The sequence below is a fragment of the Mixophyes fleayi genome, chromosome 2, assembly GCF_038048845.1.
Source record: "Mixophyes fleayi isolate aMixFle1 chromosome 2, aMixFle1.hap1, whole genome shotgun sequence".
Lineage (NCBI taxonomy): Eukaryota > Metazoa > Chordata > Amphibia > Anura > Limnodynastidae > Mixophyes > Mixophyes fleayi.
Genome location: NC_134403.1, coordinates 30,280,016 through 30,352,104, shown reverse-complemented (window position 1 = coordinate 30,352,104; position 72,089 = coordinate 30,280,016). Strand labels below are relative to the sequence as shown.

The following is a 72,089-nucleotide window of genomic DNA, read 5'->3' as shown; positions in this document are numbered from 1 at the left end:
GCAACATCATTTCTCCAAAACCTGAAGTTTTGAAGTTAAAGCTTTCAAATAAATTTTGAATAGATTCAATTAGATTTTGCATTCCAATAATTAATAATATATGATTTCCTTCCTTTCAAATCAAGGGAGTAACGTCGGCGTATCTAAATATATTTGGGGGTAAAAGGTAAAAAAGTTCCCTGACCCCTGACTTAGAGCATGCTTAGAATTGCACATCTCAGCTGATGGAGGAGGTAAATGGGTCTCATTAAAAATACCCCAAAATCTTGAGTTGGTGCAAAATTCAAGTCCTTGTGCAGCGTGGAATTGGCTGTGTGTCTCACCACACACGCCTTTCAGTCATTTCACTATTCTCACTCTGCGGAAATAAATCTTGATTGTTCTCTGCTTCAGAAAACAGCTCCATAATGTGCAAGGGATGTCTTAGCCCCACCTAGCTCCTCCCCTGAGGTTCCACAAACGTCTGCTTGTCCTCAAACACCGTCAACCAGCCACAGAAACCAATGCAGGAGTCTTGGATGAAATCTAGACACTCTTTCAAAATGCTGTTTGTTTTGTAAATGACCTGTATTTATTTCTATGTCTAAACATATCTTTCTATGTTTTCTTTTTAAATTAAAATATGTGCATTATAAAACATAATGTACCTAGTGCGTAAATCCTATGTGTTTGTTATGCTTGTAGTATATAGCAGAGGTTACATTGTCCCAGAAATTATATACAGAACCCATTTTATGTTTGGGTAATAGTTATAAGAAATGTTTTAAATTCTGTATCTGCACAACATATTCATTTCACTGTGAAATATTCATGTCACGCCTAACGCCTATTTAATATGAAATCAGCCCTAACAAATTCTCTGGGTCCACATTAACATTCTACTTTCATGTCCGAATTTCATCATGAGCTGAATATCAATTCTCCCTCTTTAAATATCTATTAGAAAATAGGAACTTTATGTAGTTATTGTATTGTATCACTTTAGAAATAACAGCAGACCACACATAATTAACAATGAATCATTTATGTAACGATTTAAGGATTAGAACCTAATGAGTACAAGTGAATGGATATTCTGAGCAACGCAAAACAAAATCCACCGCCAGATGTTTATAATAAACTATACTACATTGTATTGTCACAACAAAGTTCCTTTGTACATATCTGAATTTGATTCATAGTCAATTTGATTTGAAAATGTTTTACTAAAGTATTGGATATTAGATATGAAATGCTTTATTTTTGTGCTATTTGAGCCTATAGGAAGCATATAGAACAAAGTGTCAACAAGAGTGGATTTATCCACTAGAAGCTCCTTTTTTATACAGAATATTTTCTTGTTACAGAGAAGCTAATTTTTCTCATTCCGTCAGTTAAAGCACCAATCCTGTTTTTTTTTAACACAAACCACTGTGGAAGACTATATGAAGAATGTCGGTATTTACAATTTTTTTACTCAGTCTGTTATTAATGATTTCTGTTCTGGACTACCATGGCAACCACAGTCACATCACACATGAGTGTGTAGATAGGCTTTGGAATGCCCCTCTGAGCTCTGTCTGCAGTATGTCATCCCCCTTTTACCCACTCTGCCATCACATGACAAGCTGAGAGTCTGCGAGCCTGTGTCTGACTATGACTGTCTGGAAGTCAAATTGAGATATTTTGAAATGGAGATAATAATTTGTATGAAGATAGCTAAGATAAATGCATGCTTAAAAATTGCTTAACTTGCTATTTAAAGAGAAAAGATAAATAACATTTTCAATGAGGGATTGCTGCTTTAAATTTTCTTTGCGAATAAATATACAATGAGCAATGAAATCAACATGTGTACCATGTTAGTCACCCGTTCCAGAAAAACTTATTTTTCCATAGTTGTTTGACCTTTTACCTGTTCACTCTCGCCTCACTCTCTCCTATTTGACAGTTCTACCTCCTAAATGCTATTACTATTTTATGTAAATATATAACATACAGCAAACTTGTATAACCATCTTTCTATTCATGGTTATTGTACTTATGTATGTAATTTTATATGATGATTGTATGACTCCAGGGGGGCAAGGAGGATTTTTAAGGGGGGGTTTCCCCTCCACCGAAAAAAAAAAAGCGAGAGAGCAGCCGCGCATGCGCAGCAGCTCCGTTTAGGCAGTGCTGTCCTATACAGCAGCCGCGGCGCTGTAAAAGAAGCGGCCACGGCGGTGCTGTATACAATACAGCACCGCCGCGGACGCTTCTTTGACAGCGCCGCGGCTGCTATATAGTACAGTGCCAATATGTAGGGCACTTCTTTAACGGAGGGGAGGGGTTTCTGGAGACCCAGAAACCCCCCCTGCGTGCGCCCCTGGATTCTGCTACCCTTTAAATAAATGCTGCTGCTGATAGTAATTTAAAGGTCCACAACCACCTAAGAAATACATTTTAAAAATCCCGTGATTCTCCTAGCCGGAGCCTCACAGGCTGTTCCTCATGGCCTTTTCTGCTCCTAATAGCAGAAAATGTACTGTGCAGATCAGGATTTGCTATATGATGAGAACTTAATAAATGTTTGATTATTGGCTGAATTGTCAGTCTATATATTAAAGTATGCTTAGGCAATCACTGTCTGATGAGCTGTTGAGGAACTAGAAATACCACTACATAGAAAAAAATAAAAAGTATTTTATCTCTGGAATCCAACATTTTTTTTTATAATAATACGATTTGTATATTAAAAACAAATCCTTCCAACAGCCTATACTTATTTTTTAAACACTCAATTACTGAAATAATGAAAAATAGACGTAGAAAAAAGTGTTTAAGTCTGTTAAACAATTATTTATTGCTGATTCAGTATAAGTTCTTTAAAAACAAAATAAAGTAAAACATAATTATTAGACTCCATATAAATATCAGTCATATTATTAATGTAATTTTGCCTACTTGAGATCTCATTGATCTCTTCAGCTGTAGATACTGTTCTACACTTGGTCTCCATTTTTATATCATCTCTCCTTGCGCCAGGTTTTTTTCCGTTGTTTTTTCATTTTTGATTAGTGTTCCAGGCAGCAGGAGACATGATTTTCAAAAACTATGATGAAAGATTACATAGGAGACAAAAGTATTTGGAAAAGGATAATGTCAATTCTCACACTGATACGTTAGATGATGATACTAATGTATACCATTGTTTTTCAAAACTTGAACAATTATTGAAGGCATAGACTAGACACTGGTGGGAAAGTGTTTATCTTCAAAAATATATTGATGCTAAAATAGTACCTAGAGGTCTGAGATTATTCAAAACTTTTGTATTTTCAGAAGATACTGGGCTTCTGGAAGAATGGAATCAATCTCTAGAGAATTGTTCTTTAGAACTTATGAGAATTTTAACGAAATATAGAGAGAAAAAGATTAAGAATATAGAACAAGATTCCCTCAAATTAGAATTGGAAACATATAAGGATGCGGAGATTTTTGAAGAGAAAGATAGGATCATCAATAAGAGACTAGAGGATTATGAACAAGATATTATTATGGTTAAGACTAAGAAACTGAATAGAGATAAAGAGGACTACAGATTGGATAGAGTAAGGAATTTACGGAGATCACAACAAATTTGTGATCCTGGTTTTTCCAATAAGAATAAATCTAGATCACAAAATGGTTATAGGAAACCGAACTCTTTTAGGAATTATCCCCACCAAAATAGGCGGGATTTCAGCCAAAGAAGAGAAGAGAGATTAGATAGAGGTGATAGGAGATCTCCTCCTCATTCACCTTTGAGGGACAGGCCTCAGGAATCTCCTTTGGGCGCTAGACCGAAAAGAACTAGAAACAGTCCCCCTAACCAATATCAAGATCCAGATGTCTCCTCTTTTTTAGAGAAGAATCCGGATGTAAGAATCAGGAGTTTTACGCACCCAAATCCGTATCAACCATTGAGGGAAACAACTCCAAAACGTACAAGGGACTGGTCAGAGGTAAGAGAGGAGGAAAGAGATACAGGCAGAAGAACGAGACTGAGGTAAACGCCGAGGGGGTGTTTAACCTTTCCTCTAAAACATTGAGTAAGTCTGAACTATCCCTCTTAAGTAAGGGCCTTAATTTTGCTCCCTCAAAAGAACCCAATTTATTTGAACTTTTTGTTGAGCTAAATCGGTTTGTACGGACCTTATGCAGGAAAAAATATTTTGCCAGCAAGAGCATAAAGAAAATTGATCCGGACTTGAGCCCCATTGTGCTAGATAGTAGTGATCGTGAATGTCTCCATATACTAGAAGAGCGTAGCTGTGAGGGTAGGGGATTAATGAGGGAAGAAACCTCTGATTTGATCTATGATGTTACAAATCTCAATGGGAGGGATTTACATTTGAAGAGATTCAAATTGAAGTCAGAATTCTTTCCCACTTCATGTAAAGGGCCGCAGATTGAATGTTTTTATCAGATTACTCTAAGGAATTTTAAGGAGTTGTGTGAAAAAACTAGTTATAGTCATCCTAACTTAACCCAACTTGAAAGAACAGCATTGCAGGAACTAAGAAAGGATTCCACAATTGTTATCAGGGCAGCAGATAAGGGAGGAGGGGTACTTGTCCAGGGCACCACAGACTACATTAGTGAAGGATATAGACAAGTGACCGATTCAGTTTTCTATAAAAAATTACATTCTAATCCCACTTTGGATTTCCAAAGAAGTTTGAGGATGTTATTAGATGAAGCCCTAGAATTTGGGGTTATCGATCGAGATGAATTTAGATTTCTGTATCCGCTGTATCCTGTTACAGCGATCTACTATCATTTACCTAAGCTCCACAAAAATGCGGTCTCTCCTCCAGGGAGACCGATAATATCTGGGATAGGATCCCTTACCTCCTCTCTTTCCTTTTATGTAGACACATTTCTACAACCTAGGGTGGTTCAACTCAAATCACACATTCGAGATTCCCTCCACTTATTGAACCATCTAAGAAATTTGGAATGGAAAGATAACTATGCGTTCCTCACTTTGGATGTAGAGGCCCTTTATAGTAATATACCACATGATAAGGGTACTCAAGTGATTGAACAGCTGTTGGCAAAATATTCTCTTGTAGATGATGCACATGGGAAGTTTATTGTTGATTCTATTTCATTTATTTTTTGTTTGATCACCATTATTATTTGCAAATCATGGGTACTGGCATGGGGACCAGGTTTGCGCCAAACTATGCCAACCTGTACATGGGCTCCTTTGAGGAGGCCCATGTGTGGGGAGGTGGGTTCAGCACGGACTTGGTCTTCTATGGACGGTACATCGATGACCTGTTCATTATATGGAGAGGGGGTGAATCACGTGCACTTTCATTTATTTCTGCTCTGAATGATAAGGAATATAATTTAAAGTTTGTTGGTCGTTTTCATGCATCTAGTATGGATTTTTTGGATATACAGATGAATATTGAGAATGGGAAGTTGGTGACTTCCACTTATAAGAAGATAGTTGATGTTGTGAGTTATTTGCACTATAAAAGCTCACATTATAGGAAATGGAGAGACAATATACCAAAAGGTCAGCTAATGCGACTTAAAAGAAATTGTTCTTCACTGGAAACATTCAATTCACAAGCAGAGTCTATGTTGGGGGACTTTAGAAAGAAAGGTTACCCCGAGTATATTCTGAATAATGCTTTGAAAGAGGTGTCCTCACTAGATAGAAATACTCTGCTCCAGAAAGATGATACTCATAGGCCTAAGAATCAAAATGGAAAACAAGTTGATACAAAAGGGCTGGTTGCCTTTATATCCAAATATAACAATAAGTCGGGGGAAATCAGAAAGATTTTTACTAGGAATTATCCTATTCTCCAACAAGATGAGTCACTTCGACAAATATTACCACAAGATCCTAAGATTATTTTTAAGAGGAACAACAATCTAAAAAATATATTAGCGCCCAGTCTGGTCCATCCGCAAGTGGTAGTTGGCTTTCTAAACAAACAGAAGGTTGTTTCAAATGTGGTTCAAATAGATGTTTAACTTGTTCTTTTATCAGTAATAGGGTGACTGAGATCATCCATTCAGGAAATTTTTTTTAGAGTGAGGGGATTTATTAACTGTAGCACGAGTTACGTCATTTATCTATTAAAATGTAGTTGTGACCTTATCTATGTTGGAAGAACGACCAGATCTCTGAAATTGAGGTTTCTGGAACATAGGAGGAATATCCTAAACTGGAAGACCAATCATAGTGTTCCCCGTCACTTTAATGCGGTTCATAATGGGAGATTAGAAGGTTTATCCATATGTGGTCTAGAGCATGTTAAACAGACCACGAGAAGAGGGGATCGTTTCAAAAGATTATGTAAACAAGAGGTCTTTTGGATCCATCAATTGGATGCCTTAAGCCCTAGAGGATTGAATGAAGCACTTGAGCTCAATGAGGTGTTGTCCTGATCCTGATTCTTGAAGCTATATTTTCCATTTATGAGTCTTTATGAATTAATCTTGGGTGCTCATATGATTTATAAGTGCTTTTGGTGGGGCTAATGTGATTGTTTAGATCTTTATCTGTATAATTCACAATCTCTGCTTATGATATCCATAGGACCAACTAGTTTTCTTGATCGATATATATACCTATACTCCTTTTTGTGTATCTTTAGTACCCTGGAAAGGTACTTGGGCGGTTACCTACATTCAAATTTATATATTCCTTAATGAGATACATCTATTCATGATTTTTGCTAGTTCTGACTAGACCAATGGTGTTCTAGGGATTTAGATTGACTTAGGTATGGGTTTGTACATTATTGTATTTGTACTTATGTTTTTAGTTGAGGTATCAGTGTGAGAATTTAGGACTCTAGGGTTTTTCTATGAGTCCTGAATTAACCTATTATGTTCCGTGTTTGGAGGTCGTTACGATCATTATGACCACCTTATATGTAATGTTTTTATGAAATGTTTTTTCCAATAGTGTTCTGTTTCTGCTCAATATGAATTCTAATTAATCAGTATTTCTTTGTATATCAGAAATTTCAATATCTGCAATTGAGCCAACCGTATCTTTGTATCCCACTACAAGTATGATATAGGTATAAAGTGCCCGTTGTGAATCAGCTGTAGACGGATTAATTATATCAAGGATATTTAAAGAGGCACTGGAGTACAACAGAGCACTTCCTCTGAAGAAATCCCCAGGCAGGTGAAGAAACGCGTCAGTGGACTTGGATTCTCACTGAGCCGCTGGATATCACCGCTCCATGACCCAGCTCACATCCCTAGTGGATTTTTAGAGATTGCTATTTCTGCAAGCCATTTCATTGCTACTTACCTGGTGCCACGATTGTGTCAGCCGCTATTTTATTCCTCACCCGGATTGCCGTTTTCAGCTACAGATTCAATACGGATGTCACGGAGCTTTTTCCTGGGTATGAGGTGCGTGCGCATACAGACCATATTACGGGACTGAGTATCGGACCAGGTCTGTATTGCGCTTTCTGCTCAAGCAGTTTAGCGACTTTGATTTCTATTCCAGAGTGGCTGTTTTCCATTGTGGCATTAATGGCATAATCTCCTCTGCAATATATGTGCAAGAATTATTGAAGTGGTGTCCATTACAATTACAGTGCCAATTATTTTTCATCAACAGTGTGGCCACACTCATCCTATTGCTCCACTTCTAGCTTTTCTACTGGGTCATTGGACGTTAGAATTTCATTCATGTGGGATATACAGCCGGTTATCTCTTTAGGAGTGACCGATCAGAGTATTTACCTATTTTAGTGCTGGTCTATGTAGTCGGTTCATTTGACCTTCTATATGTTCAGCTGTTATCCACTGGCCAGTGTTTCACATTTTATGGTTTATTTTATTAAAGTGTTTATATGCATTTTCTTACCCACGGACTGGTTGTGTATTGATTGTGTACATCAATTATCAGCGCTGTTGTCTGTTGTGTTATATTATTAATGTATCCTTAATGACCCCTATTATCCACAAAATACTGATCATGTTACAAGCTTCAATGGCCAATCAAAATCCAATTTGAATTTACTATATAGAGAGAATGCGCCTGTAATAAAGTGCACTGGATATAAAAGATCTTATGATGAATGGAACGTAAACCAGTTTGCGCAACAAAAGATCCAAAAACTTGTACTGCGCATACAACAAGTATATTTTATATAACCTACAACAGGGCCCCAGCCAAGGGAAGGCGAGGGAAAAACTATCAGCTACTAGTAATATGATGGATAAAATAACCAAAAAAAACCACCATGCACAAAAGTAGAATTGCCAGATAATAACTGGGGGACATGCAAAACCAATATCTATGAACAATGTGTATGACATACCAAACTAGGAAAGAAAAGTGCTAACCTGCTTTAGGAAAATTTATAAAGGTACACAACCAAGAACATTTAGTTTGGGGTGGGGGGCATTAGGAACATTCGTAGGTAGGGGATCTATTTATATTGATGGTTTACGTGACACACAAGGGGTGTATATTTTCTTTGGGCAGGAAGTTTGGGCTTACACGAACCAGTATTCGGGGCAAGTCAGGCGGCTGTCTCCGGCTCTTACTGACAGTGTGGAGACGGCGCCTGACATTTTCACTGCATCACTGGTTATGAACAACTTAGAGTTGTTTTAAATAAACAAATCAATTAATATGTATTAAATCTATACTAAGACTAGGGCAATCTACACTAAAGAACATTTGTTAGTTATACTAAGATCATTTATAAGTGTAGAACAGATGCCATGACTTCAGAAAGTATCATGAAGAATTATATCTACAAGTTCATGGGGGGGGCAAAACACAGTCTGTGCCCACCCAACAGAATTCATGAGGGAGCAACTGCCCCCCCCCCCCCCCTCCCCACCCAGTTCCTACACCTCTGGTTAAGCATCAAACATGGTAACAGATGCAAAAGTCCCAACAAAACTAAGGGAGAGTGGGAGTGAATTTGTGAAATTAAAAGAGTGAAACAGCCAATGAGGGAGAATATATGGACAACTACACCACTCCCCCAGGATCTTATTGGCTGGAGTATGCAGTGGACTTAACCCCTAGTAGGTAAGTGTATGACTTTTCACAACTGAGATGCATTTACCAACGTTGGGCTTATAGTTTTACTTATCATTCACTTTATATTCTTTTTTGTCTATTGTAAAACCATTTTCCACAGTATAGAAAGCTATGTTCACCTAGATACATATCTACCATATTTCATATTCACAAGCCAAGAAATTGTTTTCATCTTAGCAAAAGTCAGAACAGAACTTGAATCCTAGCAATAATTTTTACATTTTCAGAAATGCTTTTTAAATTACCTTAGGAGATAGTTCCATTCTACAAGGAGATGAATGCTTTCAATAAAGTTTTCATGCAATGTCATATTAGGTGTTTTTTTTCACACTTTGAACAGTTAAAAGCTTTTTAACAAAGGAGACAGAAATAGCTGAGAATCTGTGTCTTACTTAAATTGGTCCCAAGGAGCAGTTTGTAGCAGTTTAAATCGTTATAAATTTCTTAGTACCTCTGCAAACTTTTTCCGAGTGTATCATTATATAGACCCACAACCCGGGGGCAGTCTGACCTGGGTACTATAAGTGGCAGATACGCTTTTAATGAATTGAGACACAGTGGGAGGTCACTGATTAACTGCAGGGGCTGTGGTAGTAAATGTGGGTCATGAAATAATTTCAGTATTTCTCATCTTTTCGATGGTGATTTTTATGGGAACTGATAATAGTGCAGCAGCAACACCATCTCCTTTTCTAAGGGACCCCAGTGCTGGATCTGCTTTAAAAATAATATAATGATAATAATTCTACTAATAATGATAAGTGTTTGCGTTGGTTTCCTCCATGTCCTCCGGTTTCCTTTTGTGGTCCAACAACATACTGGTAATTAATTGGTTTCTGACTAAATTGCCCATGGTATGTTTATGGTTGGTAGGGAAACTAGATTGTTAGCTCCTCTGGAGCAGTGATGGATGTGAGCAAGCAAATGTTCTCCAATTTTACAGCACTATGTGATACCCAGCGTGTTGTCTCAGTCTCATCATTCCATATTAGATTGTAAGCTCTCACAAGCAGGGCCCTCTCTCCACTCACCATGTTCAGTACTTTGCCTTTTACCTCTTACGTATAATGATTAATTATTTGGTTTTATTGCATTTTTGACTGTTTTGCAGTTTGCTTTTGCTTGTTTTATAGTTTTCTTGATGGACCTCTACGTTTTATGTACTATGCTCTGTTAACACTATAACAGGAAGACAGGCGAAGTGCGGTCCCCTTAGATGATAACCAGAAAGCAGGCAGATCAGGGTAGAGCTGGTTATATTTACTGGAGTAGGGAGGGTTAAAATTGCATGCCCCATCCCTCCTAAAAGTTTCCAGCCCAGCATTGACATTCTTTCAGAGCCCACGGTCTGAATAATAATAAATTGGGACCATCGCAGGGCAATTTTGCCTTTCCCATGATACCTGCATAGTATACAAAGGGTCCTCCATTTGCTGGCATTCAATTCTCTGCCTTTGAACGTTCAAATCAAGAGGGTTCTTCATGTTCTGGAAAAGGCTTTTGCTGTTGTGCTGCATGGGCACTCCTGTGGCCATTCGCCAGCTCGGAGTAACTGTGAGTCCAGAATGTTTCTTTAGCGTCATGCTTACTGCTGGACACAGAGCCAGGACACTTGTTCTCCATGTTCACTGATTTATGGTGGCAACTACAGCTACCAAGTAGGGCATCGAGATTACCAAAGGAGGAACAGAAATGGCAACAGTAATGACAGTTACAACTCAAGGTCCAGCAGCTGAACTGCTATAGTATTCCAGTAGATCTTTCGACAACCATGCTCTTGGTGTGATGACACCTCTCTGTACTATCTTGTAATTTCCTTCAGCCTTCACAAATCTTATAACTGTTTTATGTTTGCGAGAAGACAACAAAGCTCATTATTTTCCATCCTTCAGTAATCACCACTCCTCCTCACCTCTCACTGTTGACATCACCATGATATACTCAATTCCTTAAGTCTGCTGCCTGGGTATCACCCTTGACTTCTCTCTTTCATATAACCACCACATCCAATCATTCTCCCAATCGTGTCACTTCCATCTCCAGAACATTCGACCCTTCCTCTCCCTTGATGCCACCAAACAATTAATCCACTATCTCATCATCCCTCACCTCAACTAATGCAACTTTTCCTATCTAGCCTCCACCTCACCTGACTTCCCCTTCTTCAATCTCTCCTTAACACTGTGCAAGGTTGATCTTTCTCTCATGCTGCTCTGTTTCTGCCTCCCCCCTGCCAATCCCTCCGCCGGCTCCCCAATCCCCATAGGATCCAATTCATACTTCTCACTTTCACCTATAAAGCTCTTGTCCACTCCTCTTCCCTCCTACATCTTCAATCTCATCTGCATCCACACTCCTTCCCCCCTCCACCTGGCCAATGACTGCCACCTCTCTTCCCTTCTGATTACCACTTTTCACTCCCAACTCCAAGACTTTTCCTGCGCTGCTCCCCACCTCTGGAAAGCACTCTTCGTTCTGCTCCTTCAAAAATCCCTACCACTACCCTCTACTTCCCCTCTATGTGTCAACCTTAGTTTTTCCACTTCGACCCCTCCTCTTTAGATTTTAAGCTCTCAGGAGCAGGCCTCTTCTTCCTCTTCATTCCTCTGTCCTCCGTCTTACCCCCTTGATTCCTTCCCTCTCTTACCACCTTCGGCCATCCTTGCAATTTGCATTGTATTTAGACTTGAATTATTTTATCCTTCTTGTATTAATTACTACTTGTATTTGTTACTTGCGCGTTTCAATTCTACTTGTGCTATGTAAATTTATGTGAATATATGTTTGCTTGTATCACTTATGTTTACCTTGTTTATAGTACCGCCATGGGTGTCATTGTGGAATTTAGCAGCACCCTATAAATACCTGCTAATGATAATAATAATAATTAGATGGGAGCATCTAAATTGCAGCCTTCTCTATAATGATTTTAGCCTTTGATCACAGAAGCTCCACTCCATGTTAGGGGGGCTTGGCCAAATCCACATGTAACCTGTTAGCAGCCGCATATAACAAATAACTCCTATTTGTCCCTAACCTACCCTGTTAAAAAGGGATTGATTAAAATTCTAATAACTGTGTGACTTTATTTATATTTTTTGTATGTTTTCAGAGGCACAACTGGAAGAAAGAACCCCAAATGTTGCAAGAAACTAAATAAAAACTTAATAAAAATGAGCAGCTGTGATAGAAAGGTCTGCCACTCCTCTTTACTACACAGAAACAAAAAATCAGTTTATATAAATAATTGGGACATACCAAATATAAAAATACATAAATTATTAATTCATAAAATACGTAAGAAAGGTGAATAAAGAAAAAATATACAAATGGGCTTGCTTCAAAACATAAAGAAATCAATCAGTTTAGGAACATAAAACAAACATAAAAAAAATTAAAATAGAAAAACCTCTGGCCAGAGAATATTAAACAACATAGTTAGTAAGTATTTTACAAAGGTTCTCTAGGTGCATTCAGCCAATTAAGAGCAACAAGGAAAAGAGATACAATTAATTCTATATAAAACAGACGCCACTTAGTCTAAAAATAATCATTTAAAAAACCATTGAGCAACGTCACCACAATCACTATGAGAGAACATGGTATTATCAGTAGGAAATGGTCACTTTATATAATGAATGCTTTCATTTATTCATTAGACGTGTAAGCTCTATTTTGAAAGCATAATTTGATCATTTTTCGAACCTTACTCAACAGTGGATAGCCTACAGGGAATAATTACCAAGTATTGGGAGCTTTTCAACAGGAAATCCCTAAAGTCTAAGTTTTCTATCTGTGCCCCCCTCATTGGGTATATCTGAAGATTTAAAAGGAAATTCAGACTTTTAAACATAACTCAAAACAGCGTTTAATTTATTAGTAAAGAATACAACATAAACTAAACTGCAAGGTATAAATATAATTTAGACTTACTTTGAATACATTTTTCATATTATGGTGTACTTTGCATTAGTGAGCATATTCACTTTGTAATCATGTCCTATCACAAAGCGGGCACATTTTACATTAATGTTAGAGGAAACCTTCTGTAAAGTAACATGAGAATCGGTGTCAAATCTTCTTTTGTGAAAAATGTTTGACCACTTTTTATCAGATAATTGGATATTCAGGATATTTTCCCATTACCTGTTTATGGTCTTCTTGGCAAAGACGTTGAAGGCCTTAGGATCACAATGCCTTATTTAGTATCCCCACAGCTGCTTGCTTTGTAATTGCCTCACAATGACGATCCTTTGAATTACCATAGCCATCTGTTCCGACCCGAATTAATATACTATTTAAGACGGAACAACTTCTATCTGCACATCTGAGAGCTTCTCGAGTCTATTTATGGGTATGGTAACCATAGATTCTCAGTCTGGTGGCCTTTCTTTCTATACACAGAGCTTACCAATTGTTGAAAACTATTTGTTAATATATTGTTTGCCGATGAGCTGTAACTTACAGGTGTGTTACTGTTTTACAAAGTAAGAGGTTGGACATTTAGGCTCAAAGGCTAACCATTAAGAGGAACATTGGTGGTCCAGTCTGTCATGGATGCAGATCTTCATGGACCATGTGCTAACCCTCGTCAAGCTGACAATCAGTAGCCGTATTCCAGACATTAAGGGGAAGCTTATGTCAACTGCACATTGGCTCCATCCGCTAGTTTATGAATGGTGTGAGGCTGGACTGCACGCTCGGATGTTTTCTTACCAGAGATTAAAAAAGGGAGGTGCAAAGTACATCAAGAGTTTTGGGAATCTGCCTGAGAGGATCGCAATACTGAAAGGAAGGTGACAGTCTGACCCGAATATTTTGTAAAACAGGTTCGAGAGGTATTGATTCAGTGGTGTTGATAGTTATTCTGTTAACTGAGCGATACCACATCTTCACTATATAATATTATATAATAATATAATTTGGCTTTTATTTGCAAACATGACAAGGCAAAAAAAGGAGTAAATTTGATCTTGGACAAAACCATGTTGCAATCAAGGGGTGCAAATTGGTTTATTATTTTGCAAATAAAGAAAATACTGATTCTCTTGTCAAGTAGCACACAAATTATTATTATTATTATTATTATTATTATTATTACTATTATATTTATCATTTCTTTGTTTTGCACGAAATTTAAAGTTGATCTAGGATATGCGCTACCCCAACTATATATGTGTCTTCATATTTTACATTTACCTCCCCTCCAATGCAACATGGTTTTGCTGAGGTGCAAAGTTACTAATTTTTTTTTGCTTTGTCTCCTTAATGACCCATATTGCTTACAAAGCATAAATGTACTTTCTGTGCTTGTAGTACATATCATTTTAATGCAATTTTGAAAAGATATAAAAGATATTTGATCTACCCAGTGTTACATAATGAATAAAGTAAGACTTGGATAAGCACTGCAATAACCACTACAACTATTTAGGATTTTTGTTTTCTACCAATGCACTAGCTTGTTTTTTTAATACTGACGGATGATATGTTTTCCTATGTGCAATTTAATTATGTCTCTACACTTGGCTTTTATATTGCAGTCTGTCTCCTTCTGTATCAAATACTCTAATAGGAACGCAGATCTCAATGAAAAATTCAATAAAAATAAATTAAAGGATAACTGTAAATATTTTGCCTCTTTAAAATGATTATGCTGGGTGCTACAACTTTGTGGAATAACTCCTGATATTTTAAATATGACTTCTGCTTGAAACCATCTGTTGGAAACTGAGAAATAGTTATATTTTAAGAGATGTCTTGTAGATTTAACTAACAGCTCCCTTAAGCTCTTTTCCTACAAGTGAGTGGCAGCATGATGTAAATACATTGTAAGGAGAAGATGAGGTCCTACCATATTCTAGTCACCAAATTGGAGTTCCTGCCATATACTAGCCACAGGTTGGAGGTCCTGCAATGCACTAGCCACCAAATTGGAGGTCCTGCCATACCCTAGCCACCAAATTAGGGGTCCTGTCATACACTAGCCACCAAATTGGAGGTCCTGTCATACACTAGCCACCAAATTGAAGGTCCTGCTATACCCTAGCCACAGGTTGGAGGTCCTGCATACACTAGCTACCAAACTGGAGGTCCTGCCATACCCTAGCCACAGGTTGGAGGTCCTGCAATGCACTAGCCACCAAAATGAAGGTCCTGCCATACCCTAGCCACCAAATTTGAGGTCCTGTCATACACTAGCCACCAAATTGAAGGTCCTGCTATACCCTAGCCACAGGTTGGAGGTCCTGCATACACTAGCCACCAAATTGGAGGTCTTGCTATACCCTAGCCACAGGTTGTAGGTCCTACCATACACTAGCTACCAAACTGGAGGTCCTGCCATACCCTAGCCACAGGTTGGAGGTCCTGCAATGCACTAGCCACCAAAATGAAGGTCCTGCCATACCCTAGCCACCAAATTTGAGGTCCTGTCATACACTAGCCACCAAATTGAAGGTCCTGCTATACCCTAGCCACAGGTTGGAGGTCCTGCATACACTAGCCACCAAATTGGAGGTCCTGCCATACCCTAGCCACCAAATTGGAGATCCTGTCATACACTAGCCACCAAATTCTAGGTCCTGCCATACCCTAGCCACCAAATTGGTGGTCCTGTCATACACTAGCCACCAAATTGGAGGTCCTGCTATACCCTAGCCAACAAATTGGAGGTACTGCTATACTCTAGCCACCAAATTGGAAATCCTGTCATAGAATAGCCACCAAATTGGAGGTCCTGCCATACACTAGCCACCAAATTGGAGGTCCTGACATACACTAGCCACCAAATTGGAGGTCCTGCCATACACTAGCCATCAGTCGGAAGACAAATGCAGCATCATTGGGTTTGAATCGAGTTGCACAAATTGCATTTCACCCTACTTAGTTCTAACCTGATGACCTAGGGATTGTATAGCTCCAGTGGGAGCCAGCCATATGTCCATATGCCCAACCCTCTGAAGCTATATACTACTGTACAGGTAAGTGCTAGATAAACTCTATCACAGAGTCTGAAGGAAACCATCACAAAGGATAGGAGTTATATTTGCAATATAGGCCCTTTTGGGTATATTTTGCATGTTTTGGCTTCTAAAAGGAACCTCCAATAAAGTGTACTTTACCTATAAATTGTTTAGCACTATGTTCTTTGAGAATAAAATTATGTCCATGGTAGTAAAACTAAGAAGACTGGTTGTTTTTTTAACTTGAAAAGTTTTTTTATTGTGTCTATAAAGTAAAGGAAATCAGACATAACAATGTGTAGTGGTTACAATCTATAATATCAGAAAATTGTATAATTAACATTGTTGACATATAGCAAAGACACCGTAGACAAATAAAAACATAATCCAGGAATAGATAGAGTAAGGGGGGAGAGGAGCAAAGAAGAATGAGAGGAGATATATCTAGAGACATGTAGCATATCGAAAGGGCACATTTAGGAACATCAGGACAGTAAGGTTCATGGAGGCTGAATTAGTTACTAAAGGCCTTGTGGGGGCCGATGTTCCGAATAAGACTCATACCACGGGAACCAATTGATCAATGGGGAGGACACGGCAGTGGAATATCTTAAACCAATGGTTTCCATCTCAATAGCTTTGTTGTGTTTTGGCAATGATTTTGAAAGGGAAGGAGGTATAGGAGACTTCCAATTCTGGGCTATAGCTGCCCTGGTGGCAATGAGTATATGTCCAGTACCATAGTGGTTATGGCATTGGAGATGAGGGTATAGTTGTAATAATGCTACTGCATGGCACGGCAGGATATTTGATTTAGTGACTTGGGATATCAGATGGAAGACCTCGACCCATAGTGGTCTGTCCAAAACTATGTATGAGGGTACTTATATCACCACATTCTCTCCAACGGTGTTTGGATACTGAGGGCCAGAAGCTTATCTGGGGTAAAATATATCCCATGTACCATCTTAATCATCATCTCCAAGTGGTTAATGCACTTGGACATTTTATAGATGTTCTGAAAGATTTTCTCCCACTCCTCTGCTGCGATAGTAATCCCCAAGTCAGATTCGTAGGTTAGTTAGACCGTGAGATCCTGAGAGCCAATGGGGGACAAAAGGGTGTGATGCCATATTGAGATTTCACCCGCGCGTGAGGAAGAGGAGAACGACAATCATACATGTGGGGGGCAGCCTTCAGTGTCGGGGATGTGACGGGGAAGATTGTATCCAGTGTTTGGAGGTATTTATAGAAATCTTGGTGTGGTATGTCGTACTTAGCTTGTAAATAGAAAAAGGGGGGAAGAGATCCACCCTCCAGAAGATCCTGTATTCGTCCAGCTCCATATCTATGCCAAAAATATAGACGAAGATCTGGGATCATTTGCGAAAGGGGAATGGTAGAGAGATTGTAGGAGGAGAGAAGGGAACCTGGAGAAAAGAGCTTCATCTTATACAAATCAGTAAGAGAGTCCTTGATACTTCAGAGGGTAGTTGCAGGAATTGGCCTGCTAGGCTTATTTAACCAAACGAGGTCATCCAATGAGAATGGGGAAGAATTATGATGTTCAATGATAACCCAAGATTTAAGAGGGGTAGGGGCTCTAAGTTGGTCTAGCAGGTCCACGTGTTGAGAAGCTTCCAATTTAGGCGAGGCTAGACAATCTCTCAACCTAGAGCGAAACATTAGATCTCCACAAAGTCTAGGGCATTTATTATGCTAGATAAAGTGAAATGCTGTAGTGTAAAGTTTGTTTAGGACAGACCCGGGAACAAGGTAGGGGATAGAACGGAACAAATACAGGATCTTCGGAAAGCAACAGGGAAGCTATTCTCCCCAGCCAAGAGATTTTGTAGTTTACCCAAGTTTTAGTGAGTGTGTCAGACTGTCTCAGGAGCAGTTAGTAATTGCACTCAATGATGAAGCAGAATTTGAAGAAATACGTATGCCTATGTCTAGTGCCATTAGTAATTGGAAAAAGAAGAGGAGAGGAACCCATCGCTGAAGACCCTGGCTGAAGGAGTAATATACAAAGTGGAGATGACTTGGGGAAAAAATCCATTAAACCCAAATTTGGTTAAGACCGCTGACATATATTCCCAATGGATCCTATTAAATGCCTTTTCGGCGTCTAGAGATAGTAGCAGGGGTACGGAACTAGAGTATGTATCTCTATAATGTTTAATACTCACACCGTATTGTCTGTGGCCTGTCGTCCGGGCACAAATCCAACTTGATCCAGATGGATCAGTTGGTGTAGAATGGGATTTAGCCGGTTAGCAAATAGCTTAGCAAAGATTTTGAGGTCACAGTTAAGAAGCACTATGGGATGGTAATTATGGCAGTGGGATGGATTTTTGCTTGGTTTAGGAATGGTTATTATTTGTGCTTCAAGCATTTCTACCTGGAAGAAAAGTATCCCGGGTGGCCGAATTAAATAATGTAGGGAGGACAAGGGTCAGTGCAGGCTGGAAGGAGGAGTAGAAGTTGTGCGTAAAGCCGTCGGGGGCCCGGGGCCTTCCGCGCTTCATGGATTTTATGGCACCTCTGACTTCATCCTCCGTCCAGTCCGTACACAAGGCTGAAGCCTCGTCAAAGACTGGTTGTTTTTAAAGTATTGTCTAATTAACTTTTCGTACCAAGGATCACAGAAGGGGTTGTCATTTTTTATACAGAAGATAGAAGGTTTCTCCATCTGCATAGGAAGGGTTCTCTACAGTAAGGGTGTTTAAGCTGTGGAATTCTTCCCCCCATGATGTGGTGATAGCATATTCACAAATAGAATTATAAAACGGATGGATACCTCTCTTAGAAGACATCAATTACAACACAATTCAAGTTTCTAAAAGGTTAAACTTAACGGACCTATATTTTTTTCGTCATTATTAACTATGTAACTATATATAACTGTATACTAGCAAGGCAAACGTGACACAGACATGACTCTGTGTTCATTTTGTATTAAAACAGTTAAAACTAACATAGGACTGTGTGTTTTGTGTGTCTTTCCTATTGCTTCTTACTCTGGTTGTCAGTAGGCTGGTGTGTCTCTCCTTGTAAATGTGTCTGTTTATTTCTCTATATATATAATAAGCTATTTATGCTTGTAAACCCCTACCTAGTGTCCAGTGGTTGTGAGATGTTTGTTTTTTTATTTGCCTGTAACCAGACTAGATAAACAGTTTATCCATGCAAACTGCAAGCTTTATTTTTAAACAATTAACCCCAATGTCTGCTGTAAACTTCTTCATAACATACTCAACAACTGGAAATGTAAAAATGACTAGAAAATATGTGTTTGTTTGTTTTTTATATTCATGGGAAAAAGACATTCAGCACTGTTTTTTCATGTAGCACACAAATGTCAGTGTACAAAGAAGCTATCAAGTATTTGTGTGCTACATGAAAAAACAGTCAGTATTTAACTTATGTGCAAAACAGAAAACTAATTTTCACCCCTTGCATTGTAACATGGTTTTGTCCAGGAGACTTGAATAAGAAACTTCTTAATTTAAGTACCTTAATGAATATTATATACATTTTCTGTGGGGACATTTACCAAACCCCCCAATATAACCCCATCTACCCAGTACATAATGTACTGTTCTCAATGGTTAGTTTCCTATATCACTTACCAGGGTGGAATTAACTAATTGATGAGAGGTTTTATACACATAAATCCAACACAGGTGAGTGCAATAGCACAAAAGTGGAAGCCCATTAGCTGATCATTGTGCACCGGGTGATATAGGTTGGGTTGGAAGGTAGCGCTTACATGCACTCAGGGGCGTAACTCACAGTAACCAGGCCCCAAAGTGGGTGATATTGCAGCATCTCTACCTACCTCCTCGGAGCACCCATCTCTTGTATTCTGAACATATGTAGGGGTTGTCATTTGCACATTCATGGGGGAAGCCTTCACCGGAGAGAGACAGCAAAACTTAATGCTAGTGGTGACCCCCTTAATATATAGGTCAAAGGTAAAAAGCATTATTGCAGCCAAAAACTCCCATTTTCGCCCGTAAAAAAGACTTTTTGTAATAAATCAGATCCACAGTCTGGTTAAAAATGGTTGGATTATAACGCGTGTGTCTGTCCAATGTACATATATGTGACTACACAAAATTACAACTGCGGTCATCATCATCATTTATTTATATAGCGCCACTAATTCTGCAGCGCTGTACAGATAACTCACTCACATCAGTCCCTGCCCCATTAGAGCTTACAGTTTAAATTCCCTAACACACACACACAGAAGACTGAGAGAGAGAGAGTGATAAAGACTAGGGTCAATTTTGATAGCAGCCAATTAACCTATTAGTATGTTTTTGGAGTGTGGGAGGAAACCGGAGCACCCGGAGCGGTCAGTTAAATATGCCTGTTTAACCAAAGCCCCAGGCTGCCCCACCTTGTCCCGGCACCCGTCTTGTGTAGACTATTGAAAATTTCAAGCTCTGATGTTCAACTGGTTGTTTCAGTCCTCAGATCCTGTCTCTGTATGAGTTTATTATTTGAGTTTATTTTAAAATTATGTTATATCGTTATCCTCAATAAGTTCATATGCATTGCAAGCACTATACCAAAATACCACGAAAGGTGTTAACAATCTAATAAAGCATCTGGTAACAAAAGAAACATACGGTAAGTATCACACAACGGACAGAAATAAACTACGGAGGAGACAAGTCTTCTGGGTCCCTGCTGAGGCAGGTTTTTGGCTGGCTCGTCAGCGGTTTTGAAGGCCATCTCTTACTGGCAGCACCATCTGTTCACAGGGAGAGAGCACAATATATGTTTACATCCTTGGGCTTTGCTCTACCGTTTGGCTAATTACACTTTTATATCTTGTAATCTCAGGGTGGTGTCGGAAAGAGCAGCAGCAAGTTTCTGACAGAGGAAAAATTACACAGACCACCTAAAACTTGTGACGGATATTACAGCGTGTTACCGTTTACCACCAAATATTTTTCATTGGGTAGTGTCTCTCTACACCAGTGACAGGTCCCCTGATATGAAGCAGGGGCCGCGGGGGGCGGCCCTCTGACCTGCAAAAGGGCCGCGCATTACCCTTAATTGCTGTAATAAATTAAACAATACATTTAATAAAAGTAAGAAACATCTATCTGTAATAAAACATATAAAGAGGCATTTTACACAAATGTTGCAAGCTATACCATACAAATCTACCAGTAAAGCAGAAAAGAGCTCCTCTAGCTGCTGTGCCACCTCTACCTAGGAGAGATGGGTGTAATGCACAGTGGCCTACTCTCTCAGAATGTCCGGGAGACTCCCAAAAGAGCAGGGCAACTTTCTGGTTCTTAATCGCCACAATAGTAAAGGGGCGGGCTTAGGACGTGAATCGAGCGTCATCATGGCTCCACCCCTTGCTGTAATTGGCCAGAAACCGTGATTGATGTTTTGCAGGTGGGGCCAAATTATGTGACCCGTCGGGCCCCACCCCCAACATGCCCACCTCCCCCTTATCTCCCAGAGCAGCCCTTGCCAATGTTGGCAAGCATGGAGTAATGTTACATGATATCCAGGTAAAGGAAACTGATCAACGCAGCATCAGATTCTTCAAAGACGTTTTCTGCACCATGTAACTTTTACTGTACATATTGCTTTATATTTATTTAACTTAGCCTTTTACGCCTTTTAACCATTTCTTTATGTTATCACCCAGGTGAATATTTCCGTTGCCCTGGGATATGACCTAAATCTGCAGTGCTATTTACATAGGATGTATTTATATCCAGGGAGCAGTTTTGTATTGTATCCCAGGGTGATTAAAAATAATTAGCTCTGCACAATGAGATAAATACATGGCTGGAAAGTACAGAAGAGAATGATTTAAACAGAAAAGCAATGTATTCAGCAAAAGTGGCAGGAGGGAGCATAGAAGCCAATATATTCAAGTCGTTTGAAGGTGGGAAAATGTAAAAGGTAAAATTAGTTACACTTGGGGTGCAGCTAACTTGCTGCTATAGATACGCAGTGATTAGGATGTGGGGGTTAGCAGAGGGGCTAGGGAAAGTTTATGTCACACTGGGATTATATAACAGAATACGTTACACCAACGTTGTTGACGAGAGAAACTGACATCATACATACCACAAGCATGTGCATTAAAAATCTTTATTATTGGGACCTATTTCAAGTGGGGATAGGGCTGTTTTTTTACTGCCACAATTTACCAAGAAAATGCTGCAGAGTTTTAAGTATCTCTTCTATTTATAACTAGAGGATCACAGCAGATATTGGATATCCCACTGTTATCATAAGCAATGGCAGTCCGCATAGTTTCAAAGATTTTCAGAACTTGTGCCCAATAGCTAATGCCATCTGAAGATGGCGTCAACCATTGAAGTCTATGGGGAGAGCATTAGGATAGAGGGATCTTCGGATCGATCACCGCATATTACCTGCTCCCCCGTCCGGTGACCACAGGTGGCCACTTTACGATAGTGACATAGAAGAGATAGGTGTTTACTGTTTATCCTGTCCCGGCAGAACCCTTTTTAATAAATTATTATTATTATTATTAATTTTTGTTTATAAGGCGCCACAAGGTGTCCGTAGCGCCGTACAGGGACAAACAAATTACAATACAATGGGAGACTGCACAGTACAGTAAACAGTAAGCACAGTAACTCGATAAGCTAAATGCACAGCTAGAGAGGGCGGGGAAGGGGGAGGGAGGATTCGCAAATGACGGGGCCCAAGAAAAAGGGCGCGGAAGACAGGGAGACCCCCAGGGGGGAGGAGGGAGCGAGAGTGGACGTGGGGTGGAAGACCCTCGAGGAGGAGGGCTAAGTAGCTGGAGAGCAGAGTTAGAAGTGGTGGAAACAGGAGGAGAGATGGTCTCAATGATCTCAATCTTTCATTCCTGGTCATTGCGATAAGGAATGAAATGACAAGAGAGTCCATAAAGACGAAAGCACTTAAACAACGGACATGTGTGCATTTCTTTAACTTTACACTTATCATTAAGGGTTAAATTATTCACTGTGCCAGGCCGACCAATAGGAGGAAAATGGGAGTGCCATGGAATCTTGTATAAGTCCCCAGTGAAAATTGTTCTGTTCCAGTCGGCTTCACCAGATCCCGCCCACCCTCCCTATTATAGAAGTTCCGCCTGCCTTTTGTTCAATGTGTTTTAATCAAGGTTTTTTCCCATGTCTCAGAGCTGGCACAGTTGGTAGGAAGGGCACTGCGAACAGCGGCTGATAAGATACGGCGCTATCGCTGATTGGCCTCAGGTCACTGCCCTCCTTGAGGCAAAGTGACTCTTGGTCCTTTTTGTGTGAGGGATCCCTTAGCCTGCTTAGAAGCAGGTCATTGTGAGTCAAGAGGGGGTGTGGTCACCTGCCGCCAGATTTAGCTCCGGCCAAGCAGTTAGGGAGTATCCCCGGTTTGTTAAGTGGATTCAGGGCCAGTTTACCATCCACATTTACGGTAGTTCCGGTTATCAGTTCGTTAGCTGTCCCGCAGTGCACCACTCCACCTCCAAGTTCTTTATATATAATAGACCGTGTCTTTATTTTAGTTAAGTACGGTAATACAAGGTTTAGGGAAGGTAAGAATAAAGGCATCCAGGTTATGTTGTTTAATGAACGTGTCAAAAAAACAGTGATTGTTAGATATGCACCAAAGTCATTTTTATCAAGGAATCTGCTTACCACCACAATTGTTCAACCCTGAAATGCAACGATGTGAACGAGCCCCTATTAAAAGATTACTCTGCTCTATCTGGTCCTTTTATAGACGCATGTTAAAGCTTATTTATGACAAAGCTAAATAGTCTTTTATGATGCCATACTACTTGCTTTATACAAATACACCCGTTTTTATGGGTAAGTTTTCACGGGCCAAGTTGTCAGACATAAGCAGTGGCACAAAAGTTTCCACCGTCCAATGGCCGTTCTCCTTTTATCCATCTTTTTAAACGATCCTTTCATTGCAGAAAGAGTGATACACAGAAGTGCTGATATTGGCTCAGTACCTGGTGAAATTGCTGGGCTGAGAGCCTGTCCCTCTCCCTGCATCAATAACACTCCATCCCTTAAAACTAAGCATTAAAGAACACCTGCAGATACAGACAGATAACTTTGCCAGTTCAGCAAAACATGATGACAGAAAACTTTCTAGGCTCAGACTTCTGAGAAGTTTCTAGTGTCGGATTTAGGTCTCAATATCACATGTGAAATCTTTGAAATTTGCTGTCTTTCATTATTTAACAGTCTGGTATCAGCATTATCTTACACTGTCTGTCTACATCATGCACACTGCGTGCCACTGGCAGTAAACACAGATTTTATTTTATTTTATGACATTTCACACATATTAATTAATGTAAAAATACAGAAAAATATCCCCCCAGTACACTGCTATAAGCAGCAAAGGAGTTGCAATTTCTATTGTTTGTTTGAGATTCATGTTGGTATCAGTAGCTGATAGAGTGTGCTGGTGCCCTATTGCCATTTGGAGGAGTTTGGGTTCCTCTTGGTAAGTTAGCATTCAATTTAAACACATATATTTATGACCCAAAAATAGGGACTCTCATTGTTTATAGTTAGGACCACCCTATCAGCAGAAGTGCCGTGAAGTGGCGGGTGGCTTTAACATACATTTGCAAATGTGTGCAACTGGGGTTTCTGCATTTTTATGTACAAATAGAAATTGCAGCTTCTTTGCTGGTTATAGCAGTGTGCTGGGGGATATTTCTCTGTATTGATTCCTTGCTGGATAACCCCGTCCTTTCAAGCACCTGCTATGAAGTTATAAATTGATTGAGCAACTTCTATTTATGTATTGTTTGTATATTAATTAATGTACTAACCCTAAATTTGTTTGTTTAAATCTGAAGTCCAGAACCTCACAGTTTCTCTAATGCAGAATATTATTATTAATAAACTCTCTAGACATTTGAACACACTTTTCTCTTAAAGGAGTTGTCCACTTGCAGTGTATTGCACCCCAAGGATAGACATCAACTCCAGGTAGCAATAAAGTGTGGGTCCACCTCTGGTACTGCCACTATTATCTACATAAAGACTCTGGGTTAATGCCAAATCTCCCAACATTGATAAAGTAAAATCAATACAAAATAAGCCCACCCCCAATACACAAAAACCACAAACCTGATATAGAGCAGAGCCGGATTTGGGGAGGGGTGGGGGACACGTGCCACAGCCCCCTCTGTCAGGGCCCCCCCTGACCAAGTACACTCGAAGGGGACATTGTGGTACTTGGTGGCTAGAAGGAAGGGGGCCACTGCTCTCGGACCAGTCACTTCTCTTCATTTGGCCGTGGATCTCACCCCCTTTCCCCAGGCAGTTAAAAGTTAATAGAAGTAGTCATCCTCTTTAACTGAGACGTATTCATTTCATTTGCATCTTGTGGTTGGTGGCCAGGGAATGTCTTCAATGTGCAATATACACATACACAGATATGGTATATGTGAATCTCCCTCTAGTATAGTCTACAAATACCTTGTACAAAAAAGGAATAGCTCCACCATGCCACCTGGTGGTCATAGGGGATACTGTGGGTTTATTTTTCTTTACCTTCTTAAAGGGTAATCCTACAATTGCACAAAAACAAAAACAAAAAAGCCCCGAGAAAACAGCTCCACTGTGGCCTATTCTGCATATCCCCACTACAGAAAATGAATTTAATGGTGGTGCTTTAATTGTGCTTTAATGAACAATTGACATATAAAGTGTATACTGGTCTCCCATCCAAATACATCATCAATTTGTACACATTTAGTATAATATATAAAAAGCTGCACAATATATGCTACAAACAAAATAGCTAATTATAGGACTCTTATAAAAAGTGTGCAGTAAAGTGTGTTTTGCAAACTAGCATCTAATACATAAAGTGACAATATAATAAGGCACTATGAAGATTAATTCTTCAACTTGATATGCAATAAGACATTTTGGAATTAGCTTAAATGATGGGAATGGTTTAATTAAGTCATATTAAAATAATAACTTTACTTGACTCATGTATGAAATAATTAGGCATAATTCAGAAGATCTTCCCTTTCTGTCTGACAGGCTTTGTAATAATCATATTTTAACTATCTTAAGAACAATTTTATCTCTCTTTATTCACAATTTAATTTTTTTTTCAAAATATATCGCTGCCCTAGTGTGATAAAGCCTAATCAATGAGAGGTGGAATATATTAATTTTGTTTGTCTTTCAAGATCGATATAAATAAAGTTTGATATTTTAAGAGTTCATTCTTTGAGAATTGGAGTGCCTCACATTGACACATTCTAATATTTTACTTTGAAAATATAAAACAAGTTCCGTTCAGAGTCCACGTTTGTGAAGTATAGACAAGACATTCCTCATAGTCACCAATAGATCACTATTATGAGGTACCCTTATCAGAGAACAACTGAAACAAGCACAAACACAGACTATGTGTGGCTCAGTAGTGACCATACCAATCCCGGGCCCCACTTCCTCTGTGCCAGGCTGACCCCCTGCTGTCCCCCTCTTTGCCAGGATGACCCCCAGGTATCCACAAAGTAGGATCTGTTGGGCAATGAATGCCTCAGAGGAGCATAAGGTCAGGCCATACTTGCCAACTTTTAAAAAGTGAATAACGGGAGATCCCAGGCAGGGGGCGTGGTTGGAGGGCAGGATGGGGTGGGGCGAATTTTGTCATTTTGGCCCCCGGTGGAAAATGGAGCGATTCACCGCATATCGCGTGATTTTGGGGAGTAAGTTCCAATATGCGGGATATTTGTCTGCTCTCCTGGGAGCCCGGGAGATCTACCCGAATTCGGGAGTCTCCCAGACATTCCGGGAGAGTTGACAAGTATGGGTTAGGCCTACTTCATATCACATCATTTCATCTCTTCAGCCCACTTGTGTAATAACATTTAAACATTCCAGTGTGGCAGTTACTGACATCAGGACTTTTGGAATGTTATTACATTGGTTGTCTGAAGTGAAGCTAAGAGGCTCTTATGAACCATAAAAAGCATGGTCACACTCCGCTTCTTCACAAATGTGCCTGCTTTTCTGGCTAGCGCATTTCACGATACTTGACCACTATCCAGTCCTGACCCTTGTAAAATCAGTTTGCGGGTCCACTGCGATATGCACATGGTGGAACGACTTCCTTCATTCATTCCTACTTCTCTGTTTTTTTCCTAAAATACTGCTCAGCTTATCCTTATTTATGTTTTGTGATTAAGACAGCGAGGAGACGTCAGTACTGGTATTGGGCGTCATTTTTGTATGTGGGCTCCTTCCGACTTTTACCTCAAAGCTGGAAGCAGCAAAACGCGCCCAATTCAAAGTATAAGACGAGATCTAAGTTGGTGGAAAAAATGAAGTCCTTTTGCAGGGAAGAAAAGGCTGTGAGCCTTCTTGCTGCTCAGGAACCTTAACCCTAAATGTTCCTTCTGTACCCCTTAATCTTATGGTAAATATTCTTGTCCTGCAAAATGAAATCTCATTTTAATATGTTGCTGCAAAAGAAGGTCCCTGAGTGCAGCTAATCCACACGTAGCAAGGAAGGCCCCAGAAACGCGTCACTGCTATCATTAGGTGTTGCAAAGATCCCCCCCCCCTGCAGACACTGTCATCGTTACCTGCAAATCCATGCCCTTACAAAACCATTGCAAAAGTAGGCGTGTCACATCACAAAACAACATTAGGCACTATTGTCAATGAGTGATGAAGAGGCTACTTATACAGGACAAACAGCTGAAATGGCAAATAAAGCATGTCAGTTATTTCCTTTCAAACTTGCAGTGACTTAACCGGCCATGTCCCAGTATGTGAACCAACCTATGTGTTAACTAGGAGACTGCAAAACTGTCACCTGGGTGAAGGCTTTCCAAACTTGCCCAAATGTGAATAACAGAAATCTATCTATAACTAAGCAGCCATATAAAGAGTGAACAAAAATGTGGGACAGATTGTGGCAGGGCAATCTCAGTTATAGCGAGTGTTAACACTTTTATTATTATTTAGTTCAGTAATAAATGTCATGATTTACGGTAGAATAACATCCAATAGTGGGTTAATCGCTCTTTCATTCATTTTATATTTAGGTCAGATTGTATCACACATTTTAATCCTAACCTTCCCTCTATTATACAGGTCACAATGTAACTAATACTCAAAGAGGCTCTTTCTATGCTAACAGTTTCTACACACTTCCCTCCACGCGCTGTGGTCATTTTGCCTTAGTTTGTATGCGGGAAAGTGGGATTTATTTAGTGAAATAGAAAAAAAAATACATACCATTTAGTTTGTGCAGTGTGTCAATGTTGTTTGAAATTGATGGATAACCTAAAACAGGAAAAATAAATGTTATTATGATTTTATAAAGTGAATATATTTGTATTTTATTGTTATAAAGCAACAGCAATGTTTTTTTTATTGTATAATTCTATAAGTCTCATCTCATGCAGAACTGTCAGTAAATATTTTGGGGCTTTAGTATTTATTTCTACGAGGTATGTCTATTAAATAACGAGACTGATTAAATAACTCACCTTTATTTATTGGTATTACAAATTTAATGTTTGTTGTCCCCTTCAATATACTCCCCATTTGCACTAATACATCGGTGTAGTCTTGTTTTCCACTGGTCGGAGGCATGGAGCAAATCAATTTCTGTCACTTGTTTCAACATATCTGCCATTTTCTTTTTTACAGCATGAAGTGGCTCAAAATGTTTCCCTTTAAGCCCTGATTTAACTTTTGGGAAAAGATAAAAATCACCAGGTGCTAAATCGGGTGAATACGGAGGATGCTCAAGTGTAGTAATGTGTTTGTCGGTCAAAAACTGCTTCACAGAAAGTGCTGTGTGAGAAGGCGCATTGTCCTGGTGAAGAAAGAAACCATTTTTCCACAGTTGCGGCCGTTTCTTTCTGACTCTTTCTCTCAGCTTTTTCAAAACTTCCTTATAATAATGGTGATTAACTGTTGTGCCTTTTGGAACCCATTCTTCCAAAATTACACCCATGATATCGAAAAAAACAATGAGCATTTCTTTGAATTTTGACTTGCTTTGACAAGATTTTTTCATTCTTGGTGACAACGGTGTTTTCCAGTGCATTGACTGTCCTTTGGTTTCATGATCGTACTGGAAGATCCAGGTCTCATCACAAGTGATTACTTTATGAAACAGGTTTGGATCTTTGTCAAGTTGCTGCAGAATGTCAACACAACATTCCTTGCGACGTTCTTTTTGCTCTGGTGTGAGAACCCTTGGGACCATCTTTGCACAAACTTAGCATTTTTTCGGCACTCTACAGAAAACGCAGCCAAACTAAATGGCGACTCACAATCAACTAAACGTCATAGAGTGTTGAAGCTTGCCATGCAGGTTCAGACAGGTTCAAGGTTACTACGTATGCAGTTATAACCGGTTCTGATTGCTTTGTTTACTAGGTGGAATCACAGTCTCGTTATTTATTATACATACCTCGTATATTTATGGCCGTTATACCTAACAATGGCATTACCAAAACAGAAGCTTTAAACAAATGCTTTATAAGGAAACCAAAGGATAAATAGAATCTATATGACTCAGGTGTTTATTGCACTAAGCACCTGAGTCACATGGATTCTATATATCATTTGTATTGAGATACTACAATCACATATGATTTTTTTTTGAGACACTTCCTCATTTAGAGACTGCTAGATAAGTGATCAGACGAACCCGTCTACCACATCCTCTATATTTGAACCATATACATTGTTTTAGAGCTGATAAGACATCCAGGAAGGTATGTGGTGACGGCCTTATAAAATGAGCTTCCTTGTATCACGCAAGTCGAACATGTGTTAGAATTTTTTACACTTTAAAATTGAACAGTAACCTGTTGTTCAGTCCTACACGTAGTCATAACAACAGTAACATTTTATGTGATAACTGGAAACTTACCGAAACAAAGTACAGTAATCACTAATAAAGCAAGTTATACAAGAGTATAACGTAGATAAAGTCGAACGAGAATTTATGTAATCATCATCATCATCATCATCATCATCATTTATTTATATAGCGCCAACATATACCGTAGCGCTTTACAATTGGGGACAAATGTAATAAACTAATAAACAAACTGGGTAAAACAGACAAAGAGGTGAGAAGGCCCTGCTCGCAAGCTTACAATCTATGGGACAATGGGAGATTGACACATGAGGTTAAGTATACATTTTGCATCTTGACCCAGCCAGACTGCAAAGGTAAGGTGACTCATAAGCTAAATGATCCTGTCACACAACAATGTTGGTCCGGGGGTAGTTGTCTTCTGTGAAATTGTGTAACAGGCTAAAGGTAGTGAGGTTAAGAGGGTGGTTGAGGAATATTATAAGCTTGTCTGAAGAGGTGGGTTTTCAGAGAACGCTTGAAAGTTTGTAGACCAGAGGAGAGTCTTATTGAGCGAGGGAGAGAATTCCATAGAGTGGGTGCAGCCCGAAAAAAGTCCTGTAACCGGGAATGGGAGGATGTAATGAGGGTGGATGAGAGATGCAGATCTTGTGCAGAACGGAGTTGGCGAGTTGGGAGATATTTTGAGACAAGAGAGGAGATGTATGTTGGTGCAGCTTTGTTGATGGCCTTGTAGGTTAGTAAAAGTATTTTATATTGGATTCGGTAGAAGACAGGCAGCCAGTGTAAAGACATACAGAGTGATTCAACAGAGGAATAGCTATTTGCAAGGAAAATCAGTCTTGCCGAAGCATGCAAAATAGATTTTAGGGGTTTGAGTCTGTTTTTGGGAAGACCAGTAAGGAGGGAATTACAATAGTCAATGCAGGAGATGACAAGTGCATGAATTAAGGTTTTAGCAGTGTCTTGTGTGAGATATGTGCGGATTCTGGAAATGTTCTTTAGATGTATGTAACATGATTTAGATATAGAGTCAATGTGGGGAACAAAGGATAGGCGTGAATCAAGGATTACACCTAGGCAGCGAGCTTGTGGGGTGGGATTTATGGTCATGTTATCAGCAGAGATAGAAATGTCAGGTATGCTCTTGTTGGCGGGTGGGAATATTATTAACTCTGTTTTAGAAAGATTAAGTTTCAGTTGACGAGAGGACATCCAAGATAATATGGCAGAAAGACAGTCAGTTACACGGGACAACACAGATGTCGAGATATCAGGAGAGGATAGATAGATTTGGGTATCATCCGCATAGAGATGATACTGAAAGCCAAAGGAACCTATTAGATTTCCAAGAGAAGCGGTATAGATAGAGAACAGCAGAGGACCTAGCACCGAGCCTTGTGGTACTCCAACTGATAGGGGAAGCGGAGCAGAGGTGGCTCCAGAGAAATTAACAGTGAAAGAGCGATTAGAGAGGTAGGATGAGAACCAGGATAGAACTGTGTCTTGAAGACCTAGGGATTGCAGCGTTTGTATGAGAAGAGAGTGGTCAACAGTGTCAAATGCAGCCGAGAGATCCAGGAGAATTAGGAGGTAGAGTAGGAAGAAAAGAAGAGCATAGAAATTTCCTCTTCATTTGTGGGGTCAAATGAAGAGAGGGTGTCAGAGGGTAGTGGGAAGGAATTGAGCTGATGGCTTGTTGAGGAAGAGGATACCATTTCTAGTCTGATCTTGTCAATCTTGTCCTTGAAGTAGGAAGCAAGATCCTGAGCACTGATAGTAGATGGAGGGTTCGGGGTGGGAGGATTAAGAAGATGATTAAATGTATTGAAAAGGTGTTTGGGGTTAGAAGCCTGAGCATAGATAAGAGATTGAAAGTATTTTTGTTTTGCAGTGTCCAGAGCATTTCGATAGGAGTGGTAGACAGAAGTATATGTGAAGAAGTCATTAGAGCTTCGAGATTTACGCCAGTGACGTTCTGCTTTACGGGACAGTTTTTGAAGATTTCGTGTTGCTTTGGTGTGCCACGGTTGACATCGGAGTCGACGTGTAGTATGTAGTGCCGCTGGAGCCACTTGATCAAGGGCCGTTGCTAAGGTTAGGTGAAAATGAGGTACTGCCATCTCAGGGGATGAGAATGTAGAGATAGGGGAGAGAAGGTGTTGGAGAGAGGTGGAAAATTGTTGAAGATTAATAGAATTAAGATTTCTACGAGTATGAGGAGGCTTGGTTGAGTTAGACAGTAGAGAGGTTAGAGCAGTGGGTGTGAGAGTGTAGCTGATAAGGTGATGATCCGAGAGGGGGAAGGGTGTATTAATAAAATTAGAAACTGAGCATAGTCTAGAGAAAACAAGATCAAGGCAGTGGCCATCCTTATGAGTAGATGATTCAATCCACTGGGAGAAGTCAAGTGAGGATGTTAGAGAGAGTAGTTTGGAAGCAGTCTTGGAAGGTGGGTTATCAATGGGGATGTTGAAGTCACCCATTATGATGGTGGGGGTGTCTGAAGATAAGAAGTGAGGGAGCCATGCAGAGAAATCCTCAATAAATTGTTGGTGTGCTCCAGGGGGACGATAGATCACCGCAACACGTAGGGAGAATGGATTAAAAATGTGAATAGCATGTACTTTAAAAGATGTGAACGTGAGTGATGGGACATTTGGTAGAACTGTGTATGTGCACTGTGGGGAGAGAAGTAGTCCAACCCCACCTCCTTGTCTGCCTTCAGGTCTGGAGGTGTGGGTGAGATGGAGGCCACCATGTGAAATTGCTGCAGGTGAGGCAGTGTCTGATTGCATGAGCCATGTTTCTGTTATTGCCAGAAGGTTGAGGTTTATGTAAATAATGTTATTGTTGTTATTAAGACATCACATAAATGTAAAAGAGTTAAATGTAATCTAAGTTTTCTCCCTGCCGAGTATAATAAAGGTGTTATAATGTTTAGGACTTGGTTAGTTGAAAAGTAAATGCATGGGGTATTTAAAGGGATTTTCTGCTTTTGACCTTTAATGTCAACATTCTTGGATCGCACATGTTACCTAAAGTGGGAGTTTTTTTGTGTTTGCAGTATATTAAGATGGGGGAAGTGTATATGGGGAGAGTAGACAACATCTTTTAGGTAGAGATTTATCACTGCCCATGACTTGACCTGCCACTAGGGGCAGTGTTTGATGTTTTTGCAGAGATTACATTTTATCCTGAACCTGATACAGATCATACTGATTGCAAGTAGGATGATAAAATACATGGAAATAAGGCATTCTACTAAGCGTGCTGATATGTATTAACAAACATTATTAAATAATAAAGTGTAAGTGCCCCCTTCCTATTGTTAGGGAATACACTGATCAGCCACAACATTAAAACCACTGACAAGTGACTTGAACAACATTGATTTTTTTCTTACAATGGCACCTGACAAAGGGTGGGATATATTAGGCAACATGTGAACAGTCAGTTCTTGAAGTTGACGTGTTGGAAGCAGTAAAAATGGCCAAACGTAAGGATCTGAGTGAATGATAAGGGCCGAATTGGGATGACTAGATGACTGGGTCAGAGCATCTCCAAAACGGCAGGTCTTGTGGGGTGTTCCCGGTATGTAGTGGTTAGTACCTGCCAAAAATAGTCCAAGGAAGGACCGGAGACACGGTTCTGGGTGCCCAAGGCTCATTAATGCGCTTGGGGACAGAAGACGAGCCAGTCTGGTCCACTCCCACAGAAGAGCTACTGTAGCACAAATTGCTGAAAACATTAATGCTGGCTGTGATAGAAAGGTGTCAGAACACACAGAGCATCGCAGCTTGTTGTGTATGGGGCTGTGTAGCCACAGACCGGTCAGAGTGCCCATGCTAACCCCTGTCCACCACAAAAAGTGCCTACAATGGGCATATGAGCGCCAGAACTGGACCATGGAGCAATGGAAGAAGGTGGTCTGGTCTGACGAGTCATGTTTTCTTTTACATCATGTGAACGGCCAGGTGCGTACGCATCGTTTACTTGGGGAAGAGATGGCACCAGGATGCACTGTGTACAGAAGGCGCAGATCTAGCAGAACTAGTTCTAGTTCACTTATCCTGTTTTGAAAACTCCTAGCGTTTGTTACTAGGAGACCCATTTATTAATTAACGGAGTTTTGCCCGGTCAATTATCATCTGTCATCACAACAATTTTTCATAACCGCTTATTAAAAAAATCATTTCTGGACAGCGCGTCTGATAGGAGACTGTCCAGGTGATGGCTTTACTTACCTTAAAACTCCAGTCATTGCCGCAAAGTGGTAGGCTTTCCTTAAAAAACAATTTCACTTAAAAATTCCTAAACCATATTTCCATTGACCAACCCCTGCTCCTTGTCGACTCTATATTGGACAAGACTTCTATGTTCACAGTTAGGGGCCGATTGAATTCTGCCGCGAATAACGCGTCGTTAACAGTATTACCGTTAATACAGTAATTTTAACCTGGATTTATACTCGCGGCAAAATCCAGCGTTGAAATTACTGTATTAAGGGTAATTATGCGCAGTTTTACCGTAATAACGGTTATACTGCTAACGCCGCATTATTTGTGGCAGAATTATATCGGCCCCTTAGTGTCTTGTGAACACCTGAGTCATATAGATTCTAATTATCCATTAGTTTCCTTTGTATTGAAGGACTGACACATGTGATTTGTTTTGTGTTACACTAACTTTTTTTTAATGCCAGTAAACACTAACGTGTGTCATTTACAGACTACTGTAAAATGATCAGATTACATGACTTACAGGCACTGCTAGCTTATGTATCTCCTATAGTCTAACCACTGATATTACTTCTATCATCAGTTTCAGTGCTTATATGCTCAGGAAGGTTTGTGGCAATAGACTAATAATAAACTTCACTGTGTCATACGCTTGCTGGGAATATTTTACAAGTTACAAGTAATTAGTAACCTGCACTCATATTTACACATACTCTGTAGTCAGGGCTGCCAAGAGGAATTCAGGACCCGGGTACAACAAATTCATGGGGCCCCCCTAATAGTCGAGTAAGCCCTAAAAAAAATTTGCACCGACTAACGGCGGCGCAAAAAAAATCGGGGGTGTGGTCATTCATTCAGGGGCCTTTCAATGTGCCGTTGGGGGCGTAGCTAGCCTAACGGTGGTGCAAATAATTTCGGGGGTGTGGTCATTCATCTGGGGCGTGGCAATGCGTCATTGGGGCGTGGCTAGCACATCAAAATCACTAGGTCCTGAATTCACCAGAGCGTCACATATGTCCCAGCACTCCTGACTTTTAAGACATCTAGCACCACAGTGCAGTATAGAAAGAATGCAGTGTGTACACAAAGAGTTCAGTCTTGGCCTGCACCTTACATTGGGCACAACACTCACCAAAAATTGCCATTGTCCCTACTAGAATCACAACATTTCACACACTCTCCTGCTCTCTCCTACCTGTTCTTCTCACTTTCTCCATCTGTGACTGCTGCTTTCTTTAGTTGCGGCTTGTCCTGAAATGTTGGAGGACCTATTTGGGAAAAAAATGGCTACATTTAGAAAATTACAGCCAGCCCTGGCGTTAAATCAATAGCACCCACGATTAATAATTAGGCCTTCCTCCAGCCCCAACATTAAAATAATAGTATTCACATTTAATAAATAAACCTATTTCCCTTCTTGCAAACAGTCTAGCAATACCTATTTCCCGCAACCATCACTGCCATTAAATAATTCATAGTCACATTTAATAAATAGACCTCATTCTCCCTAAACTCACCCCCATATTCAATAGCCCCCAAACCCCCCATCTTAAATTAATAGTCCCCACTATTAAATGTGCCTCTCCCCTTTTTTTTAACTCTGCTTCTCTCCCCTTTTTTATTTATTCTGTTTCTCTCCGCTTTTTATTTTAACTCTGTGCTTCTCTCCCCTTTTTTATTTATTCTGTTTCTCTCCACTTATTTATTTATTCCATGTTTCTCTCCACTTTTTTATTTATTCTGTGCTTCTCTCCCCTTTTTTATTTATTCTGTGCTTCTAACATAGTAACATAGTTGATGTTGTTGAAAAAAGACACCAGTCCATCAAGTTCAACCTATTTTGGATCTCCTGCGATCCTGCACTTATATTTGAAATTGATCCAGAGTAAGCAACCGCCAATCTGTTTCAATTGTGAAAATCCCCCCAGACTCAATATTGCAGTCCTATTTTTACCCTATATCCACTACTATCCTTCATTTTAAATTAACGGTCGTATCCCTGGATACACCTTTCCCCTAAAAATTTGTCTAACCCATTCTTAAACATATCTATTGAATCTGCCATCACAACCTTCCCTGGCAATGAATTCCATATCTTGACTGCCCTTACTGTAAAGAACACCTTCCTTTGCTGGTTGTGAAATTTACTCTCCTCTAACCTTAGGGGATGACCACGTGTCCTGTGTATGGTCCTTGGGGTAAAAAGTTCCCATGAAAGCTCTCTGTATTGACTCCTAATGTATTTGTACATAGTAATCATATCTCCCCTTAGACGCCTCTTTTCTAAAGTAAACATGCCTAAACTGGCTAACCTTTCCTCATAACTTAATAACTCCATATCCTTTATTAATTTTGTCGCCCTTCTCTGAACACTTTCTAGTTCCAAATTATCTTTTTTATAGAGTGGTGCCCAGAACTGTACTGCATATTCAAGATGAGGTCTTACCAACGATTTATACAGTGGCAAAATTACACTGTCTTCCCTTGCATCTATGCCCCTTTTTATGCATGCCAATACTTTGTTTGCCCTTGCAGCTGCTGCTTGACATTGAGCACTATTGCTAAGTCTACTGTCTACGAGCACTCCCAAATCCTTTTCCATTATAGATTCTCCTAAATTAATTCCATTTAATTTATATATTGCGTTCTTGTTTCTGATCCCTGAATGCATAACCTTACATTTATCTGTGTTAAACCTCATATTCCATTTGGCAGCCCAATCCTCCAGTTTATTTAAGTCCCTCTGTAGAGAAGCTACATTCACTTTTTTATTTATTCTGTGCTCTCCCCCCCTTTTTTATTTATTCTGTGCTTCTCTCCCCTTTTTTATTTATTCCGTTTCTCTCCCCTTTTTTATTTATTCTATGTTTCTCTCCCCTTCTTTATTTATTCCGTTTCTCTCCCCTTTTTTATTTATTCTGTGCTTCTCTCCACTTTTTTTATTTATTCTGTTTCTCTCCCCTTTTTTATTTATTCTATGTTTCTCTCCCCTTTTTTATTTATTCTATGCTTCTCTCCCCTTTTTTATTTATTCTATGTTTCTCTCCCCTTTTTTATTTATTCTGTGCTTCTCTCCCCTTTTTTATTTATTCTGTGCTTCTCTCCCCTTTTTTATTTATTCTATGTTTCTCTCCCCTTTTTTATTTATTCTGTTTCTCTCCCTATTTTTATTTATTCTGTGCTTCTCTCCACTTTTTTATTTATTCTGTGCTTCTCTCCCCTTTTTTATTTATTCTATGTTTCTCTCCCCTTTTTTATTTATTCTGTTTCTCTCCCTATTTTGATTTATTCTGTGCTTCTCTCCACTTTTTTTATTTATTCTATGTTTCTCTCGCCTTTTTTATTTATTCTGTGCTTCTCTCCCCTTTTTTATTTATTCCGTTTCTCTCCCCTTTTTTATTTATTCTATGTTTCTCTCCCCTTTTTTATTTATTCTATGCTTCTCTCCCCTTTTTTATTTATTCTATGTTTCTCTCCCCTTTTTTATTTATTCTGTGCTTCTCTCCCCTTTTTTATTTATTCTGTGCTTCTCTCCCCTTTTTTATTTATTCTGTTTCTCTCCCTATTTTGATTTATTCTGTGCTTCTCTCCACTTTTTTTATTTATTCTATGTTTCTCTCGCCTTTTTTATTTATTCTGTGCTTCTCTCCCCTTTTTTATTTATTCCGTTTCTCTCCCCTTTTTTATTTATTCTATGTTTCTCTCCCCTTTTTTATTTATTCTATGCTTCTCTCCCCTTTTTTATTTATTCTATGTTTCTCTCCCCTTTTTTATTTATTCTGTTTCTCTCTCTATTTTTATTTATTCTGTGCTTCTCTCCACTTTTTTTATTTATTCTGTGCTTCTCTCCACTTTTTTATTTATTCTGTGCTTCTCTCCCCTTTTTTATTTATTCTATGTTTCTCTCCCCTTTTTTATTTATTCTGTTTCTCTCCCTATTTTTATTTATTCTGTGCTTCTCTCCACTTTTTTTATTTATTCAATGTTTCTCTCCCCTTTTTTATTTATTCTATGTTTCTCTCCCCTTTTTTATTTATTCTGTGCTTCTCTCCCCTTTTTTATTTATTCTATGTTTCTCTCCCCTTTTTTATTTATTCTGTTTCTCTCCCTATTTTTATTTATTCTGTGCTTCTCTCCACTTTTTTTATTTATTCTGTGCTTCTCTCCACTTTTTTATTTATTCTGTGCTTCTCTCCCCTTTTTTATTTATTCTATGTTTCTCTCCCCTTTTTTATTTATTCTGTTTCTCTCCCTATTTTTATTTATTCTGTGCTTCTCTCCACTTTTTTTATTTATTCAATGTTTCTCTCCCCTTTTTTATTTATTCTATGTTTCTCTCCCCTTTTTTATTTATTCTGTGCTTCTCTCCACTTTTTTATTTATTCTGTGCTTCTCTCCCCTTTTTTATTTATTCTATGTTTCTCTCCCCTTTTTTATTTATTCTGTTTCTCTCCCTATTTTTATTTATTCTGTGCTTCTCTCCACTTTTTTATTTATTCTGTGCTTCTCTCCACTTTTTTTATTTATTCAATGTTTCTCTCCCCTTTTTTATTTATTCTGTTTCTCTCCCCTTTTTTATTTATTCTATGTTTCTCTCCCCTTTTTTATTTATTCTCAGCCTCTCTTCCCCGTTTTTTTACTCCCCCTTCTTTATAGCACTGTCCCTTTCCTCCCCTTGCCTCTCCGTTTCTTTACTTACCTCCGGTCAGCTTTTTTCTTTTTCTCTTCTTCTCTTCTGTCTTCTCTTCTTTCTTCTGGTTTTGTCTTGTCCGGCGCTCAGTCCGGCGACAGTCAGTGTTAATGGAGAAGAGGAGAGGAGGGACGCGGCGCCGCGGTTACATGAGTATTTTTTTTTTGTTGTTTGTTTTATTGTTCCAGCTCCCCCCACCAACGAACCGACCCCCCCTGCCTCGGAAAAAAGGCAAGCCCAGGTAAAATGTACCCGCCCCCTCCTCTCGGCGGCCCTGTCTGTAGTGACAGAAACATTTTATGTGACAACAGGAGAAAAAGTGGAAAAAAAGGGAATCAAAGTTGTTTGAGAACAAACTCCAGAAAACCTATTTAATGTCAAACGTGATCATTTTTACAAGCAACATTTTTATAGGCTATTGGGACAACAAGTAAATGAAACAGATGAAACAAAAATGTTTGTGTTCTTTCTGCTGATTATAATAAGGATGTTATAATGTTGGGCATATACGATTTGTTTAAAAGTTGGGAGATGTTCACCTTTGCAGCTACAGGGTGCAGAAGGGTATCTTAAGGGTGAGTAAAGTCTATGGGGATATATTTACTTAACTGCGGGTTTGAAAAAGTGGAGATGTTGCCTATAGCAACCAATCAGATTCTAGCTGTCATTTTGTAGAATGTATTAAATAAATGATATCTAGAATCTGATTGGTTGCTTTAGGCAACATCTCCACTTTTTCAAACCCATCGTTTAGTAAATACACCCCTATGTGTGGGTTAGTGGACCACCACCTTTAAACATGTTCTGTCACTTTCAATGACTTGTCCACCGGGGGCACTGTTTGACTTTTTTTTGCAGAGTTTTAATTTTACCCTGGCCAAGCAAGTGATACAGTTTATACCGGCTGTTAATAAATGTTAGTAGATGCAATTATGCATGGAAATATAATAATAATTAAGTATGCTTATATGTATTAACATTATCAAATAATAAAGTGTTCAGTAAACCCTTATTATTTATAGGGTATATTGTAAGATGGGAACAATCACAGAGGTGACAAAAGCCAGATTTAAACAATTGCTGGAAGGCATTTTGTGAATAAAAATTAATTGAGTTCATATAGTACATATTTACTGGATATATTTAATTATAGTAGCTGCCATGACTCCTGCTTCTCCAGAGCTAAGAACCAAACTGATCCACTAACATAATTTCCCTACAGCGCCACCTATAGTACATTGTCTGGCACTGTGTGATGACAGCCATAGACTGAGGCGACTCTTAGCTATGGGAAAACCTCGATTTCTAGGGGTATAAAGTATATTTCACTATATGGAAGATTTATCAAGAAAGACATGAAAATATTTTACAGAAAGAATACAATGATACAATGTACAAAATCAGCACAGGGCAGAAAATGACTCATAATGGGCCTGATTCATCAAGACATGCATACTGAATGCAACACGCGTTTGTATTATAATGTATGGAATAATATGCACAAGGAGCTGATCTGAAGATATGTGCGCTGATGAATTCAGGTGTAGGTCTGCTCTGCTGTACTACACAAGACACTGTAGGATACGTCTAATATTTATGAAGAATATAAACTTGCAAAAGAACGCACAGAATTTTTTTTTTATTCAATTAATGTCACCTGTTAATAATATAGCCATTTAAGATAACAGTAAAAAAATAATAATTGTTTTTTGTATATATTTTTGTCCCATGAAATACATTTATTAGGATGTTATTAATGTTTACTGAACATAAAAAAACATTTTTACTGATTGCAAACACATGTTATAGCATGTATATGTGTGTAACCAACGTCTCAAGGGAACTCACATCGAGCCATGATCCAACGCATTTCATCATTAAGATACCAGCAGGGGGTTAGCTTGGCGTGAGAGAGTTCAGTAAGAGGTCTCCTCCCTTCACGAACCAACAACCACTTTGAGGTGATTAGAGAAAGGGAAACCCTTACTATTTACACTTGGCTATCTCACACCAAACCAACCCCTGATGAAGTCCTAATGGTGAAATGCGTTGGGTCATAAGTTGACATGAGTTCCCCTGAAAAGCAGCTTAGATTTCAGAACTAGGCTTGGATCTTCAATGCATGATACTTCTAAGAACGGGAGCCTCACTATTTGGATTACTCCACTTCAAACAGATATATGACAAACATTGTGAAGACCATAGTAAAAATGTGTTTTTTTCAAAAATAAATAATACTCAATATTTAAATGCAATTGTAATTTGAGCCCCACCCCAAAAAAATCCAGTCTCCTTAAAAATCCGGTAGCACCTGTTCTATTGTTAGAAAGTAAAATGTATTATCAAGACTGCCATCATGAATTGGAAGAAAATGTTGTGATACTAGAGTGGAAAAATCATGATTCTTAGCATTTCTTTGAAGGCTGTCCAACATTTTAAATGTCCCTATTAGGTACATGCCATTAGGTACATGCCATTGGTAGGTTTAGAGGCTGCCTAATTCAATGTCTTGAAGTTAGCATATATTTGCAAAGTAAGCATCCAGCTACAGGCTGATCTAAACACCACCCCCTCTTACAAAATTACTAGTAGACAGTGCTTTTTTTCCCATTGAACGCTGGGAACGGCGTTCCGGCACCTTTTTTTTTTTACTTTTTTTTTACTTTTTTTTTTCTCTGCGGTGCTGCTACAGTGCAGCACCGCATCTGTGTGTGTGTGTGTGTGTGTCCTGCTTCCGTCGGCCAGAAGCAGGGCAGCGGGAGGAGCAGCGATCGAACTAAGAAGAGTGAAAAGAAGTATGCAAAGAAGGTAAGTAATACTGACTACAGAAAGCGGGAAGGGGTGAAAGTAGAAGAAGGCTACAGAATAGAGGGGGAGCAGAAAGAAGGCTACAGAATAGAGGGGGAACAGAAAGAAGGCTACAGAATAGAGGGGGAGCAGAAAGAAGGCTACAGAATAGAGGGGGAGCAGAAAGAAGGCTACAGAATAGAGGGGGAGCAGAAAGAAGGCTACAGAATAGAGGGGGGGCAGAAAGAAGGCTACAGAATAGAGGGGGAGCAGAAAGAAGGCTACAGAATAGAGGGGGAGCAGAAAGAAGGCTACAGAATAGAGGGGGAGCAGAAAGAAGGCTACAGAATAGAGGGGGAGCAGAAAGAAGGCTACAGAATAGAGGGGGAGCAGAAAGAAGGCTACAGAATAAAAGGGGAGCAGAAAGAAGGCTACAGAATAGAGGGGGAGCAGAAAGAAGGCTACAGAATAAAAGGGGAGCAGAAAGAAGGCTACAGAATAGAGGGGGAGCAGAAAGAGGGCTACAGAATAGAGGGGGAGCAGAAAGAAGAATACAGAATAAAGGGGGGGGCTACAGAATAAAGAAGGGGAGCAGAAAGAGGGCTACAGAAAAAGGAGGGAGGTGGAAAGAGAGGGCCACAAAAAAAACAGGGTGCAGAATAGGGGTGAGAATAGCTAGCGGCCATATGTGAGAAAAGTTGGTAGGCAGCCGCAGCAGGGGACATGTCAGTGTGTAACAGATGAGTGATGTCCAGTTGTTATGTTTGTTTTATTAAATTAACATATGGGGCCTCCCCTCTAGATATCCTGCGCTTACTCCATCAGTCACCTGGACTGCAGCCTTGCCAGCCAACCAGGAGGAGGTAGGAGTTATTATTTTTATTTTACAATTGTCAAGTGTGTGAGGGGCAAGGAAGGGAGTAAATTTATGTATATATATATATATAATTTTTTTTCATAAAAGATTAATAAGACGTGAGTTCCGGCACCTTTTTTTTTACAAAAAAAGCACTGCTAGTAGATATATTATTGCCCAAGCCCAGAAATTGCCTAGGTTCAGACAGACATTTATGCAAAAATGTTCTTGCAAAATTGAGATCAATGACTGTAATGAATCATCATCATCATCACCATTTATTTATATAGCACCACTAATTCCACAGCTCTGTACAGAGAGAACTCACTCACATCAGTCCCTGTCCCATTGGAGCTTACAGTCTAAATTCCCTAACATACACACACACACACACACAGACACAGACTAGAGTCAATTTGTTAGCAGTCAATTAACCTACTAGTAGGTTTTTGGAGTGTGGGAGGAAACCAGAGCACCTGAAGGAAACCCACGCAAACATGGGGCGAACATACAAACTCCACACAGATAAGGCCATGGTCGGGAATTGAACTCATGACCCCAGTGCTTTGAGGCAGAAGTGCTAACCACTAAGCCACCATTTTTTTTCTGAAACCTACACGATTTGATTACATGCAATGCTGTAATCAGTAATTCAATTAAATAGTCTTGGAAAAGCAAACATTAAATGCAACTCCCACCAGCCTATCATGAAGGAAGTTGGCATAGAAAGTTGAGAATAACCCTCCCCCCCCCCATTACAGCACCACATTTCTGAAGGAAAAAAGCTCCATCAAGAATATTGATGACCTATAACAAATAATCAAGGCGTACTGTTGACAAAGCTATGCTATTATGTAGGTAATGTAAAATGACACGGAGACCATCACTGTGACTGATGGAAGAATAAGACATCTAGATAAATTCCCACAAGTAACTGATCCCAAAGCATATCCTTAAATAAACGCAAAATATGTGTTGAGAATGAAATAAATCACAGCAATTTTGAAACCAAAGGTTGGTGAAAGGTGTTTAAACATTCAGACAAGTCCTCTCTAAGGGTCCAAATGCCAGAGGTTCTTAAGTGATTTATGTATCTTAAGCTAGGTACACACTACAGGGTTTTTGTCCAATAATCGGCTCAACCAGCCCACATACGACCGCTCGTTCAAAAGTCGAGTCAGTGTGTGTAGTGACACGATGGTCGAAAGTCTGCCCAAATGGACGATTGTCGCCTCATTTGGTTGGTCGTACCGTTAAATATTTTCGTTCCAATCTCGTTTCCGTTGTGTAGTGTGTATAAACTTCCGACCAATCCACGACAATCCTCCGAAACTTCCTCGACCTGGGGGGCGTGTTTATGCTAATGTCTTTGGTATATCGTTACATGAACTGCAAATGTTGCTTCAGTGTGTACGAAATTGCAATCATTGCTCACAACAACATGGCTGTAAAAAGTCGCTAAAGGGACGTCCGCTCTTCCCTTTATCGTCTAAAACAAGGTTAGTCAGTATGCAGTCCATGGACCGAACGATCGGACCATCGATCGCATGTAAAATCAATCGGCATAAAAAGTTAGTGGAAAATTCTGTAGTGTGTACCCAGCTTTAGAAATGCAGTAGAATAAAGGAATTTGTTAGCTACAGATAAAGCTACAGTCTATCAGTAATAATCCCATCTGCAAGAACTCGTAATCAAATTCTTTCAATTAATGATTATATTTTATTGTGGCCTTAAATGTCACAACTTGAAAAGTATGCAAATGGGTAAGTTGTCTCCGAACTTCATTATGATGGGCCATTTTAAGATTACAAAAGTACATAATACTAACAGCATTATGTATTACAAGGTTGCAATATTCTTTAATGAACTAAGCCCTTGTCTCTCGCTATTGTAAAACATGGAGTGAATACCCTTATTAGACTTAAATGCCAACATCCTAAGATTCTGCTCCATAACCTTTTGAAACAAATCCATATGCGGTTCCTGCGATTGTGTAGTATAAAAAATGTGATTTACAATGTAAAGTAGTCTGTAAAGGTGAAGCCAAGTTGAATCGTAATTCTGTGTTACCTTCTCTAATCAAGGACGGTAAATCCATTAGAGTAGAAAAATCTTTAAAAGTAAGTGAAAACTCTCTTAGTGACTTTAAGATATCCGGACTTCCCATAACGGGCCTGAGTCATTAAGGAAAGTAAGGCAAAAAAAGGAGTAAATGTTCTCCGGGACAAACCATATTACAATGCCAGGGGTGCAAATTAATTTATTATTTTGCACAAACGTTAAATACTGGCTGTATTTTCATGTAGCACACAAATACTTGATAGCTTTATTTTTACACTGAAATTTAAAGTTGATCTAGGACATTCCCTACCCCAACTATAAATCTGTCCACACATTTTAAATTTACCTCCCCCTCCAATGTAACATGGTTTTGTCCAAGTGCATAGTTACTCCTTTATTATGCTTTGCTCTCCTTAATGACTCTGGCCCAACGGGTTCCATACTTATAGCATAGTTTGAAGAACATGAATGACCAGGGTGTGTGGGACTAACATATTTGCAACGTGTGAATGTTTCACCAAACTTGTTAATGTCAAAGGAGTTTTAAATAGGTCAGAATGTTTGGTGGGTTAAAAAAAAAATAAACCTCTTATCAAGAACATTGCAATTGAAAATGGCCAAAAAAAACACCAGACAGGATTGAAACTTTTTTAAATGATGGTTTTGTTCCCTAAATCGCTCAGACCCTCTGTTATCTTTACATTGCTTGGCGTGGTACAGTTCAAAGCAAGCTGCTTGACTTACTTACTGACATTTTGGATGCATTACTTGAATTCTCATGTGCTCCCTAGATGTTGTTGAGGGATTTTCAGTTTTGATATTACACTTACTCCTGACTATTATTGCCTATTGACTATACTTTACTATTTCTTTCTAACGTAAGTGAATTGGTATATACCAACTACTGTGTTTTACTCCACACTTAGAGACGTCTCTATCTTATCCACACCATTCCTATGTCGCTCCACTATTTTGCCGTGTACAATGCATCTGAGACAGACTGAACCTCATTTTCAATGAACACTTGACGCAGAAAAAAAATCCCAAAAAGCCATAAAAAAAATCTAACCTCCTTTTTGTTGATTAATTCTTTTATATATTTCTCCCAAAAATACTGCTTGGCTTATTTTGGCTTACATTAATTCTGAGAGTGGGGTGACATCAAGTTCCTGCTTATTACACGTGTTACTTTTTGAGTTGGAAGATTTGTTTTACAATGGGAAACCTAGAAACTTTTGAATTCCCTCCTCAACCAGTCACTGTGATCACCTGTTGGGGTACCAGCTATCCAGGGACAGGTCTCCCGTCTGTCTCCAACTGACCACTGTAGCAGTCTTGCGTCTCTGTAACCCAGGATTCTCCGTAGCTCCCATTTGGCACAATCCAACTCTCAGGGAACAGACCGCCTGTCTGCTTCCAAATTATGCCTGGTCTCAACCCCCATTCTCTCTACCCTGCCTCCTGCAGGACACACCACAGCTGGCTCTTGTCTTCTGATCTCTTCACTGCTGGGGAGGGTCTTGAAGCCAAACTAGTGCCAACCTCCAGCCACCACAATATGAGTACGGACCAACGCACTGTCCCCATCTTATGCACCAGCTGTCCCCCAGCCAATATATAACTTATTCTCCTTTCTTAAACAAACAAAAGTTACTGTATAAACAACTACATAAGATAATAGCACTAAAGTACTATGTAAAATATTAATACTACACATTGTGGCATAGGGATCAGAGAGATGATTATAAGATTATACTTCTTCCAGATTATTTACATATCTATTGCCCCATATGGCATTATGTTACCCAGACATCCAGGGCCGGTGCTAGGGTTCTCGGCACCCTAGGCAAAATTTCAACACCCCACCCTGCCCCGCCGCCCCCCCCCCCCCTTCCCGACAAACACACTAAATAAATAAATAATTCGATTTTATTTACCTCACTCTTTTTTCTCCTGAAGCCTGGTCAGTAGATGCAGGGGGGCTCTTCAAACCTCTTCTCTTTGGGCGTCGGGAAAGAACTTTAATCACACTGCCTGTCACTGACTTCACTGAGGCGCCGCCGGACAGACTGTCACATGATCACTGATGTTAGTGATCATGTGTGAGATGCGCCGCAGACACTGAAAAACAGCGGCGGCACCCTGCCCTTCTGCACTTCTCTCCCGAAAATCTAGTCAGCGGCGCCCTGCAGGTGACTTGCAGCGATATAGGTAGATGAGTCAGCGACTTGCAGCTATATAGGTAGATGAGTCAGCGACTTGCAGCTATATAGGTAGATGAGTCAGCGACTTGCAGCTATATAGGTAGATGAGTCAGCGACTTGCAGCTATAGTGGAAAGGCAGGTTTAACCACGGAGACCAGAGTGGACGTGCACAGGTGAAGGAGGGTAACGGGTAGTCAGTGGTCTGCGTATAGCAAGTTGTACCACTGCTGTGATGAGAAGACTTGTCCAGGTGCAGGTAGGTAGAGGGGAAGTCAGTGGTCTGCGTATAGCAAGTTGTACCACTGCTGTGATGAGAAGACTTGTCCAGGTGCAGGTAGGTAGCGAGGAAGTCAGTGGTCTGCATATAGCAAGTTGTACCACTGCTGAGGTGAGGAGACTTGTCCAGGTGCAGGTAGGTAGCGGGTAGTCAGTGGTCTGCGTACAGCAAGTTGTACCACTGCTAGTAAGTGAGGACTTGTACTGGTGCTGATAAGTGAATACAGGGAAAGAGTAAATAACTGAATGAGGACAATGAGAGCACAGAGGAACTTCTCCAAACGGGTAGGTAGCGTTATCGCTAATAGTCTATGGTGACATGTATACCACAGCTCAGTAGAGAGGCTTGTATCAAGCAGATAGGCAGAGTATCAGCCAAAGTCTATAGCGGGTATGGATACCGCTGTTGAGAAGAGGAGCTTGTCCTAAGCGGATATGCAAAGTAACAGTGGATAGTCAATAACGAGTGAGCATACCGTTGATGAGTAGAGAAGCTTCCGGAATCCGCACATATCTCACACAAGACACTGCTAAAACCTTAATTCATGCACTAATCATCTCCCGCATTGACTATTGCAATTCCCTCCTTACTGGTCTTCCCAAAAACAGACTCAAACCCCTAAAATCTATTTTACATGCTTCGGCAAGACTGATTTTCCTTGCAAATAGCTATTCCTCTGTTGAATCACTCTGTATGTCTCTACACTGGCTGCCTGTCTTCTACCGAATCCAATATAAAATACTTTTACTAACCTACAAGGCCATCAACAAAGCTGCACCAACATACATCTCCTCTCTTGTCTCAAAATATCTCCCAACTCGGCAACTCCGTTCTGCAAAAGATCTGCGTCTCTCATCCACCCTCATTACATCCTCCCATTCCCGGTTACAGGACTTTTTTCGGGCTGCACCCACTCTATGGAACTCTCTCCCTCGCACAATAAGACTCTCCTCTGTTCTACAAACTTTCAAGCGTTCTCTGAAAACCTACCTATTCAGACAAGCTTATAATATTCCTCAACCACCATCTTAACCTCACTACCTTTAGCCTGTTACACAATTTCACACAAGACAACTACCCCCGGAATAACATTGTTGTGTGACAGGATCATTTAGCTTATGAGTCACCCTACCTTTGCAGTCTGGCTGGGCCAAGATGCAAAATGTATACTTAACCTCATGTGTCAATCTCCCATTGTCCCATAGATTGTAAGCTTGCGAGCAGGGCCTTCTCACCTCTTTGTCTGTTTTACCCAGTTTGTTTATTAGTTTATTACGTTTGTCCCCAATTGTAAAGCGCTACGGAATATGTTGGCGCTATATAAATGATGATGATGATGATGACGATGTCCATGAGAATATGAAGACACAGCAGGAGCGTTGAACGGCAGTAGCGGGTATGGGAGCTGCAGGTGAGCGGAGCAGGTGATCCAGCAGACAACTGAGGACACGAGCAGGATACAGGAGTAGGTAGCGGGTAAGGGATCCACCGATGAGTAGAGCAGGTAATCAGCAGGAAGCTGAAGACACTAGCAGAACACAGGAGTAATAGCGGTAATGGAAACCACCGATGAGTAGAGCAGGTAATCAGCAGGAAACTGAAGACACTAGCAGAACACAGGAGACACCTTCAGAGACTCACAGGGAATGAGACTCAAGATCAGGCAATGATGTAATGAGCACAGGTGCCTTAAATAGGAAGAGGTGCCTGATCCACCAATTAGGTTAAAAGCAAAAGGTCATAAGTTCTTGGATGCTGCGCATGCGCAGTCCATCAAAATGGCGGACGGCTGCGGTTCAGGACAGGCGCCGGCAGGAAGGCAAGAGAACCACGCACCAGCGCAGAGGTACTCATGGTCCGGTGAGTGACACCCCACCACTGAACTGCCACTTCTCATTCCAGTCATGGCACTTCCAACTAGTAATCTCCATATAGTCCTTACTTCAGCTGCTACTGGCCAAACTTCCACACCAAAAACCTCTTCTCTCCGACCTCTTCTCTTTCTCAGACTTGGCTTGGGACTCTTACTAGTTCTCACGTTGTGGCCCCATAGAAGAGTGGGGGTAGATGCCTCAGTTCTAAGTCCCATTGGAAGGTGTAATCTAAAAGAGGCTGGCCAATGGGGATGGAAGTTTCCTTTCTGCTCATGAAGTCCTGCTGAGAATGGCTCCTGCAAGTCTGGAAAAGAACTCTCTGAGACAATGGAGTGTACACACATGGAACAATGAAAATGCCCAGCACTATACATCCCAACTGTCCTTATTTTGGGTTTTATACCGCACTTCCAGTCTCCCAGTCTTGTCACCTACATATTAAAATATATGTAAAATATGCCCTTTTTTTTACCCAAGATGCAACCAAAACTCTTATCTATTATCTCATCACCTCCCACATTGACCACTGCAACCTTCTCACATCTGGCATTCCCCTCATCTATCTCTGCATCAATCCATTCTAAACACCATGGCAAGATGGTGTTAACTGGAATATTCCGGGCAATACTTAACTCTGTTGACAATAAAGGAGGCGGATGCTCTCAGCTGGCATTAATGGGTTTTTTTCCTTAATAAAAATTAATTATTTATAGGCAGTGACCTAAAGTGTGACGAGCAGATTCTGAACCTAATGATTAATTTCATGTGGTCAAAAATATTACACAAATAGAATTGAATAGGACTCATTGCATTAACATTTACTTTCTATTGGGAAATAATATAGGCACAAAAAATCCTTTCTTTGGTCGGACATTACGGCAAAGTAAAGAATAGAACTGTGTGAAGCTAAAAATGTATCCTGAAAGGAAATAGGAACTGAATTGGCTCCAGAATTTTTGCAGGTCCCTTTAAAAATATTTTATTGAAACTCAAGTCACATGTTATGTTCTGATCACTATTCCCTAAATGCCACATGGTATCTGTTCTATTAGATTGTACCAGTGGTGCCAGGACCTGCCCAGCAACGCCTCCCTTTCATTGCTTCTTCCACTAATTGCAAATGTATGCTGTCTTTTTAAATAGTTAAAATTGGGCTTCCTTTGCTAATACCAATAGATCAAATGTCAGAATTTGTTTCTGGAGAGTTAAAACATATTTGCCAATCCTCCCGGAATGTCCACGAGACTCCCGAATCCGGGGTAGGTCTCCCGGACTCCCGGGAGAGCTGGTAATTCTTCTGCCTCCATGATGCGATCATCCCGGGCCCAAAATGACGCGATTCACCAAGCCCCAACCCCTCATGCCCATCTCCCTATACCATACTTGCCAACTCTCCCGGATTGTCCAGAGACTCCCAAAATTCGGGTCAGTCTCATGGACTCCCGGGAGAGCTGGCGATTCTCCCGCATCGGGCCACTTCAATAAAATTAGAGCCGGAATGTACGGGCGGAGGGAGCGGGGCTTCGTGATTCGATTCATTTTGGCCCCGCCCCCAGTGATGTAATGCTTGTTTGGGGTCTTTTTACACTGTAAAAAGACCCAAAACAGGTATACACGCATACACCCCTCCTGCCCTCCAGGATCTCCTGGACCCGGCCAACATAAGGTTGGCAAGTATGCCCTATACCAGTTCTAATAATTATTGCTAACAGTTTTTTTAAATAGCACCTACGTGGGCGGCCCTTTACAGAGAATATATAAACCTTCACATCAGTCCCTGACCCAGTGGAGCTTACAATCTACATTCCTTAACATACACATGTGGAGGGACAGAAGATGTGCCTGGTGCCCGTGAAGAGGGCGAAGATGTCAGGCTGTGCTGCGCCCCTGGAGGGGCTGAAGAATCCTCAGATGGCGGTGAAGAAAGAAGAGGAGAAGAACTTACCCGTCCATCGATCCAGCGGCGGTGAGTATGACTTTCTTCCTGCAGGTCCCGTCCGCGGAGGAAGGATGAGCCAATCAGGGCTCATCTTTCCCCGCTGGCCAATCAGCGGCCGGATACGCGAGCCAATCGCGGCTCGCGCCCGGCCATTCAAAAGATTGGCACTAGGCCCCGATAAAGATAGTGGGCCAGTAGGCCACCTTGTTGAAGGGCACAAGGCCCCGTTAGGCAGTGAGGGGGACACTAAGCCCCAGGCATAAAAGGGCACAAGGCCCTTAGGTAGTTAGTGGCCTAGAGGCCATAGGAAGGCCACAGGGCCTGGTTAGGGGCTGGTAGCCCGTAGGCTATAAAGGGCACAAGGCCCTCAGTCAGTCAGGGAGGCCACAGGCCTCAGGCAGGGGCTAGGACCCCTAGGTAACAGGGCACAAGGCCCTAGTTAGTGGGCTCAGAGCCCTGAGATAGAGAAGGGGCTGAGGCCCATTAATCAGAGCACAAGGCTCTGTGTGCAACTGGGCAAGAGGCCCATTGTGTAAAGGGCAGAAGGGAGTGTCCCGGTGAGATAGAGGCGTGGGAGCCTCGTGAGTGTAGGCGCGGTCCTGTGTGAGGTGAGCACACGTAGTTAGGAGGTACAGTAGAGCGGAGGCTCCTGTGGTGCTGTAGCAACCTGCTGGTTGGCTAACAGCGGTGTGCTCTGGTAAGTAGCTTACAAAGTACTGTATATGGTATTCTGTCTGTGCGGCAGGTATTGTTGAATTACAGTATTTTGGGTGTGCTACGGATTTGTGTCCAGGGGCAAGACGTCAGGCCCCCATTAAAGGTAGGCTCTTGTTCCTGTGTTGTTCTGTGCTAACCCGTGCTGTGGGGACAAGTGTAGTTACCAGCATACACATAGTCAGGGAAGAACACACGTAGTTTTCCTGTCCCTTAGGTCCCCGGGGTCACACTGGTTCCCAGAGGGGGTGGCTGAGTGAGTTGGTGGCAGTGCAGCACACCTTGAGGCAGTTCCAGGGGCGGCTGTGGTTCTGATTGAGGGTCCCCAAGGCCGGTTCCGTGCAGGTGGACCTGTGGTTCCGGACGTAGGGACACGTGTGAGATACCCGAGTACAGGCAGTCGGGCGGTTCAGTTCGATCGGCTGTTCCGTGCGGCAGTCGGCCCGCGGGTTAGTGTGCTGTTCCACTGAGCCTCAGCCGGGCTTAAAGAACCGGTCCTTAGGGTCTGTGGGTGACCCCATAGCAAGAAGGCAGCTTCTTGGTACGACCTGGGTGAGGGGGTTAGGAACCGCCCTCCAGTTTAGTCCGTGAACACCGGCTGGTGTTCCCCGTAGTGTGTAAGTGAGCAGTTCCGTTAGTGCACCACACCTAGTTAGTCATAGTGGTTTGACTTAGTTGCGTTGCCAACCATTAGAACGTTGTTAGGGTCGGGTCGCTGTTGTAGTCAGTCCAGTTTTGTGGGTGCCATCTTTAGTCTCACCATTAGCGTAGAGGGAGGCTGTATGTTCTTGTCATCCGCAGGTATTGGGGAGGTGCAGGAGAACCGGATCGGAAGTGGGAGTGTCCCGGTGAGTATTACGCTCGATTCCCCCTTTCGGTTAGGCCCTCACCGGCAGGTGTGTGAGGTACTTGAGGCGGGATTAGTCCTCGGACTAGTCTTGGTCTTAAGTGCCTGTAGTCCCCCGCGTCTTGGCAAGAACAAAGTGAGGGGGTGGCAAGTGAGCTTGGACTGACCGCGTCCTCGTTCTTTGCCGTATTCTCGGACAGCCCTTACCTGGTAGGCACGGCCGTAATCTCTGTCTCTATCTTAGAGGGACGTGATTGGAGGTGACAGGGGTTGCGGCTGCGGATCTGCTGGGATTGGATCGCAGCTGGGATATCGGAAGCGGACTGGAGGTGACCATCGTTTTCAAGGTAAGTTCTTTTGTGTTGCGTCTGTCCCTGTCTTTCCCCGCAAGGGGAGTTACACACACACGAGGGTCCATTTGTCAGCAGCCAATCACCATACCCACAAAAACATAGGGGGAACATACAAACACCACAAAGAGAGGGTGGACTTAAACCCAGGACCCCAGTGTTGTGAGGCAACAATTCTAACCACTGTGCCACCGTCCTGCCCATCTCTGGATGGCGTTATCTGAAATAGACTGAAAAAATTAATTTATTGATGAAATTCAACTTGATCTTTTTAAAATGAAAGGAGCAACAGCCCCAGAATATATACAGGGGAGGGAAAAAATAACCGTCAATGGTAGATATAATATATAATGTATATTCTATCTGCTGTATACATTTATATGTGGAAGCTGAAAGCAAGCTTCCAGTTTCACTGCTGCTGCGCCATGGTGAAATCAAGATAAAATATTATATAGGTTCCATTGTTGCAGTGGGAGGAGTTAAGAATCTAGAGCAGGCCTGGCCTGACATGTGGGTTGCCAGACGTTGTGAAACTACAAGCCCCAGCATGCTTTGCCAGTAGATAGCCAGCCGATAGCTGGCAGGGCACGCTGGGACTTGTAGTTTCACAAACCCTGAAGTGCCAGGCTAGGCTAGGCCTGATGTAGAAGAAATTACTTCCTAACATTGTCTTTATTTCCATACAGTATTTCTAACTTTCCAGATAAATTTATTTTCCTAGGAGCCACAATAAAAAAACAACACATTTACTGGCGGAACTTATGGTGATACGTCGCCAATAAATCCTGTGTTTTATTACAGTGTAGTCAAAGCCCTAGAGTGCATGACATTTACACTCTGCCAGCATTTAGCTTAAAACAGACTTTGTTTCAGCATCTTACCCAATATGTATGTATATATATATATATATATATATATATATATATATATACGTACACATATAATATAAGGTATCTGGCACCAGTCTTGTATTACGAAAGGTTAGAAGGTTTCGGTAATTGGACCATTTCCTGTAGCCTTGGGGGTTTATACATGTCTGTGTATAATTAGAATCAGTCTGACAACAACAACACATCCATTCATGCTGTGGTCTTTGAGATCAACCTATAAACCAGTAGAATTAGAGAAAATGTAGCTATATTGTGTGACTCTACGAACACACAGTATTTTGGGCTTAATTTTTTTTGCCTGTTTTGCTCTTAAAGATCTTTTCACGAACAATTCTGCAGACAGATCATGTGAAAAATGGCTGCAGGTCGCTGTCTCTGGCAAAACACAAAATAAAGAGTTATTGTTTCAATGCTAAATGGCATTCTCTCTCCAGAGGCGGTTTTTGGGGGACATTGGCCCTTGGCCACCGGTATCCAAGCGATAAAATGTTTAATATTATTATACCTGTATTGAATCATTTAATATACTTGCAGCCAATTGTAATGTTTTGTTTTACGTTTGATTTAAAAAAAAAAATTATGCCTCTTTTAGTTAAATTTCATAGCTTCATTTTTAGTGAAGTTCAATGTTCCAATATCTGTAATCAATCACCATATGGGGTGCATTTATCCATTATTGGGCTTACAAATGAACCTCTCGTCATCATCATCATCTATTTATTTATATAGCGCCACTAATTCAGCAGCGCTGTACAGAGATCTCACTCACATCAGTCCCTGCCCCATTAGAGCTTACAGTCAAAATTCCCTAACACCCACACACACAGACATAGGGGTATATTTACTAAACTTCGGGTTTGAAAAAGTGGAGATGTTGCCGATAGCAACCAATCAGATTCTAGCTGTCATTTTGTAGAGTGCACTAAATAAATAAAAGCTAGAATCTGAATGGTTGCTATAGGCAACATCGCCACTTTTCCAAACCCGCAGTTTAGTAAATCTAGCCCATAGAGAGAGATACTAGGTCAATTTGATAGCAGCCAATTAATCTACTAGTATGAAACCCACGCAAACACGAGGAGAACATACACAGTACCTCTCCAGATATTTGCAGAACATCGCCCTGATCATACTACATTGTTGGATATTATTGATATTAAAGAGCTAGGAACACTTATCACTATCATGTGACGTTCACATCCAATCCGGGTACGACCCCTTTGGTCAGTTACATCCTTCAGCTTATCCATTACAACGGCTGGGGGGGGTTCTGTCCGTTTAAGAAATCAGAACTAACTCAATGACTGGATTTATTTATCTGTGGTCCTTGTGCACAATCCATTCCAATGTCAGCAAAACAATACAGGAGTGTTCTTCTGGGCACTCTACTGCCCTCTGCTGACTGCTAGCCATATTCCAAGCGCCTGTACTATGTTAGAGCACTTCAACCTTCTCCATAACCCTAAATAAACTGTGCTTTGCGGATTCCCTGTGTCATTGGCGGATCCAGAGAGGGGTGATCGGGCCAATCACCATCCCTAGCAGCACACTTCATACGTTTGCATAGGGTCCAAGATTATTATTTATGTCTTAAATTAATAATTAGTGCTGGTAACATTGGGGCATTAGGAATGTCTTTATTACTTTTGTCACTTTGTGTGTTTAGTGGTTTTATCACGTGGGTAAAAGTGAACTTGAAAATCCAAAAGTGCAACAGCAAGATGTAGAAGGCATCTCATTGGAGGTATTGTACGAGACATCGGAGAAGAGCGCTTACGCAGGGAGGTTTGCACTTTTGCATCTTTTGTAAATCAGAATTAGTGACTGCGCCTTAGTGATGTCACTGGTATCTAGTAAACTGACAGGCTGCAGTCACACGGTGGCTTCCTTCTCTGAGGCACCAACCTGGGGTAATGACAATAGACGTGTGTGCCGCTGCTGGAAATGGCTGTGACCAATGACTTGGGGGCATGCTTTATATAACGTGTTTGTGGCTTTACACAGCCAACTAAATATAAGAAACATTAAAGCAAAAAGCTATAATCAAATACTGGTATTCAATACAGAGCCTGTTTAGTGACAAATATACAATGCAGGAAGCATCTTCCTTATGATTCCAAGTCATCTGTGACAACACAATGCAGACCCACAATCTCTGGGGGCTCAATAATTCAGACCCCTAAATCACTTGTCGTCAGGGCTGTCTTTCCGACTGGGCACGATGGGCAGGTGCCCGGGGGCCCAGGGGGAGAGGGGGCCCTGGCAGGTCTGCTGTTAAAAAAAAAATCTTGTATAAAAAAAAAAGAAACTTACCTTTTGCGGTCACCTGACCATTCAGATCAGGTGGTCAAGTGACGATCCAGCTCTCTCCCTGGTCCCCTCTTCCGTGCTGTGCTCGCAGTGAATGTCGGGTGTGATGTCACGCCCGACATTCACTGCGAGCACAACACGGAGGAGCGCAGAACAGAGAGACTCAGCGAGGGAAAAAGAAGAGAAGGGCATCGGACTTAAGGTAAGTTATATATATATATATATATATATATACATATATATATATATATATATATATATATATATATATATATATATATATATACAAAATATGTGTATGTAAAAAAAGAAGTGATATATGTATATATTGTAGATATGGAGAATGGGGGTCCACGCTCGCTTAAATGAGAGTAAAGAGAAGGCTGCCCAGGGGGACAAAGAAATCAAGGGATAGTCCCATCCCTTGTGGATAGTAAATATTAAAAATAGGAGTCCCCTTGGCGCACAGTTAGAAGTGACTATAATATGTGTGCAAAAAAAAAAAAAGTGACCTCTATAAATATATTTAAAAAAAAGTGATTATTTATATATATGTCTTTGGGCGCCAGTGCACTGCTTTGCCCAGGGGCCCATAAAGTTGTTAAGATGGCCCTGCTTGTGGTTATGCAATACATGGTGTCTATACAATGCAGATTCCCCCAGCTTTTTGGTGTCTATACAATGCAGATTCCCCAGCTATTTGGTGTCTATACAATGCAGATTCCCCAGCTATTTGGTGTCTATACAATGCAGATTCCCCCAGCTATCTGGTGTCTATACAATGCAGATTCCCCCAGCTATCTGGTGTCTATACAATGCAGATTCCCCCAGCTATCTGGTGTCTATACAATGCAGATTCCCCCAGCTATCTGGTCGCCATACAATGCAGATTCCCCCAGCTATCTGGTGTCTATACAATGCAGATTCCCCCAGCTATCTGGTGTCTATACAATGCAGATTACCCCAGTTATCTGATGTCTATACAATGCAGATTCCTCCAGCTATCTGGTGGCTACAATGCAGATTCCCCCAGCTATCTGGTGTCTATACAATGCAGATTCCCCCAGCTATCTGGTGTCTATGTGGGGAAGTGCCCCGTCCGTAGTCCCTTGAAGAGGGTGAAAATAGAAGACAGAAGAGACTCACCAGGCCGGCGTTCCAGAGGTGAGTATCCCCGATCTTCTTTTGCAGGTCCCGGCGGCAGCGGGCAAGTGAGCCAATCACGGCTCACCTCCCGCTGCTGGCCAATCCTGGCTCACCTCCGGCCATTCAAACTACTGGCACCGCCGCCAAGAGCCAATCAGGGCTCGCTGCGACGGCTGATGATGTCAGCGTGCCGACGGCTTTATCAGCCGCCGGGCGCCGACATGAGGTCAGTCCGGCGGTGGAGGGAAAGAAGAAGGACGTCGCCGGAGGAAGTCCAGCAGCGGAAAAAGCGGCAGGGAGCCCTTGTAAGGGCTGTCAGCTACCCTGCCTCCCGAAGACTTCAATCAAGGCGCTAGAGCAGAGATCGTTGGCGGGGAGCCCTTGTAAGGGCTAAGAGCTCCCCCGCCAAGCAGCCTTCAACAGTGCTGAAAAGAAGAAGAGGTGCCGGCGGCTGGAGAGCCTGGAAGACCCGAAGACGGCGGGTCAAGCTGAGTTTCCTGCGCGGAGCAGGTGAGTAATAATTACTCTGTTAGGTCGGGCACAAGGCTCGGGGGAATCTTCAGGCACTAGGTCTGTGGTGCAGGTACCGGTGGCCATTGTAGGTGTTAAGAGGGCACAAGGCCCTTAGGGGTTAGAGGGCACAAGGCCCTAGTTGTTTAGAGGGCACAAGGCCCTTAGTGGTTAGAGGGCACAAGGCCCTTAGTGGTTGAGAGGGCACAAGGCCCTTAGTGAGTCAGAAGGGCACAAGGCCCTCAGGTAGGAGCGTGGCTCCCCCGCAGGGCACAAGGCCCTTAGGTAGGTACAGGGCATACAGCCCTCAGATAGGAGTGCGGCTCCCCCGCAGGGCACAAGGCCCTTAGGTAAGTACAGGGCACAAGGCCCTCAGGTAGGAGCGTGTCACCCCCGCTGGGCATAAGGCCCGTAAGTAGCTTCTGGCTGTAGACCAGAGTAGGTAGGAGCTCGGCTCCCCCGCAGGGCGCAGGGCCCTGAGCTGTAGTGGGCGCAAGGCCCTGAACGGTAGGAGGGCGCAAGGCCCTTTAGTGCAGAGAGGCATGGGCCTCTGGTTAGGGAAGCGATAAGCTTCCGTGAGTGTAGCAGGGCGGCTGCCCTGTAGTGTAGCAAGGACTCAGGGTCCTTGCTGGTAGAGGGGCATAAGGTCCCTTATGGTGAGCGGGCGGTAGGCCTTTATAGTTGGTACTGGGCATTCGGACCAGATCTAGCAGGACGCTAGGTCCTGACGTAGCGTAGGGAACACTCGGTTCCTAAGTAGCTACAAAGTAGAGCTCTGGAGCGGTTTATAGAACCCCCTACATCCGTCCGGATGGGCACCTAAGTCCTGAGCCCAAGGACAAGGCGGGCTTAACGGCCGGGGCTCAGGCCGCGGGCGTAGGCCTGTGGGGCACGGCGTCTCAGGACGCGAGAGTGGTCGATCTGTGGTAAAGTACGGTGTGATGAGTTCCATAGCGGTCCCTCGGGATTGGGTGATATACAGAGGTGTTGGGAATGGCTGTTGTTGTGCTGTCTCTCTTGTCTTACAGGTGCTGATCGGAAGACAAGGTACGTGGAAGGAGCCAAGGGGGCCCCATCGGAGAGTCGCGTACGTGAGTATAGCCGCGGCGAGGACTGTTCCCTTGGTGCACTCACCTTGTGGAACTGTCCCTCCCGTATTCTCCCTTTTCCCCTTACAGCAAAACGAGTGCCCTGTACACGAAGTTAGGGGCCTTTTCCCCCCTGCGGCGTTTGGGCGCTCGGACATCCCCACCCCCCCCCCCCCCGTGGGCACCTCACATCTATACAATGCAGATTCCCCCAGCTATTTGGTGTCTATACAATGCAGATTCCCCTGGCTATCTGGTGGCTAAAAGGCAGATTCCCATAGCTATGTGGTGTCTATACAATGCAGATTCCCCTGGCTATCTGGTGGCTACAATGCAGATTCCCATAGCTATGTGGTGTCCATACAATGCAGATTCCCCAGCTATCTGTTCGTTACACAATGCAGAGCTCAGATCTCTGGTGGTGACAAAACAGTTTAGTCACCGCGCCTACTGTCACTCTGCGATACACCTTTTGCCTAAGCTGAGAAGTTATCATACTAAGCTCTAAGCACTCTGATTTGTGCATAGAGCTGATCATTTACATATCAGTTTGCCGGAAGCTTCAAGTATTCTAATTGGCTAGCTATGGGGTATGATGGCATCACGGCATAACCGAAGGTGGTGGGTGAAAGGAATTTGGCCTCTCTCCTGGGAAGGAAACAGCAATTATGAGACAATTGTCAAATTTAGGAGAATCTGTAATAGTTAACAGAGTTTATTTCTCAAAGTATGACCATATGCAGTGATTCTGTTTTCTAATGCACCTGCAAAGAGTTTCTTGCCTTTTTTATGTTTATTAAGTGACATATACGCTTGCATTTGTATGTGAGTAGACATGAGGAAACTTTTTAAAACTTCGGTGGAATAATTGTCTTGTTCCACATTGCTCAGCACAATTTGGCTTAAGTGCCCTCAGTCCTAACTTCAACCACATCACACTGCAGAATGCATCGAACATTGTTGTTCCAGCTCTATCATAGACTATAACTTCTGCATAGTTTGTACACATACAGTGCACAGTGACATCCCATGGAATTGTGATGCAAAAACAAAACTTGAATATTGCATTTTTAGAGCATTTTACCTCTACCAAGCGGCCTATTCTGCTGCAGAACTAAGTTGAACTCCATGAAACAGATACAATTTTCAATATATCAACCTGTGAAAAATACTCAGCTTCACCAAAAACAATATAGTTTAATTTAGTTCCCAGCACAGGAACATCCTTTCTATTGGTCCATTACTTTCAATGGAGTTATTCATTTCAGTGGGGTTATTATAATTTAAAAAAACAACAACTTTGTAACATTGTTGATGTTCTTATTCCTTTTAAAACTATTTTTTACCTTTTTTGTAACTCTGTCATTAAGATAACACTAAGGGTTATAGTTACTAAACTGCGGGTTTGAAAAAGTGTAGATGTTGCCTATAGCAACCAATCAGATTCTAGGGGGTATATTTACTAAACTGCCGGTTTGTAAAAGTGGAGATGTTGCCTATAGCAACCAATCAGATTCTAGCTGTCATTTATTTAGTGCATTCTACAAAATGACAGCTAGAATCTGATTGGTTGCTATAGGCAACATCTCCACTTTTTCAAACCCGCAGTTTAGTAACTATACCACTAAATCCCTTATCTGTGCTCAATCTACTCTAGTAGTTCTCTTTGTTTTGGCAAGCTTGGTTTTGGCACTCTGTAAGTAAAAAAAATTGCTGTTTGCTCAGCGATACACTGCACTTTACAGGAAATGTAATCAACTTTGATCCGCAGTCCCCAAAATCTCTTACACCACTAGCACCAGCGGTGAAGGTGTTAGTCTCACCTCTGGTTCCCCGATGTCTGGAATAATGCTCCGGTTGCGTCAGGAAGCTGTTTCTCGGCAGTGTGGTGGGATTGAGAGACCTCATATTCTTCTCAGTGGGAAAACTCTTATCCAGTTGCACAGCTGCTAAAGAGAAGAATTGTAAAATTAATGTAACTGTAGATTTGTATGTTATTGGCTTTCTCCCTCCATAGTATTGTAACATGATTTGGGAGAAAACAGAGCTATAGTTTAGCGCTTGAGCAGCCTAGAATAGACTTTACTGCTGCTAAACATTGACAGTCTTCAATTACTGTACATGTCACAGGGGCAAACACAGGATTTGTAGAGGGGGGTTTCCACACCAGGCCACCAGTGGGCGTGACCAGCATGCATGGGGCGTGGCTATAATTTTAGACAGTGCTTGGCTGCTCTCCAACTCTTTCTAGCCCCATAATATACATGGACAATGCTGCGTGCACTACTGTTAGGTGCACGCAGCTCTCCCTTCTCAAGCAGATCCGTATGAAGCGGGGTAGGGTCCAGCCACCTCAATTATACAGTGCCCCAGGCTTGGATGGGGGGTTCCAGGCACCAGGAAACCCCCCCCCCCTCGGTTTGCCTATGTGTCATACAGACATCTGATTGAGTAAAAACATACACATACCTTTACATTTAAAGACATGAAAATCATATAATTTGTAGATGTTTCATTGTTTTATGCATTCATAACAATATACTAATTCATACTTGCCAACTCTCCCTGAATGTCAGGGAGACTCCCTGAAATAGGGGTGATCTCCCTCACTCCCTGAATAGTCTGGCATTCTCCCTGATGCTGAGCCAGTACAAGATGTGGTTGGCTTCACCATCTGTGGCATGATGACACAGTTCAGAAATTGTGTCCTATGTCCATGTATTGATACCTATGGAGGTGGCCATTTTTATGGAGACCAAGATTTAATCAAAGACTGACAGGTAAGACAACATGACTTCAGTAATGGAGACAGAAATGTAAAAGACATTTCAGTCTCTAGAGACTCATTAGCTGCTTTTCTTTAACGCATAGTTGCCTACTCTTCCAGAATGTCTGGGAGACTCCCGCATTTCTGGGAGACCTCCCAAGCTCCCAGGAGAGCAGAGCAACCTCCCGCTTATTGCCCCCACATAAGATAAATGGTGGGGGTGGGGCTTAATTATGCAAATATCGCATCATATTAGCCACACCCCCTGCTGTAATTGGCCAAAATTGTGACAATTGTTTAGGGAGTGTGGCTAAAAGGATGCGCTTCGTCAAGCCTTGTCCCAGCACGCCCACCTCCCCCGAGATCTCCCAACGAGGAAACGTTGGCAAAGAAATTAAAGGAGAATATGTGTGTGTGTGCAATAGCAACATAAATGGAGAATGCTGCATTTTAATAAATAAACCACAATGATCCTGCATGTAGATGCAAAATTTGACCCCTGTATACCTGCGGTTCCTGGTCAGGCAATTATCTGGTCAGTCTCTCCCTCAGACACATCCCAGTGATTGGGAGCTGGGGAAACTACATAAACCGTCAGCTGCAGGCACTGGGACTGATGGAAAGGACCAGCTTAAAACCCACGAGGAGCGGCCATCTTTCTCTTCTATCTAGATCGGGGAAGTGAAAAGACAGCAGGATAGCAAGTTCTACAGAACTACAAGGCTCAGCCTCCACAGTCAATATTAAAAGTCAGCAGAGTGAGGGCCCATAGCACACTTCCCAACTCTTCCAATGTAGGTGGGAGAGTTTGAGGGGATGGTCCGGCTGTATTGCCACGTTTATCCTGATGTAAAACAACACAAGCTATAGTGCACTGAAGTCTTAAGAAATATAAAATATGTCGCAACCAATCTTAGGGGTGCCAATCCCTAAAGGACAGAGATATGTACCAAAAACATAGAAAGGTGCGCCAACCATAAAATTGTCAAACATATGCAAAAAATATGGCAGAAACCCCATATAAGTAGAAAACATTTATTAATAAATAAATAATCACAGACATACAAATGCATAAGCAGATGTAATGATATAACATTTGATGCAATAAAAAACATGAGCTAATATATAATATATATAATGATACACCTTCTAGGAGGCGAATCTGGAGCTGTGGTCTAGGTTAAAAAGGCTGCATCTCCAGGGGTCTGCCACACTTATATGTGCTGTGCACGTCCCTAATACACATAACTTATGCTTGCACACCTGCAATCCCCAGCTCCATGTGTAGGGGGCAGCAAGTGCAATTACGTGTTTCTCTAACTGCGCATGCGCCATAAAACAAAGCGGAATTTTACGGCGTGCAGGCAAACGGCCTCTACGGCAAATTTACGTTGATTCCAAGCATTCCTTTGATTGAAATAAGGTTTGGGTGCTGCCCTTCTGAGTTACCACTGTTTCAAACAGTCATTTTTTCCTTTTGCAGTTTTCACCATCCGCTGTCACCAATAATAAATTGCTCATAAAGACATTGGCTGGAAGGAAACTGCTTAAATAAATCAGTGAGTACATCATCTTTTCCACTTGAGAGGTCGTGCCTGTTTTCTCCGCCACTGCTCGCTCTTGGAGGAATACAACACTAGTTGAGTTTTTGATTTAATGATGATATACACTGCCCAGACTAAAGTGCTGATGGATATTTATAATGCCACAGCCAGTGAACATTCAAACTCCTATGAATTTTTCTGAAAGTACGAAGATGTAACCGCGCTGAAAAGAAAATTGTTACAGCAGCTATATGCATTATATAAATCAATATCTGCACCAATATCATATACATTTCTGTTCCCTATTATGTTGCTGGTAATGAATATGTTCATTGAAGCAAGTACCCCGTGGGAGTTACTAATGAATCCTCTTACTTCTAGACTTGATTGATACTGGGAGCTATTTTTGACATTATACATATTTCACTTTTCTACACTATTGTTAGAGAGAGAAAAGGAGGATCATTTATAAAATATATGTGGTCAGGGGCAAACGCTTGATTTGCAGAGGGGGGTTTCCACATCACGCCGCCAGTGGGCGTGACCAGCATGCATGGGGGCGTGGCTATACTTTAAGACAGTGCTTGGCTGCTCTCCAACTCTTCCTATCCCCATAATATACATGGGCAATGCTGCGTGCACTACTGTTAGGTGCACACAGCTCTCCCTTTTCAAGAAGAGCCGTGTGAAACGGTGGCAGGGTCCAGCCTCCTCAATTATAAAGTGCCCCAGGCTTGGAGGGGGTTTACAGGCACTAGGAAACCCCCCTTTGTTTGCCTATGGTGGTCTAAGGTACAGTATATGACGGCTGTTCTCAAATATCCAAACTATTACAGAATTCTCACTTTGTACACCTTGCAGTAGCCCCAATTTCTGCGGGACCGCCCAATGTTGCTTACTGGAAAGAGATGTAACCTTTTAGGACACGACCATGGCATTGGTAGATTGGGGTGGGGTTTGTGGGATTAGGGTGTAGCCTAATTTATCACAGATTTCCAGACAGTAATGTTGGAATGTTGGGAGGTATGACTCTGGCTGCTCAGTCAATTATTTTGAGTACAATCACCCCAATCACAGCTTGAAGCTGTATAACACTCCCCCCAACACATGTTTTCATGATTACACCCCTCTCACACACACAACAGTCCTGATTTTCACAATATAGTCACAGTTTTCAGGGTATGAAAGGGGTGGGCTTAGCAATTTGAAAATGGGAATGTGACAATAAAACGTGACAATAGAAATGATTTTTAATAACATGGTGTAAACAGCCCTAATGTGGGGCAGACAACTCACGCCTGTGGCTTATTCATCGGTATGTAGTGGTGGATGGTGGAGAAAGCAAGCGTTGATCAAGTCATTTACTGACCAGACAGTCCTCTCCTGTCCCTACTACCATACCTCCAAACCGTCTTGATTTCAGTGGGGCAGTCCACAATTTAAGGCTCTGTCCCGCTGTCCCACCCGGGGACATGTTTTTACTGTGGGTGGTAATGTTGGGGGAAGAGAAAAAGCTAATGGGCAGCCTTTACAGCACTAGGCAATCCTGTGAGGTTCTGGCTACTCCCTTATTGTAACATGGACACTTCCCAATCGTGGTCACAGTCAAGCTCTAGCCCCTCTGCTGGGAGGTATATCCTAATTTGTATGGAGCAGGTTGGGGGCAGGCAGATGGGGGAGTGCGGTTGGTTTCTGTCATCTCAGGTGATAACAGAAGAGAAAAATTATTTTATACGGATACCAAGTGAAAAGTCACCACACACGTACAATAAATACAGTCATTCTGATGTTCCTCTTATGACATCAGCAGGTAGTTAAACCATAATGGCTCATTTACAAACTGCAAGAAAATGCAGACCCACACAGCTTCTTGTACATTTCAAAGTACACGTCTGCTTCTTGATGGTTGTGCTTATATCATACTTACCAACTTTTGCAGCCAGCTCTCCGGGAGGGGGCTGCATCATGGGGGCGTGGCCACGTGAATTTCGCCGTTAGGTCACGCCCCATTCCAGTCTTTGCCAATTTCAGCCTATCAGCGGGTGGGGACGGGCCAGGATGACACATTTAGCCCTGCCCCCATCCACTTCACAAACGAGGTGAGCTGGACCCGGGAGGTTGCCCTGCGCTCTCGGGAGTCCAGGAGAACTTCCAAAAATTTGTGAGTCTCCTGGACATTCTGGGAGAGTAGGCAACTGTGGCTTATATTTGTGGGTTTGCGCATGATCCAGAAAATGTGTAAACAGTAAAAATGTCACTATAGAGGGCAACCAACTTCTATTCGTATATTTTTCTCCTTAAATACTGCCCAGGTTATCTTAATTTATGTATTTAATTATTCATGAAAAGAGGGGACATTGGGACTATCTTCGTTGGCCTGTGCACGTCCATCTGGCACCACCTTCCCATACGTGGTCTTGCACAGCATTTTCACTGATCCACTTTCCAAAGATGTCCTGACACACACTAATATTCTGCGGGCCCTTCTTATTACAGTAACGTATATAACTTTACTCTCACCTGATGGAACTTGAATTTCATCTTTCTGAAACAATCTCTCTTCCTCAGTAATCCGCCGGATTTGTTTAGGAGTCCCAACATAAAAGAAGTGTTTCCCTGTTGGAGAAAGATAAGTAAATAGAGCTCATGACAGACCAGAATGACGGTGTCTTTTGACTTTTAACTAAACTTCTCACAGTTTTCCAAATAAACCGTCCACTGAGATTCCAGACCCTGGCTCGCATATTTACAATGTTAAGTCACAAAGCTTAGTTCAAGGGTGTGTAATGTGTTCTGGCTTATGTAAAACATTACAAGGAGAGAACCGTCAGGAATAAGAATGTAAATTGCCCAACATCGTCTCAATGCGTGCTCTTTAAAGGAAAATAAATTACATTTATAAGTATAGTTTACGTTCACTTTTGTATAACGTTTTTAGCTGTATAATGTTCCTTTTAATATCAAGCTTTAAAATGTACAGGAGCAACAAGTGCTCTATTTTTTCCTGTAACCTAAACAGTGGATCAATCAACTGCAGTCAAGAAAATAATACAATACTAGTATATCTATAACACTCACCTTTAATAAATTACTATTAAACTGCATACAGACAAATAAATAAATATATAAGCATTGCACACAGTATACAAAATAAAGAAGTGGTACTCTGCAGTTGGCATTAGAACTGTCTACAATAAATATGTGAACCTTTCCATGTCAGCTGCCTTGAGTACATGTTGGCGTAAGGACACAAGGAACACACCAAGGTGTAGATTTACTAAACTGCAGGTTTGAAAAAGTGGAGATGTTGCCTATAGCAACCAATCAGATTCTAGCTGTCATTTTGTAGAATGCAGTAAATAAATGATAACTAGAATCTGATTGGTTGCCATAGGCAACATCTCCACTTTTTCAAACCCGCAGTTTAGTAAATATACCTCTAAATTTCTATCCAGTTGCTGAGGAACAGCAGGTGAACTGCATGTCCCAGGTTAATGTGTCAAAAAATGGTGCTCACACCCCCACCCCCCTTCCAAAATTGTGATGCTGCAATGAGGGTTGACTGTGAACCTTTCTATTTTTTATCACTCACTGAGTGGTATGTCTTCCAATGAGGAGGTCAATTCCGTCTCAACATATTCGTTAGCAGCCTCCTCGTCTGAAGTCACATTCCAGAGGGCAACATCACCTCCGCGGATATGGCTCCTGGGCTGTCTCTTCATGTCACGTCTTATGAGGATTAGAAGAATAGATTGTGTTTGAAAAGCTATTAAGAGACTCAAGAATAAATGTTTCCTATTGTCATGACACATGCACCAATTATCATCATATGGTCTTAACAGTAAAAAAAAATCTGGATATTATACCTTTTACATATTTGATAAGTTACGTAGTTTATTGTTGTTTATATTGTAAATAAGACGTATGTCCATCAAACCCATCCTTTCTTCCTCAAAAACCCCAATGAATCCAGAGAATTGCAAAAATCCCTTAAAAGCATAGTTTCATTTGCATACTGGAAATTGAACAATTATTGGGCTATACATACTACATTGTGTTATTAATGTCAATAGCTCTGTATATTCTCTGTATAAAAAAATGTGAAACCCTTTTGTAAATGTTTTTTGCAGTGTCTGCCAATATCAGTTCTTCTGGGAGTGCTTTCCACCGTTTCAATTACATGTAAAATGTTATACTATAATATATTTTGCTTCGCTCTGGATAGATTTTGCTGTGGTAGCTAAGTATCACTCAGCTGCCGCAATAATAAAATAATGTTAAATTGTGGCAATATAAAAAAAAAAATACATTAATCATCATAATATGTCTTTAATAAAGAAACCCCTAAATCTCCTTTCTTACAGGTTAAAAGAGTGGCCTTGTGCTCTGTCTGTAGACCCTAAGTCGAATAGGTTGCCCCATAAATTTCAATAAGGGCTATTAATATATTTTGTGACAAAAACACTGGAACAGTGTTTGTGGGCCGAAATTTTTGTCCCAGGATTCTAACCTATAGAATCCCAGGAAAATGTTTGTCTGTGTATAAATGGCTTGCTAAGGGCTTGTGGCCTTTGGTAAAAGATGGTAAAGTGTTCTTGGGGTTATGGATGAAGTGTGTGAGGGTGGGCTCCATCCATTTGGCCCTATTTCGGGTCTTTTGGGATTCCATTCTGACAGCAGACTGACTGATCATTGGTTGCACCTGTAAGGTGTGTTTGAAAGATATAAATGTCAGTCTGAGTCTCTGCTCTGCCTGGGAGAAAGGACTGCAGAGTCTCTAGAAGAGAAAGCCTGTTAGTTGTTGTGAGTAAACCATATGTGCTGGAACGTCTAATGTTTTCTTTTATAGTTAGACAGTCAGGAATGACTTGCGTTTAGTTAGTGCCGGACAGGCAATTTGTTAATTAATAACACTGGCTAAGGCCAGTTATACAAAACCTTAGACTTTTTGATTTCTCGGCTGCTGTACACTACTATCTATCCCACGAAATGGCACCTGTTCCCCTAACCCAACTACACTTTATACACAGTGACCATATTCCCTGTAATCTTCTCTTCTCTAGTAAAAACAAAAATTAGATATTCCATACTTGATTTAGTTGCTCTTATTTGCTATCTATGCTCCTTCCAGTACACATTTTTTGTGAATTTGTGCCCAAAATGTAAATAGATATTCAAAGTGTCTCATAATTGCTTAATAGGGGCAAAATGATACTTGTTTCCCTTGAATCTATGCCCCTTTTAATACATGCTGATATCCCGCTGGATCTTGATGCAGCAAATCGTCATGATGTGCTTTTGCTAAGTTGATGATCTCCAATTTTTACCTAGATCTCTCCATTATAGATTACGTCAATATTGTTCCTAAAAAGTTGCAAATTTTAGCCGCGTAAGCTCAGATGTATCTACATTGGGTTTCATTTGCCATGTCGCTGCTCGATTTCCTGATTTATTTAGGTTCCTTTATTAGGATTAGATATCTGATTTGGAAGTTCTTACTATTCCACTGCCAACCCTCTACCCAATATACTGTAAAGAAAATGTAATAATGATTTGACAATAACTGAACTAAGTTCCCTGAGGACACTCAGATGTAATCCATCTGGTCAAGGTGTTTTAGTCACATTAATTTTGTCTAATGCACTGTGGGCAGAGACTTCTCTCAGTGGAACATTTGTTCTGGTGTCAGTAGCATTATTATACAACATATCAAGACCAGCTTGTTCCTTGGTATACATACAAGTAAAGTAAATATTCAATAAACATGCCTTCTTATTACTACATGTGCTCAAATCCCCATCCTATTCTTTTAGTTCAGTCTTTGAAGTTTTATTAGAGATAAGTGAAATTGCACAAATTGTATATGATTTGTTTTTTTGCGCTGGAAGAGACCATGTCACAGATTTGTAGTTCTGGTGATACAGTCTTCACGATCTGCTTTTGTTTCATCATTCTCTAGAATACTATCCTGCACTGTGTTTGTACCTTTAGATTTTGAGGAATTTATAGTCTATGAATAGAGCTGGCACAATCACGGGTAATTAATTCTGTGGTGTGGTTGGTGGTCGGTCTAGGAACACATAAGTCCAATTTCCGCTAGTAAAATGTGCAAAATGTTGCAGCCAAATATGGAACAAGGCCTAGGGCTAGATTTACTAAGCTGTGGGTTTGAAAAAGTGGGGATGTTGCCTATAGCAACCAATCAGATTCTAGCTATCATTTTGTAGAAGGTACTACATAAATGAAAGCTAGAATCTGATTGTTTGCTATAGGCAACTTCCCCACTTTTTCAAACCCGCAGCTTAGTAAATCTAGCCCCTATAGTTTGTGGACTAGTTGAAAATGTTTTCCATTTCAAGTAAGCCTCAATGGTTTTGATTTTATGCTGTTGTACTTGTTCTCCACAGAAATAAATAGAAAAATGTAATATTTAAGTGAAATATTTTTTTAGCCAAAAATACAAGAATAGTATTTTAGAATTAGAGTAAGCAATTTCTAATGGTTACGTGTTAATAGTTTATCATTAATAAATTTGTGCAAATCATTATTAATTGACAACAACATTCGGTGTCATGCTTTGCAGTTACATTCCTCATGTGGCTCTAAGCAAAATCCTAAGCATCATATAATATCATCATAACATCCTATTAATAACTTAATTAGTATAGATTAGGGATGAGCGCGCTCGGATTTCTGAAATCCGAGCCCACCCGAACGTTGCGGATCCGAGTCGGATCCGAGACAGATCCGGGTATTGGCGCCAAATTCAAAAGTGAAACTGAGGCTCTGACTCATAATCCCGTTGTCGGATCTCGCGATACTCGGATCCTATAAATTCCCCGCTAGTCGCCGCCATCTTCACTCGGGCATTGATCAGGGTAGAGGGAGGGTGTGTTAGGTGGTCCTCTGTGCTGTTTAGTTCTGTGCTGTTTAGTTCTGTGCTGTTTAGTGCTGTGCTGTTTAGTGCTGTGCTGTGCTGTGCTGTGCTGTGTTCTGCAGTATCAGTCCAGTGGTGCTGTGTGCTGTGCTCTGTCCTTCTGAGGTCAGTGGTGCTGCTGGGTCCTGTGCTGTGTCCTGTTCAGTCCAGTGGTGCTGTGTCCTGTGCTCTGTGCTTCTAAGGGCATAGTTATTTCCCCAATATTCCCCTGTGTTTAAAAAAATAAAAAAAAGTTTTTTTTATAAAATACCAAAAACTACTTTAATATTTTTTAATTACCACAAAATTTTCACAACCAATCCTGCAGTATAAGCCCATTGGTACTGCAATATTACCAAGTTCACACATTCAGCAGTAAAAGTCCAGTGGTACTGCAATATTACAAAGTTTACACATTCTGCAGTATCAGTCCAGTGGTGCTGTGTCCTGTGCTCTGTCCTGCTGAGTTCCGTAGTGCTGCTGGGTCCTGTGCCGTGTCCTGTTCAGTCCAGTGGTGCTGTGTCCTGTGCTCTGTGCTTCTAAGGGCATAGTTATTTCCCCATTATTCCCAAGTTTGTAAAAAATAAAAAAAAAGTAAAAAAAAATAAAAAAATTAAAAAAAAAAAAAAATATATAATAATTATAACCAAATTTGCAAAACCAATCCAGCATTATAAGTCCATTGGTACTGCAATATTACCAAGTTCACACATTCAGCAGTAAAAGTCCAGTGGTACTGCAATATTACAAAGTTTACACATTCTGCAGTATCAGTCCAGTGGTGCTGTGTCCTGTGCTCTGTCCTGCTGAGTTCCGTAGTGCTGCTGGGTCCTGTGCCGTGTCCTGTTCAGTCCAGTGGTGCTGTGTCCTGTGCTCTGTGCTTCTAAGGGCATAGTTATTTCCCCATTATTCCCAAGTTTGTAAAAAATAAAAAAAAAGTGAAAAAAAATAAAAAATTAAAAAAAAAAAAAATATATATAATAATTATAACCAAATTTGCAAAACCAATCCAGCATTATAAGTCCATTGGTACTGCAATATTACCAAGTTCACACATTCAGCAGTAAAAGTCCAGTGGTACTGCAATATTACAAAGTTTACACATTCTGCAGTATCAGTCCAGTGGTGCTGTGTCCTGTGCTCTGTCCTGCTGAGTTCCGTAGTGCTGCTGGGTCCTGTGCCGTGTCCTGTTCAGTCCAGTGGTGCTGTGTCCTGTGCTCTGTGCTTCTAAGGGCATAGTTATTTCCCCATTATTCCCAAGTTTGTAAAAAATAAAAAAAAAGTAAAAAAAAATAAAAAATTTAAAAAAAAAAAAATATATATAATAATTATAACCAAATTTGCAAAACCAATCCAGCATTATAAGTCCATTGGTACTGCAATATTACCAAGTTCACACATTCTGCAGTATCTTGTGCTACATATAATGGAGACCAAAAATTTGGAGGATAAAGTAGGGAAAGATCAAGACCCACTTCCTCCTAATGCTGAAGCTGCTGCCACTAGTCATGACATAGACGATGAAATGCCATCAACGTCGTCTTCCAAGCCCGATGCCCAATCTCGTAGTACCGGGCATGTAAAATCCAAAAAGCCCAAGTTAAGAAAAAGTAGCAAAAAGAGAAACTTAAAATCATCTGAGGAGAAACGTAAAGTTGCCAATATGCCATTTACGACACGGAGTGGCAAGGAACGGCTTAGGCCCTGGCCCGTGTTCATGACTAGTGGTTCAGCTTCACCCACGGATCTTAGCCCTCCTCCTCCTCCCCCCCCTACAAAAAATTGAAGAGAGTTATGCTGTCAGCAACAAAACAGCAAACAACTCTGCCTTCTAAAGAGAAATTATCACAAATCCCCAAGGCGAGTCCAAGGGTGTTGGTGGTTGTCAAGCCTGACCTTCCCATCACTGTACGGGAAGAGGTGGCTCGGGAGGAGGCTATTGATGATGTAGCTGGCGCTGTGGAGGAACTTGATGATGAGGATGGTGATGTGGTTATTGTAAATGAGGCACCAGGGGGGGAAACAGCTGATGTCCATGGGATGAAAAAGCCCATCGTCATGCCTGGTCAGAAGACCAAAAAATGCACCTCTTCGGTCTGGAGTTATTTTTATCCAAATCCAGACAACCAATGTATGGCAATATGTAGCTTATGTAAAGCTCAAATAA

General features: G+C 41.1%; 1 long non-coding RNA gene across 1 annotated transcript; it reads right to left on the bottom strand.

Annotated features, from left to right (window-relative positions):
- Nucleotides 1–19,989: 19,989 nt before the first annotated feature.
- On the bottom strand, nucleotides 19,990–60,638 carry LOC142140057 (uncharacterized). The gene is made up of 3 exons (XR_012688280.1): nucleotides 60,519–60,638; nucleotides 28,308–28,355; nucleotides 19,990–20,791 (listed from the first exon to the last, which is right to left on the bottom strand). It is a non-coding gene; the product is annotated as an uncharacterized LOC142140057 (long non-coding RNA).
- Nucleotides 60,639–72,089: the final 11,451 nt, after the last annotated feature.